At 33.0% G+C, this 70,994-nt stretch overlaps 6 protein-coding genes across 11 annotated transcripts in view; all 6 read left to right on the forward strand.

The window, feature by feature from the left end:
- Positions 1–5,101, forward strand: part of LOC120262385 (rRNA N6-adenosine-methyltransferase METTL5) — a 6,207-nt gene extending 1,106 nt beyond the window's left edge. The window contains exons 3-9 of the mRNA XM_039270485.1: positions 522–619; positions 809–878; positions 3,099–3,147; positions 3,834–3,922; positions 4,002–4,049; positions 4,548–4,607; positions 4,697–5,101. Of these exons, the coding sequence (XP_039126419.1) occupies positions 522–619; positions 809–878; positions 3,099–3,147; positions 3,834–3,922; positions 4,002–4,049; positions 4,548–4,607; positions 4,697–4,783 (501 nt within the window). The 3' untranslated portion in view covers positions 4,784–5,101. The remainder of the gene's footprint in view (positions 1–521; positions 620–808; positions 879–3,098; positions 3,148–3,833; positions 3,923–4,001; positions 4,050–4,547; positions 4,608–4,696) is intronic.
- Positions 5,102–15,725: 10,624 nt separating this feature from the next.
- Positions 15,726–18,316, forward strand: LOC120260110 (aldehyde oxidase GLOX1-like). Its single transcript, XM_039267549.1, has 3 exons — positions 15,726–16,154; positions 16,337–16,497; positions 17,119–18,316. Exons 1-3 carry the CDS (start codon positions 15,726–15,728, stop codon positions 18,314–18,316), a joined length of 1,788 nt encoding a protein of 595 aa, XP_039123483.1.
- A 5,555-nt stretch (positions 18,317–23,871) lies between these two features.
- Positions 23,872–33,278, forward strand: LOC120260815 (casein kinase 1-like protein 3). Of its 3 annotated transcripts, none has more exons than XR_005536499.1 (17): positions 23,872–24,077; positions 24,159–24,199; positions 24,584–24,653; positions 24,735–24,883; positions 25,141–25,236; positions 25,328–25,398; positions 26,057–26,118; positions 26,189–26,252; positions 26,373–26,457; positions 26,553–26,679; positions 28,080–28,174; positions 28,296–28,353; positions 30,330–30,454; positions 32,006–32,200; positions 32,336–32,480; positions 32,707–32,896; positions 32,988–33,278. XR_005536499.1 is itself a non-coding variant. In XM_039268381.1 (15 exons), exons 1-14 carry the CDS (start codon positions 24,002–24,004, stop codon positions 32,195–32,197), a joined length of 1,311 nt encoding a protein of 436 aa, XP_039124315.1. In that variant the 5' UTR covers positions 23,872–24,001; the 3' UTR covers positions 32,198–32,200; positions 32,336–32,669. The 3 variants fall into 3 exon arrangements, 1 of the variants encoding a protein (XP_039124315.1); XR_005536500.1 differs by having other exon boundaries at positions 32,834–32,896; XM_039268381.1 differs by lacking the exons at positions 32,707–32,896; positions 32,988–33,278 and having other exon boundaries at positions 32,336–32,669.
- Positions 33,279–35,159: 1,881 nt separating this feature from the next.
- Positions 35,160–45,460, forward strand: LOC120261383. The gene is given in 14 exon segments (XM_039269258.1): positions 35,160–35,241; positions 35,335–35,401; positions 36,828–36,893; positions 36,895–37,086; positions 39,008–39,045; positions 39,201–39,283; positions 41,058–41,125; positions 42,360–42,678; positions 43,478–43,590; positions 43,673–43,738; positions 44,068–44,158; positions 44,256–44,323; positions 44,848–44,885; positions 44,998–45,460. Coding segments are annotated over 14 exon segments (1,434 nt in total). The 5' UTR covers positions 35,160–35,215; the 3' UTR covers positions 45,197–45,460.
- A 5,061-nt stretch (positions 45,461–50,521) lies between these two features.
- Positions 50,522–62,359, forward strand: LOC120260384 (protein phosphatase 2C and cyclic nucleotide-binding/kinase domain-containing protein). Of its 3 annotated transcripts, none has more exons than XM_039267855.1 (17): positions 50,527–50,700; positions 50,916–51,048; positions 51,134–52,488; positions 55,238–55,369; positions 55,483–55,707; positions 55,839–55,964; positions 56,091–56,153; positions 57,372–57,457; positions 58,167–58,398; positions 58,734–59,047; positions 59,126–59,210; positions 59,402–59,468; positions 59,637–59,914; positions 60,039–60,104; positions 60,238–60,359; positions 61,184–61,340; positions 61,484–62,359. In XM_039267855.1, the coding sequence occupies exons 3-17, from the start codon at positions 51,457–51,459 to the stop codon at positions 61,724–61,726; spliced, it is 3,228 nt and encodes a 1,075-aa protein (XP_039123789.1). In that variant the 5' UTR covers positions 50,527–50,700; positions 50,916–51,048; positions 51,134–51,456; the 3' UTR covers positions 61,727–62,359. The 3 variants fall into 3 exon arrangements, 2 of the variants coding, with proteins under 2 accessions (XP_039123789.1, XP_039123788.1); XM_039267854.1 differs by having other exon boundaries at positions 51,131–52,488; positions 61,484–61,726; XR_005536387.1 differs by lacking the exons at positions 58,734–59,047; positions 59,126–59,210; positions 59,402–59,468; ... (3 more) ...; positions 61,184–61,340; positions 61,484–62,359 and having other exon boundaries at positions 50,522–50,700; positions 55,839–55,995; positions 58,167–58,221.
- A 474-nt stretch (positions 62,360–62,833) lies between these two features.
- Positions 62,834–70,994, forward strand: part of LOC120261429 (tRNase Z TRZ3, mitochondrial-like) — an 8,436-nt gene continuing 275 nt past the window's right edge. The window contains exons 1-12 of one of the 2 annotated variants that reach the window (XM_039269315.1): positions 62,834–63,225; positions 63,598–63,687; positions 63,928–63,972; positions 64,265–64,319; positions 64,503–64,546; positions 64,640–65,158; positions 65,494–65,762; positions 67,165–67,309; positions 67,391–67,441; positions 68,378–68,883; positions 68,956–69,628; positions 70,688–70,994. The exon at positions 70,688–70,994 is cut by the window's right edge and continues 275 nt beyond it. In XM_039269315.1, coding sequence (XP_039125249.1) covers positions 62,860–63,225; positions 63,598–63,687; positions 63,928–63,972; positions 64,265–64,319; positions 64,503–64,546; positions 64,640–65,158; positions 65,494–65,762; positions 67,165–67,309; positions 67,391–67,441; positions 68,378–68,883; positions 68,956–69,628; positions 70,688–70,994 — 3,070 coding nt within the window. In that variant the 5' untranslated portion in view covers positions 62,834–62,859. Of the gene's footprint in view, positions 63,226–63,597; positions 63,688–63,927; positions 63,973–64,264; positions 64,320–64,502; positions 64,547–64,639; positions 65,159–65,493; positions 65,763–67,164; positions 67,310–67,390; positions 67,442–68,377; positions 68,884–68,955; positions 69,629–70,687 lie in introns of those variants that run through there. The other variant, XM_039269316.1, reaches the window with a different exon arrangement.

Raw genomic sequence — 70,994 nt, forward strand, 5'->3', positions numbered from 1 at the left:
TGTAGTATTTATGGTTTATTGGATGAGTTAGCTGATCCAATTAGAGTCGAGAGAAATCATTATCTGTGATCTTATGTGCTTTAATCAATGAAACATTTGTGAAAAAAATTGATACAACTTCTAAATACACATAACACAATTGTTTCTTTTACTGGGAAAGCTGTTTGCTCATCTGAGAAATGATGTGGTTTTGAATAGTTATGTAAACAAAATTATCGGGTCATTTACCGTATGCCCTTCACTTTCAAACTCGTCATGTTTGCAAAACTAGGAGGACTGTTAGTACATGTTTATTTGATTGCCCAACTTACATGGACAGTGTTTGGTATTGGAGAACTGTGGTCTGTGTGTCAGACTACCTTCATTGAACATTCTAATTTATTCTTATTAGTTATAGTTATGTTGTTTTGCAATTTTATTTACATAGTTTGTTCTTATGTTATTAGTTTTTGATTCGTTAAATTGTTACCAGTGATGGAATCATGTGTTAAAGTAAATGAATTTTCTATACATATTGCTAGGCTGAAAGTATGTTTGGAGATGTAAGTGGCAAGGTTGTGGCAGACTTTGGTTGCGGTTGTGGTACATTAGGTATTGCGAGTTCTTTATTGGGTGCAGAGTGAGTATTTTCTTATCCTATCAAAGGATAGTCATTGAGATTTTGCATCCCATATTTTCTTGCTGCTTCAAGCGTATTGTGTATTTTTTGTACGTTTGGCTAAATTCTTGAATATTCAAATTTTAATAAGTTTCTTGTTTGTTTTGTAGTTTTAAATTTAGATCTAACATGCTCATTTCGTTTGGGCAGGTATGTCATTGGCTTTGATATCGATTCACATTCTCTGGAAATTGCTTCTATAAATGCTGCAGAATTAGAGGTATTTTCTTAGCAAATTACATCTTGGCGCACACACACTCACACATACACATACACATACACATGTATTGCTTCTATTAATGCGCAGAATTAGAGGTATTTTCTTAGCAAATTTCATCTTGGCACACACGCGCGCACACACAAGCACAGATGTGCGTGCTGGGGAATGCAATTCCAGCTGCATTAAAACAACATAATCTTCATCTGATTGTTTTGGAAAAAACTGCTCTACATTATACCTGACTTCCTGCTAGTTATATTTATTCATAAGTATTGTGCGTGCCATTGTCTTCTAGAAGTTTTTGTACTCTTTTCTTGCTATCTTGATGGAAATGAGCTTTTCAATCCATTTCTCATCATAGGAGAATGAAATACTTGGTTTTGATGTTTGAGTTCTGTCCACATACCTGTCTGTGCTGACATAATTTTACAAGGCTGTTGTATACAGATCTCATTATGTTCTTGCATGCCGTCTTTGTACATCTTTATGTCACTTCAAGTTTTTATTTGGATGTTGAAGGATGGTTCAAAAAATGATAGTCAAGGACCAAGTAACCTGCATATAATTGGAATGTTTTTAGGGCTTTATGTGGATGTCTTCTGTGTTGGTTCTGGATTTTCCAGTTCTACACCTAAGTGATTTTAAATAGTTTGTTGAACTACCAAGAATTTTCCTAGGAATGATTTTCAAAATTCTCAACATTTTGTCCCATGCTGCAGCATTAGTTCAAGTACTCCTAGTTCATGTGCTGGAAATACATTGTTTAATGGCAATCAGAGCTTGTTGGTTCCAACACCCTGTATAATGCATTCAAAGCCGTGCCTAAGTGATAATTATGAATTATCCATGTCATCTATTTGCTACAGAGTGCTTTACACAATTCCTCATAAATCAAATTTATGATATGTCGCTTGTATTCTTGATTTAAATTCTAGGGAAGACCTTTATTGTTTCTAGTGACTTATCATGCCATGCCTTTATCTTAGATAAAGGGATAAAATTCTCTGGTTTTGTAGAGTTAATTTATACCAATATGTTCGTCTCAATATATTTATTCTTTTTATATGCTCAATGATCTTTAAAAATAACAATTAACAATAAAAATTCATACTCTTTTTCCTTTATAAGAATGTGCAATATCTAGTAAATCTTGTTTTAAAAATCTTTGGTGTTTCATTCTTGATGACTTGATTCTTGTATATTAAGAAAGTGTGGAGGTGTCAATGATCTAATTCCTTAATGTGGCACCACCTCTATCCAACACCTAAGAATAAAACTCCATGTAGGTCCGAGGTATTTTTCAAACATATTTTCTCTTGCTATTGTAGGCTTTCATGTTACCTATAACCGTTGTCGTGGCGTCAATCTGGTACATTTATTGGTCACATACTGTAGTTAGATGAGTTTTAACTTTATCCCCCTCTGCAAATCACACTTAAAGGGGTCTTTGGGCCCTTTAGCCTTTTTATCCAATGGACAAACCAGCATAGGCCCATCTCTTGCAATGAAGCAACTTGAGCTCAATTAAACGCAACAATCATCTTATGAGACAAAAGGAATGTAAGTAAATGACTTGGTCTTAATGGAGAAGAGGGAAGTAGTCCATCTGGTTGGGATACACTTGACTGGTTTTGATATAGTGCTGATTCCTGTACAATACATATTTACCCTTTATAAGATCCATTAGTTTTTGAAAGTAGTCCGAGTTTTGTTGGTTAACTGGTGTTAATAACCATGATTGAACAAAGCCCTTGTTCTGTAATCAAATCAGATGGGTATCTTTGAGTAATTAGATTTAATTGGGGATTGTGTCAAGGTAGGTGGTGCTCACTATAGGTAATCAAGATATGGAAGAGGTTCCTCAAGGAGAAGCCCTTTTGGCTAGTGTTCTACACATTCACAGCTGAAAACTTGTCATCCATGATATATGACTTTTAAATGTCTCTGGCCTTAGAGAGTTGTTTGTCATTTAATTTGATATGGTTGTGGTTATGGTTGTTGTGATTACAGCTAAATATCATCTATCTCAGAGATTGTGTATGCTTAAGTGTTTAATAGTCTTAAACTTATGCTATTAGTCAATTGCTTAATTCTTAGGATCCTTTTTTGGTACCAACTAATGTTGAGAAAATTCCTCCTTTTAGTTCTATTTATTTCAGAAAGTATGTTTATACTTGAACTTACATGTTGTCTTTTTGGGTAAAATTTTAATTTATGCAGTTAGATATAGATCTCATTTTGTGTGACATCAAGAGCTTAGGACTGAAAGGTAAATCCAACCTGTTCATTCATGCTGTTTCTGCTTGAAAATTTTCCCTTTTGTCCTTTATTGGCTGCCATTTAGTATTGGAGCATGTCCTTTCACTTAAGTTCTTGTTGAAAGTGCATAAGAGAATTTGATGCAATGGATCATCATGGCTTTTTGGTATTAGATTTATTTGGCGGGTTTAACTCAAGTGGGTAGCTAAAAATGGTCCTAGTCAGAATGTGTTGCTATTATTTCTTTTATTTTAATGGTGGTCCAATATTCAGGCTATCTATAGCCTTCTCTCTCATTCTAATTCCATTTGTCATTTCAATTAGCTTACCCTTGTGGTCATTTCATTATTCTAAACAAGTAAATAAATGACCTTATGAATAGATAGACTTTAAAAGGGGGAGTAGAGCACACATTGTTAGTTTGAAATGCCATTAGCCCTTATTTATATTAGTGAACATTCATTATATTTGTTTAATGATAAAGTTTTATTCAAATGTACACTTTCCCTACTAACCTTGGCATTTGATGTGACTTTTCAAAATTATTCTTCAGTTTTAAGAAAAACAATTGTTCCCTAAAACTTGTATACCACTAATTTTAAGCTTTGAAAACCATTTCTTTTTGGCAAATCATGAAAAGAAGTAAATTTCCAACTTTGTTATATTTATCTTTTTATTTTGAAATGTGATATGCAGGCAAATTTGTAGATACTGTTGTGATGAATCCTCCCTTTGGGACCCGAAGGAAAGGAGTGGACATGGAGTTTCTTAGTGTGGCTTTGAAAGTGAGTGTGATTTTTCTTATTAAGTTTGCGAGTTTTATCCTCTCTATTTTTTTGTCATAGAATTTATGATTGTCATCAGGTTGCTTCCAGAGCTGTCTATTCTTTGCACAAGACTACTACCAGGGAGGTGAGTTTAAACATCTGAGAAATCGAACTGCAAATTGTCAACAACCACCATAGCTTTATCCGTCCTAGCAGATATGTGATTTGCTGCAAATGTAATTATGCTCTTAAACTCGTATGCATGACTTTGTCTCCTAGACATTGTTTAGTGGTTGCCTGCAATATCATTGGCTCTATTCATGTAAAATCTCTCATGTTGCAGGTTCCGTTTGACTTGCTTATTGTAGTTCAACTTGAGAGAAATTAGATGATACATGACCAACTGAACACAGTGAACGTTTAGTTATGACATTTTAGTTTGTTACTTTTCATTAGTGCATCAAGCATGTCATGTAGCACTAAATTGAGCACACATCATCTATGCAATATATATACATTTTATCAAGTACTATTTTTAGCATTACATTTTGTTAGTTCTCTACTGGGCTTCTTTGTGGTTTATGCATGCATCTCATAACGTATGGAACACTGAAATACTTTTGAATTTGTTAAATATGTACAGCATGTTAGAAGAGCAGCTTTACGCGATTACAATGCCAAAAGTGCTGAGGTTTTATGCGAGGTATCACTGGTCTGTTATGCAAATGTGTACAGTATAGTTTGTTCGAGTGATGTTGGTTATCTCACTATCTTTACTTTGGTTATTTCCAGCTTCGGTTTGACGTGCCACAGCTCTACAAGTTTCACAAAAAGAAAGAAGTTGACATAGCGGTCGATCTCTGGCGCTTTGTCCCCTGAACCGGTTGAACAGATTTAAAGACTACAGAATCAAATTCCGAAGATATTATTGATGCAAGGAAGTAAAATCCACAAGCTACTTACTGATCATATCAGAAGAGAATGTTGCTCAAACTGATCAATCCAAACCCTAAAGACGATATCTGTAAGTTGTTACTTGCTCACTACTCTAAAAACTATGCAAGATTTACTAGACCTTGATATTATAATATTGACAGACTATCTTCTTTGTAGATCAGTCAGAAAATGAATTACCTAAGTTTGATGTTTGACCTAATTATGTTTTAATAATATATAAATTGCATTTTCTTTTGTGTACATCTCACTCGATTAGAAGTTTAAGCATTAGTCTTGTGCCCCATCATGTTCATTTTTTTTTATTAAGAAGTGCATCAGCAATGTGCAACGTGTGCATGAATAACTTGACAGAAAAACAGAAAGATGCTTAGCAAGATAGGTTAACAGTATTAAATAATAATCTCTTTCTTTTTTGTGAATATACCCTTGCAAATCCTCATAATTGTTCTTGCTTCTATGCTACTGGAATGAGTCTTTTGCACAAATAACCCTTTTTTTTAAAAAAAAAAACCTATATAGCTTTATAGCTATAAGGTCACTAATGTAAAAACTTGATTGCATAGTGGCATAATTGCAAAAAAGCCTGATTTCCTTTTTATGCTGTGCATAACCCTATATAACCATGGAATTGCATATATATCCTGGTTCTAAGATATATCATATGTACAATGATCAAGCACATTGGATAGTTTTATTAAAATGGTGAGCTGACATGGAACCAGAACAACCCTATAAGCTTAATTACAAACTTTGGATGGGTTTTTCTGTAATTGAATTCTTTTGTACATATACTCTTGAGAAAACTCATAGTTTCATAGTTAATTGAACTTATATATATATATATATATATATATATATGAGAACCGGTAATTTAGGGATGCCCCACAACAACCATTAGATCATTATCTAATGGTTGTTGTTTTATTATAAATATAACTCTAGAGATGGGGTTAGTATCATTAACCCCATCTCCGGTATTAATAATAAAATAGCAGTCATTAGGACGTCCCTAGATTTGTTTTCTGGGGCGTCTTCAGAAAACATATTATATATATATATATATATATATATAAAAAAGAGGAGAAACTTATTGTGGAAAACCCCCAAAACTAAAATAATATGAAAATATGTTGAATGAAATCTCCATCCTTGAGATCAATGAAATGAAATATAAACAGAAGATTTGGCTGTCAGATATCTCCATTTCCCAAAGTTTAACATGTATAACATCAAAACTAAAGCTTCATTGATTGTATCATAAAACTCCATTAACATATATTTTCCATTGTATCTTTTCTAGATCCACCAAACCATTATTATATACCACAACATTATATACTAAGTTGTTTATTAATTCACTTATTTGAATACTAGTACCATGTTTGAATAAAAATAAATAAAATTAAAAATGAAATGAAGAAGAATCTTCATTGGGATTGGGTAGTAGAGGAGCCAACCTCATTTGACAATAGTTTTTGGAGATGGAGATGACTTATTATTATTATTAATTAATTAATTAATTGATTAATTAATGGGGGTAAACACTATAAACTTTGTTTACTTCTATCATGCAATGCACATTAATGTTTAAATAATTTTGTAGCTTGGATTGGTGTTCAAAGTACAATGTTTGATCATTTTTATTAGTGCATATGACTAACTTGGATCTTGATGGAAGTCAGGATGTTGGTTTCAGAAAGGGACTTGGAATGAATTTTTCCCTTTTTCGTATTTTTTTTTTCTTTGAAGGAAATGGCGGTTCTTTGATAAAGTTTTAGTCAAGTTTAATGAGAATAAATTTTAAAAATAAATATAAATATAAAAATTAGTTTCTATTGAATTCCAAAAAAGTTTGTTTATTAAAGAACTTGCTTGTTTCTTTTGATTACTTTGATTAATCACTGATTTGATTAATTGAATAAAAATATAGTATTTCATTCAACTTTCATGACCAAACAATTCTGTTTCACCATCCTTTTGTATTAATTAATATAAACTAGATTTAAATTATTGAATAAGCAATAAGAAAAACATGTTAATTTTTGTTTAAGTTACTTGATTTTTCATTATACAAGTAGTTGAAGAGATAGATCACACATGCATTATGATATACATAACTCTCCATAGGTCTTGGAAGGAAACTTTTCTTTAATTTCTTTGAAAAATAATTATTTAGTGAATTAATTATTTAATAGCTTGGAAAATAAAAGAAATAATTTGAGGGTGGTGGTGCATGTGGTGACAGTGTACATCTTAATATTCTATGTTTCATTTTCCAACACATGAAGATCTCATTTCCTTACTTCATGTATAATTTATTTGGTTTCACATGAGAGCCATTAGATAACATATCCCTTGTTATCATCTCCAACAAATGTAGCTTTCTATGATTTTTTTTATATCAAAATCAAAGTAAATATCAAAATTAAATATATTTTGAACAATGTGTAAAATATCATTAATAAATGTAGGAACATTCAATTATAAATTTACTACTTAAATTATCAAGTTTTGAGATTTTTTTTTTCTCAAAATTTAATTTTTAGATTTTAATACATCCTAATGGGATATATTTGGTTATTAAGCTTTAAAATATATATTTTTATTAGATATGTTAGTATGTGATCTTCTGAGTTATCTATATATGACTATTGAAAATACCACTATTAATTCATTCTATATATATATATATATATTTTCATGAATAATATATAATGAGATTAATATATAGTAAAAGTTCCAACTTCTATTTCCTTATTTCTTCTTTATATATTTACAAAGAATATGAGAAGATATTTATAGTCACTCACTAGATGAATAGACGGTTAGAATTATTTCGATCCAACGATTCAAAATCAATTGGTTGATAAATAAGTAAAAATATAGTATGTTGTTACATGGGTAGCTGCCACAGTAGCACCTAGTGCTACAGTCTGTCAGTTGCTACAATAGATATCTATAATATTTTATAATTAGTCATAACATTATTTTATATTCAATGAAATTGCTTTTTTATATAGTTATATTCTTATAGAAACCTCACTCTTGAATTTTATTTTTTTTGAATTTTATGGATACAAGTTTCAATATAGAATTATTTTATTAGTTAAATTATATAACTATAGCACATGATTTTTGTTTTTTGTTTTTTTAGAGTACATCTATAATTTTAGGAAGATTATTTGAATCACAAGCAATCAATTGGAATATTTTAAAATAATATAATTTGGAAAGGAAAGTTAGCTATTATATGAAATCTTATATTTTAATTGATTGATTGATTTACTAGAAAGTACATATTCAGTTTAATTCTCCCTATTAATAATGTTGTCTGTGAAAAACGATTAAACTTTTCATTTCCTTGTTTATATTATTATTTAATATTTTGAAATATAATACAAAACATAAAGTCTTTTGTTTGTTTATTTAATAAAAAATAAATTATATAAACAATCTCTTTATCTATTGACATCGAGTTCCTACATAGGGTGTTTGTTAAATATACAAGTTTAAACCTTAACTCATGCATACAAAGTGAGAGCATAAGTGTGTTGAGGGATTAACTCTACGGATCTGTACATCTTTGACATGGTTTATCTATATTCATAAAAAAATATATTTTTTTTATTGCTTATATGATAAATAATTAGTTTCTTTTTTTTGGGAAGAGGAGCGGGGCGAACCCACTAGAGACCAACTCCCAAAAATGTGCCATCAGCCGAGAATCGAACTCTCACCACTCGGTGAGAGCTCTATCGGTGACCCGTATACTAATAGACCCATAAGTCGTTGGTTAAATAAATAATTAGTTTCTAAATTGAAAGGTTGATTGAATAGCTTGTATTTTGGCTAAAAAAAGAGTAAACCTTTGTTTATGTGATATTGAAGTACCATGAACAACATGTATTCAAATATTTGAAAAGACTTTTCTCTTCGTGTATTAGTATAAAAGAGGTAGGTTGTGTATGAGTTGTCTTTCAAGGTATTTAAATTATAAAATAAAATATAATCCCGTAAAATTTGACTTCCCTTTCTAAATTTGATTCATTTTTATTCCACATCATTTTATTTTTATTTTTATTTTTATTTTTAATAAAGATGATAAATGTTTTTTTTTAATAAAGACAATAAACGTAACTTCACAAAAAGAACAAACATATATAGTAATGTACTAATTACGGTAATTTTATAACTCTCTACAAATTTATCATGTGGGGAGCTAATAATATATGAGGTAATGATAATCTGTTATATGTGTCCAAAATGATATATGAGGGACTATAACCCATAATGATAAATCTCTTCAATTCTACTTTACAACATTGGAGTGGTGGAAAATACAACTACTTCCACAAGAGATCCAGTGAATATTGAAAATCATATGCAACGTTCTATATTTTATTTGCAATGTTATACCATGCTACTACAATGTTAATATTGGAGATATTTGATCCTATGCCTCCCCACTTATGCCGACTTGTTTTTCTACCGTGTTTGGAAATGTTTGGCTTTTATTCCATATCGTTGAAACATAGTTTTTTGGGTTTATAATTAACCTGGAAGAAACAAACGTTATAGTGTCAATGAAAACCATCAATTAAATTATTTTCTATCCATCTTTGTGCAGTCTTATTTTTTTTATTTTTTTGCGATAAACGCTTTCTATTTAAGATATTGTCAAAAGAACAAACATGTACGGAGATGTATCAATTACAGTGATTTATGAACCTTATAAGAAAATTCTCCTACCCTACAATCTTGGAAAGGTGAAAATTTTCGTATCTTACAACTTTGGGGGGTGAAATCACTGTTTCTACTATAAAAGTCTCACTCATGACTGTAAATAGTACTCATGAACAGGATTCGAGCCCTTGCCCTCCCTTTAGCATTTTTGTCTCATACTATTAGGTTATCCAATGATTAATTGACACATGGTCTCATTTTTAAGATATTTAAATTTTACTCTGAAATTATTTTTTCTATTTAATAAATTTTTTAATGTCTAGTTTTTTTTTTCAACTCTTTTGTTCATGTCTACTCCCAAAAAATAAATATAGACGCATTATTCAAATTTATGCAATAAAATCAACATTTAAATGATTAATTATATGTAACGCCAAGTTTTAGTTTTTGTCTCTATATGTGATCAAATTATTCAAAATGCCAAAATATATTATGATCTATATAATTTATTTTGTTTTGTTTATTTATTTATTTATTTATTTATTTTTAATAATAGACGACAAATGCCTTTTTATATGAATATATACAGTACCGAACAGTACTGAAATCCGGATGTATTTATTTATTTTTTTCAGAAGTAACTTGGCACGGACAATCTAAAATATATAATTGTTTTATTTAACTTTTTCTTGATCTCATAAATTATTTCTAAAACTTAAGAAAAAAAATAAACTATCAACCAAATCACTGTGGAATGAAAACGAAGAAAGAAAACAAAGGACATTGATTATATTTAATATTTTGACAACTTAAAAGAACTAAAATAAACATTATATACAATAAAAGATTGATGCATAGAGAAGGATGCATGCATGGTGAATTTATATATATAAAAGGCAAGTGTGCATTTATAGTTAAAGATCTAGAATAAGATTTTATATATTACATCGCAGTATTAATTAGTAATATGAGATGAAAGATATAGAGATGAGAGAGCAAAGATATATGGGGCCATGTGATTAAGAGATATGAAGAGAGCTGGCAAGAATGCTTCCTTTTATTTATCATATAATAATAATTTAGTGTTTTTGATTCCATCTATCTACCTCTGCTTTCTCTCCCAATCAATCATATCTACCAGGATCTTTATATATATATTTTTTAATTAAATTTCAAACTAATTATATGTATATATATAATGATATATATATAAAGCTTATATTATATGAAATAATTTAGTTAGTTGCAATAGAAAAAGGTGTTTTTTTTTTTCATATAATATACTCGAAGCTAGAAAACCACGTTTACTAAACATTCTTTTAAATCATTAATATTTCATAATTATATTTGTTTCTTTTTTGCCGCATTATAAGACCAAAAGAAAATGAAGTTTGTCTTTTATTTCAATAATAAACATATAGTTACTAATGGTTTTAAATTGTCTATTTTTAGTGTTTATATAATTATGAAATCATAACCAAGATTTATAGATTTACATAAATATATATATATATAAGGTTATACATGTAAAACATAATCTGACATAAATATTTGCATGGTAAAAATCTTGATTATGAAGTTTTACAAGAGTGTACAAACAATATAAAAAAAATAAGATTTTTTTCTATCCTTGTTAAATGTTCTGAATTTGCTCTAGTTACAAGGAGAGGGGTATATTATTTTTGTGAAGGCAATCTATAAGATTATGTTTTGACAAATAAGACACCAAAGAGACCATATAATTTAATATCAAAGTTTCCCATATGACCATCTCTTTCACATGGTTGGTTTTCTAGATTAAAAGAAAACAATCACATCTTCCCACAAAGTAGCAACACAAACACCTTTGGAAACCCAAACCCCATATCACTCCCAAATCTTCATCAATCCTCCCAAGCAAATTACACACGTACTATTTGCTTTCTATATATCATCACCTTAGCTATATCACTCTTCTCTATTTCTCTTTCTTTCTCTTTCTTTCTTTCTAGAATTAATATATATTAGTAAGTAGTTTGGTTTTGGCTTGTTGTGCTTGAAGATATGGGGAGTAGTCACTGTGGAGAAATTGGGTTAGGGAAAGGGAGATCTAGTACTTCATCATCATCATCAAGGAAGGGAAAGAGTAGTAGTAAGACTAGTTTAGAGAAGCCAAAGCAACCTCAAAGAGGCCTTGGAGTTGCTCAACTTGAGAAAATTAGACTTCATAATCAGTTCATGGCTAATTATAATCAGCTCCATAATCCCCTTCATTCTTCTTTTCATCACAATATAAAACAGGTTCTTTCATCACTTCTTAATTCCTTTCTTTTTATATATTTATATGTTTGTTTAAGCATTTTTTGATGTGTTTTTTAAATTTGTTTTCAAGCAGGATGAAGTGGTGAGAGTTGATCATATGACATTTGAGTTCTTCTTCATCTCCTTCACTCTTTGGCTTTCAATCAAGCACCATGGTATGCAAATGTTAACATGTTGAGGTTTATCTATTTCTTCAAACTAATTTAATTTCTTAATTTATTATCATTTTGTGGTTCTTTATTTGTTTCAGATGGAATTTGGAGAAAGTGAACCAAATAATAGATACTGTCAATCTACATCTAAGTAATTATATATTTCACTGTTCTCATTGTATTTATATAAATATATGTATATTTTTTTTATTTATCTGATAACAAAATATATTCATTGAAAATAGATACACAATGACTGATCAAAACAGTGCAAGGATGCCTGTAACACTTCCTCTTTTGGATCAAACAATGGAGGTAATTAATTTGTTGATTATGAAAAAGAAATTATTGTTATTATTATCATGGTGTATAGAAAAAAATTACCGAAAAATCGATTGTCTTCTTCTTGAATGCAGTGGAAGAAGCGAAGACATGATCGAAGCCATTCGACAGGTTCAATGAGTCAGAATTCAGATAATTCAAGTGGTTCACAAGAGCTAGATTTAGAGCTTAGGTTATCTCTATAATTTTATATGATCATGATATATATATATATAAATATACTCAAGAATGTTCTTCAATAAATTTAGTTAATTTTAGAGATTGTTTCTCATGTTATGACATGAAATGTTGGAAAATAATGCAATTGCATGTGGTTCTTGCTAAAAACAAAGTTTATATGTGTTCTTGGCCCTTGCTCAAATGCAAGGTTTGTTTTATCTTGCATTTATGTTTGATTCTTTTTTATGTGTAGTAAACCACACAATTGATCTCCAAACTTTATTTATTTTTTTTCTTTTTTTGCATTTATTTGGAGAAACTATATTGATTTGTATATTGCTAGTTGCTCCTAGAATCATATGAGTTATGTACCAGTAACTTTTTGTGATTAGATTAGTGAATGTTTGGCGTTATAAAATTTTGTTTTTAAGCAAGTATCTGCAATTTAATCTGCAAGGATCTTATAAAATCTTATAGTGAAACAAATTAGATTTTTTATTTATATTTTTTAATATCATGATTTATGCATATATCAAATTGAGTGTTCTCTTAGGCATTAGATATATTATATCCTATTTGGAGTTGTGATTGGAAAATTTCTCTTATCTAAGAATTTTTTTCTCTAAAAATTTATATTAAAAGTTATTATTTAAAAAGAAGAATTCAATAATGACCTTTTAGTATTTAAAAAGAAGAATTCAATAATGACCTTTTAGTTTATTGACACTCAAAATATTCACCATGTTGAAGGAGTTTGAATCCCAAGTCACATAGAGTGAAAATACATTACCTACATTTGTTAAAAAACAAACATTAATTTTTAGGTTACAATTCCAAAAATTATATTATATATATATAAACAATCCTGGCAAGCCCAAAGAGGGGAGCCATGCTGATCTGTATGACCCATTCTTTTCCCAAAAGCGTTTGGTTGGATGTAATTCTAAATGCAGTGGATTTCTAGTTACAATGTAACTGAAAATACTTGGCTTTCAAAATACAGTGCAGTCAAATCTTGTGTTTGGTTGGATGTAACTGGAATTACTGTATTATAAGATTTTATGTTTGTTTGAAAGGATTTGTAAATCTGGAATTGGAAAACATGTGTATAAGTGTGTGTATATGTCTGTATATATGCATATATGCATATATATACATATATGTATACGAGTATATATATATATATGTACATGTATAGGTATAGGTATATGTATATGTGTATATTTGTGTATATATACATATATATTTATATGTATATGTATATATGTATATTTATATATGTAAGCATACTATATATAGGCATATCTAGGGAATGTATATACATACATGTATGTATATATAAATATATGTATGTATATGTATGTGTATACATATATGTATATGTGTATGTGTATATGTATAGATTTATGTATATATGTGTGTATACATATACGTATATGTGTATATATGTATATGTGTATGTGTATGTGTATAGATTTTTGTATATATGTGTATGTGTATGTGTATATGTATGTGTATGTGTATATGTATATATTTCTATATATATGTATGTATATGTATACATATATGTGTATTTGTATATGTATAGATTTATGTATATATATATATATATATATATATATATATACTGGTTTTGAACTCCCGGGATTTGGTTTTACGGTCATTTTGATCAGTAAAACCAAAAATCCCTCAATAATGGGATTTCAAAAGCACATGAAAAATGAAATATATCAAAACAAACACCGGATTTTAAAAAGGTAAGGGATTTGGAGTTACATGTAACTCCAAATCCCTTGAAACAAACACTACCTAAATTTCTTTTCAAAGGGTTTTTATTATTCTTATTTTTAATATTTTTACTTTAATTTACAAAGCAAGGAGTGCAACAACATAGTTATAAGAATTTTTAAAATATTATTTTTTTGGAAAACACATCAAAATTTTCCCTCATCCCCTTTTGCCAAATTAGTGGTTCAAAGATCAATCTTTTTTTCTAACAACTGAAATGAGCAACTTGATATTTATATATTTTGATAAAAATATTAATAATTTGTATGTGTATTACTAGCTGGTAAGAAATCAAGCTACGTTTGAACAGAGATAATTTTAGTTTCATATTATTTTTCACTTCAATCTAATTACTACTATTTACTAGAGTTAATGGGTTGAAATTCGGGCAAATGTCAATCAAGCATATACACACACAATTGGGACATTCTATATATTGATGTGTTTGACTAATTTTACCCATATTTTTTAGGAAAAAATTATCATTAAAAATCAAACTTTGTAAACTATAAATCAATCAGCGGCTTGCTCCACTTTCTCAAATATAAATATATATATATATATATATATTCTGATAAAATATCAATAATTTGTATATGTATTAGTAGTAAGAAATCAAGAGAAGTTTGAAAAGAGATAATGTTAGTTTCATATTTTTCACTTCAATCTAATTACTACTATTTACTAGAGTTAATGGGTTGAAATTCCTGCAAATGTCAATCAAGCATATACACACACAATTGGGACATTTATATTGGTGTGTTTGACTAATTTGATCTATATTTTTTAGGAAAAAAATTATCATAAAGAAAAATCAAACTTAGTAAATTATAAAGCCAATAAACCCAAAGCAAAATTATCATAAAGAAAAATCAAACTTAGTAAATTATAAATCCATTAAATCCAAAGCAAAACACTAAAATTAACCCTAACTTATGACTACTTAAATTGGTCAAACAATATAGAAAAATATTCTTTTCTTGTGTTGGATCAAAAGCTTTGTATTCTGTTTACAGTGTTACTCAAGTTTAAAATGATATTCAAAATAGCAAGCAAATAACCTTTAAAAAATTTTGAAAAAAAAAAGAAAAGAATAGAAAAGAAAAACCTCAAATTTCTTATTATAGATCACAAGTTAAAGAAACAACCCTTCAATCCAGTGTCAACCTATAATTTCTTTAATTCAGCCCTTTCTCCATGCCGTTATTGGCTCCAAAGACTAAGTCCTCATCCATAGAAAACAAAAACAAACAGAACCTCTTAATCTAAATAACAAGAAATAAGAGTTCATTAAAACCACCAATGGTTGCAAGCCAAACTCAGATAACACCAAACATGCATGCATGCATGCATGCATGCAAATAGAGAGGACGTAACCAAGTATTAATAAGAGCACGTAGACCCATTCCTTGATTGTGTTAATATTGTTCTTCATTATCATGAAGACCTTATTCATCAAACACACCATTTTCCTTCTATCTTTCCTTCTAGTTACCACCTCTGTGGAGCCTTTCATCTTTAACTTTCTACCACCCTTCTTCAAGGCCCCTCTAGCTCTGCCATTGTTGCAACCTCCAACACCAACAACAGAGCAACAAGTGATAAAGGTCGGTAATAAGGCTGCGGAGGCTGCGGTGGAGAATGGAGGTTCTTGGGAAGTCATTAAAGAGAACTCCGGTGTGTCGGCAATGCATTTGGTTATATTGAGGAATAACAAAGCTGTCTTCTTTGATGCTAGTGTAACCGGACCTTCACTCTTCCGTTTGCCTAAGGGACAGTGCCGTTTTGATACAAGGATAAAGAAAAAAGATTGTTGGGCTCATGGCATTGAAATGGACTTAGTTACTTATGATTTGCGCCCTATCAAGGCATGCATGCTTTTTTTTTTAAAAAAATTTCTTTTAAACACTTAATTAGAACATATATATGTAGAGCTGAATAACAAGTACACATAAACATTAAACAGTTTTTAATCCTTAAAAACAAAAATTAAAAAACAAGGTAAGATGAGATATGGTTGATAATTACTCATATAGAGTTGCTATTGCAGGTTGTAACAGATACTTGGTGTTCATCTGGGGCATTTGATGAGGATGGGAATCTAGTGCAAGCCGGTGGATGGAATGATGGAGGAAACGCTGTCCGAACCCTTGCTCCTTGTGACACCTGCAATTGGGTTGAGAACCCCAAAGGTCTTGCAGTCCAAAGATGGTAATAATAATAATAATAATTAGTGTTTTTAATTTTTTAGTTATTTTTATTTTAATTAATTATTAATCGTTTGTTTAAATAATTCAATTTCTTTAAACATAAGTTTGTAAAATACTAAAAATTATGTGGTTTTTTTTGCTACACGTGTGTTAGGCACAAAATAGCTAGGACAATATCAAGAGAATTTTTTAAGAAAAAGAAAAACTCAATCACAAGCAACCAATTTTACATAGAAAAATTATTGGACACAAATCAACATATTTCAAACTGTAAATCAGTAAATTAATAGTTTCGAAAAATCTAATCTTCTATTTTTTTATATATCAGGATCATTAAATACTTTATTAACAATTTTATAAAATAAATCATTTATATCTTTTGTGTAATTTTTCTTTTTATTTCTACCAACCGCTAGTGGATACTTATAATTTTTTTTAAACATTATATTATTATTTTTAATTAATTTATGTAATTTATTTATTAAAAAAACACAATTTACTAAAATATAAATAATAATTATTATTAACATTAAAAATTGAACCATTTATATATTACTCAAAATTGCAACAAAAGCATAAACTTTCCTTGATTTTTTTTTATTTTTTTTAAAATGCATGACAGGTACTCATCCCAACAAGTTCTCCCGGACGGCCGGTTCATAATCATCGGCGGTCGCCGGCAAATGAACTTCGAATACCTCCCACCACCCGGCCAATCCAACAAGATAACCTACGACCTCCCTCTTCTCCAACAAACCACCGACGAAGTTGAGAACAACCTCTATCCATTCGTCCACCTCCTTCCCGACGGCAACCTCTTCATCTTCGCCAACAACCGTTCCATCCTCCTCGACCCACGCACCACCAAAGTCCTCCGCGAGTACCCCGTCCTCCCGGGCGGCTCCCGCAACTACCCAGCCTCCGCCGTCTCAGTCCTCCTCCCTCTCGACCTCAACCGCCAAGGCCGCAAATCCCGCACCATCAGCGCCGAAGTCCTCATTTGCGGCGGTGCTCCTCACAACGCCGCCAAACTCGCCGCCGCTAAACCCCGAACTTTTCTCCGCGCTCTCCGCAGCTGCGGCCGCATCACCCCTACTCAACCCAACCCCACTTGGCGCACTGAGCTCATGCCTTCTCCTCGCGTCATGGGCGACGGCCTCCTCTTACCCAACACCGACGTCCTTATCCTCAACGGCGCTCGCCGTGGCACTGCCGGCTGGTATTGGGCCACTGAACCAAACCCCCAACCCCTTCTCTACCACCCTCGTAACCGCCGCCGCAACCGTTTCCAATCTCTCACTCCCACCACCATTCCCAGAATGTACCACTCCTCCTCCGCCGTCCTTCCTGACACCTCCATCCTCGTCGCCGGCAGCAATCCTATCCCCGCTTACAACACCACTCTCGGCTCTGACAACCCTTTCCCCACTGAAGTTAGACTTGAGAAGTTCTACCCACCTTACTTCAACCCTTCTTTTGATTCTCAACGACCCACACTCATCTCCGGCGGTGCTCCGTCTGACGTTAAGTATGGCCAGGCTTTTGCTTTGGAGTTCACAGTGACTGCAAATATCACCGCCGACGATGTTGATCTTAAGGTGACGATGTATACTCCGCCGTTTACTACTCATGCTGTGTCGATGAACCAGAGGCTTTTGATTTTGAGGATGAAAGGGTGGGAGTCTGCTGGTGAGAATAGGTACCGTGTTACTGTTTTTGCTCCGCCGGCGCCGGAGCTTGCTCCGGCTGGCTATTATATGACGTTTGTTGTCAACCATGGTGTGCCTAGCCATGCGGCTTGGATTAAGGTTCATAAATGATTACTTGTACGTACGTATAATAATTAACGTGCGTGCATGGAGTTTGTGAGCGGTACTGGTGCAACTTTGTTTTGATTTTTAGTGTGAGCTGATTAATTACTTGTGACACATTATAATTGATTTGATTCTACCAGATTGGTTTTTGGAATTTATATATATGTTTATATTTACATGAAGCTTCATATATTGTAAAGATGACCGGCCCTGAGTTGTAAAGATAGGATAGCGAAAGGGGAAGGGTAAAAGATCCAATTATTTCACCGATGGTATTATTTTTACACCGTTTATGCATTGCATATTTATATTAAATATTGTTTGTTTGCATGTAGTGGTGTCAAATGAGTGAGCGCGGTGTAGGCCCATTACGGCCTGTGCAGTATGAGTGCTCGGATCAACAAGGCCCATCAACCACCAATAGGCCAACACATGGTCCGACCCGGTTATATTTATATTTTTTTATTTTAAACCTCAACAATATTAAAAAAAATATTTTAAAATTACTAAAAAAATATAAAAAAATATCCTAAAATTAAAAAAATATAAAACTAAAGCCTTATTGACTAAAAAACAAAAAATATACCCAAAAAAATATAAAAAAAAAAAACTTGTATTTGACGTGCCAGGCCATGTTGGCCCAAAGCGGGTCGCGTGCCGTGCCTGGCCCGGGCACAGTATTGTAGCACCGTGCTTGAGCCAAGCACTGTCTAACTCATGCCAGACCCATGCCAGCATAACCTGTTTAACACCATTGTTTGTTTGCATGTAGTGGTGTCAAACGGATCAGCACGGTCTAGGCACACTACGGCCTACGCACTATGCATGCTCGGGTCGGCACGGCCTACCAACCACCAATAGGCAAACACATGGCCCGACCCATCGAGATAGAGACAGGCAAAAGAGGGATTTTCGTCGTTTGTGGATCACTCGTATAAATGCAGTAACTCGCGACAACGGGGTTATATTATATTTATATTTTTTATTTTAAACTCCAAAAATATAAAAAAAAAAATCCTAAAATTGCTAAAAAAATATAAAAATATATCCTAAAATCTAAAAATATAGAACAAAAAATCTTATTGACTAAAAAAATAAAAAAATATACCAATAAAAAAGAAAAAACTTGCATTTGGCGTACCAGGCCATGCTGGCCCGAAGCGGGTCGTGGGCCGTGCCTTGCCCGGGCACAATACTGTAGCATCGTGCTTGGGCCAAGCACGACCCAACTCGTGTTGGGCTCAGGGTGGCACAGCATGTTTGACACCACTATTTGCATGTATAATTTATGGGTTAGATATAGGTCTTCTCACCTGTGGGGGAAATAATGGTTTCACCCCTTCAGAATTATAAAATATGGAGTTTTTCTATGAGAACCGTAAGTCACCGTAATTAAAATATCTTTATATCTGTTATTTTGACAATCCTTAAAAGAGGAGGGCTTCTCACCAATGTTTTTAAAATCGGACGGCCGGACAGGCCGATCGGACAAGAAAAACCAGGAACCGGCCCATAGCTCGGTCCGGTTTTAGAATAATTGTTGACCAAATTTTGAACTTGTCAAACCCGGCCAAACCCAGCGAACCGGCCGGTCGGACCAAAACCAGATCGAACCCGGTTTTCAATTTTATTTATTTATTTATTTATTTATTTTTATTTTTTTAAGGACTTGGGGCATGAATTGGCTCTTTTTTTTCTTGATTTCATGATGCTCTTCGAGTCTTGATTTGTCGAAAATATTGTTTGGATTCTTGAAATTTTGGAGTTTGGAGGTATGAGAAAATAAACAAAAGAAAAAACTTGTAAATTGTTTAAGAGGTATAGATCATTTAAGACTTATTTTATTTTATACTTTTATTTTAATGGTAATGATGATCAAATATGAGAATTAAATTAAGCATACTTAGTTCTAGCTTTGTTTTGAATTTATTTTGTTCATGCCTTATCTCATCCTCACATAATTAGTAGTTTAATTAGTGGTTTAACTTATGTAGTTATCATCATTCATTTATGATTAATAGATTAAGAAATAAAAAGTTTAGGGAGTTGTATTTGTTGCTTTATCTAGATTAATTATTTGAATCTTCAACAATTTTGATAAAATCATAATGGTATTAAAATAAATATTTAAAATAATTATGATTAAAAATATGATAAAGTTTGTTATTATATATATATATTATTTATTTATGACATCATCCGGTCCGGCCAGAACGGGTCATCCGGTAGGACCGACTGACCCGTAACCTAAATATGGGACCGGTTTCCTATCCGGTCCGGTTTTAAAAACATTGCTTCTCACCTATTCGTAAATAAATAAATATATATATATATATATATTCACAGATTTTAGGATTAGTAGACTAGATTTTAAAATCACTTTGGTGAGCGATTGTGGGAAAATTTGAGCAAAAATATAAAAATCAACTAGTTTCACCAGGTATGAGGTATGTAAAAATGATTTAGTCGCACCATGGAGTATAATTCATTCTAAGATATTTAAAAATATTTATTAGACTATTACGAAGTCTCTCCACTTCATAATTGTTTTATAAATATTTAGACTATTATTATTCATTCGAACAAATTGGAAAAATAAAAAAATCTGTCTTAAAGATGAGCTATATATATATATGTATGATGTGCAGATATATATCCTCATTTAATTTCTGAAAATCAAAATAAAAATTGTTTTATGACAGATTGTATTTGTTTATACGTGTTTAATGGCATTGTTGCGCTTCACGAATTCAATGAATCCCTTTTTTTTTTCCCCCTTTTATGCAATCTTATAAATTAATAAATTATTTATCAAGGTAATATTAATTTCTTGCTGTGATGATATGTGGGTAGTGACAAATTTTTTTTCCTTGACAATGTATTTGATTGTAGGAGTTGTAAGTCGGCAATTGAAGCTCCCAAATGTATCTTTCAAAGGTGCATACTGGGCTGGCATCTTAATGTTTTAAAAAACCAATTATATAATATATATATATATATATATATATATCATACACACTAGTTTGGGTCATAGAATTATTCACACATTCATACCTAAATAAAATAAAAAATAAAAAAATAATATTATTTTGATTTATTAAATTGGTATATATTTAAATTTTGCACAAATATATTCAGTCCTTTTAATTAGGAAAGTATGATTTTAGTATTGATTTTTTTTTTTTTTTAAACCGAAGTGGATATAGGAAAATATATCACTGGAATAAGCATTAATATGGCTGGGTCAGTAGAAGCTCATTGGAATGCTTCAACTTCACTAAATTTCTAGGAACCAGAGATTCAATAAAAGGAAAGAGTTAAATGGTCCACACTGAATATGTACATATAAAGGCAAATTCAATGAATATTGTACATATTCATTGAATTTGCCTTAAATCTACTCTAATAAAATTAAAGATGAATGATTCCAATGAATTTCATTGTGAGGATGTGATGTTTATTTATTAGTTCTATAACCTAACTAGTATGCATAATAATTGCTGATGTAGACAGACTCTGATTGGTTCATTTGATAAAAAAAAATTGAGAATCAATTGTGAGACCATTTCGATCATTTTTCTTTGAACTGGTTTTAGTAAAACCTAACGAAGGCGCAGTGACTCAGTCGGTTGGAGTTGGAAACCAAATGAATTGTTCGGCTTTAAGAAATTAAAAATTAAATCTTAATTTAAACCAAAAATTGTAATTTTTGTTAAAAATTTAATAGTGAACTAAATTTGAAAAATTGGAACATAAAAATATGAATATGTGTCATGGAAAATTAAAGGACTTTTATTCTTATAATTTCAATTAATTTTGAAATTTAGAAACTTTGACCATTCTTAAAACTTAATTCTCCAACTCCAAAAGGTTTGAGATATTTAAAATTCTAAAGATTAATTTGTAATTTAAAAATATTTTAATTATTAAATTTCTAAAATTTAATCCTAAAATTATAATAGTCTAACCCTCATTATTTTAAAAGGCATTTTCTTTTGACTCTAGAACATAAGTGGTGCATTATTTTTCTTTTCCATTCTCTCTTAAAAGTTTTAAGTTATAGATTCAATGTGATAGAACTCTTATAATTTAGTTCATTAAAGTTGTATGATTGGTCTTGGTTCAATTGTTTTGTCTTGTCTTTTTTTTTTTTAATATAGGTTTTTTCATATAAAATTTTGTTTTATTTTTAAAATTTTATTTAATTATATTTCCAAAATTTTTCCAACAATTTCAAAACAAAAACTAGGTGATTTTTTAAAAAAGAAAAAAGAACAACATGAAATTCCTTTTTTTATGATTTAAATATTAAATTTAATTAATTATTTCTTATATTATTATAATTATATTTTATACCATATTTTATCCTTATTAATTTTTATAATATATTTTTATTATTGACACCGATTTAATCCTGGGTCAATCACAATTAAACTCTCTAACCCCTACCCCTGAACTTGGGCTTCACTTGGGTCACCACCCAGACATGGTCTAAAAACATTGAATTACTTATGATGTTTATTTATTAATTCTAGAATTCCATTCCATTGGACTAACATGCATAAGAATTACTTATGATGTTTGTTTAATAATTCTAAAATCCTATTCCATTGGACTAGTATGCATAAGACTTACTTGATCCATCCTAAATCAATTCCAAAAAACCATTTCATTGGATCAATGTTCCCATATAGCCTATATAAAGGTGTTAATAATTGGATCTAACCTCAAACTTAATTTGGTTTTATGTTGTAAGAAATATACAAATACTTTGGCCATCCCTAACAGTTTTAAATAGTTAAGAATTGATTATATATAGCTAAGTTTGGATTAAATGGGATAATTTGTGACTGTAAATTAATGATTAACCTATTTAAGATGTATGAATGAGATAAATCTTAATAATTATTATATCAGATAGTGATATGTAATAAACTCCTTTTTTTATATTAATTAATTTGTATGTATGAAATAAATTAGTATTTAAGTGGAATATATAATGGTATAAATGATCTAATCAAGTTGACAAATAAAATTAGACCAATCTATTTATACAAATTAAATTTATAAAAAAATAAATTTAAATATCAAAGATCATAGGTTTGAATTTTATTCATGCAATAAAATAGATAATTGTTTTATTTCCCTCTCGATTCATAGGATCCTATCCTTAATTGACACATATTTTTTTAATGGAAATAAATCTAATTTATAATTATTCGATAATTTGATTGCAGTGAATTTATATTGGGTTTTGCTCAAATTTATTTTGAAGTGATTTATTATTATTTTATTAAAAAAATGCAATAAATTAAAAGTTACAATGATATTACCGGTGTTTTAATTTTTTAAAATTCAAAATGGATTTCATAAGTTATATGAGAAATTTATGTTTGAAAGTTGGTCGTTGGAACCAAACTTTGGTATTATTAATATTAAAAAAAAAAAAAAAATCTGTACAGGGCTAGTTTGGTAAATTTACATCCACATCAATCGCCGGTGAAATGTCGAAACTACCCCTTTCACTCGTCGCTTCCTTTTCATGACTCCCAAAATCTCATCTTTCTTCGTCGTCTCTCTCTATCCACACCAGATAAACAAAGCTCTCTCCATCTCAATCCTCTCGAATTCGCTTCTCTTCGAAACCCTAGTTCGTTGTAGCTCGTCTGATTCGATTCTGGGAGCCGAGCTATGGATCGGATCGTAGGCGGGAAGTACAAGCTAGGGCGCAAGATCGGGAGCGGGTCGTTTGGCGAGATCTTTCTCGGTGAATCTCAATTTCTCTATTTCGACTGATGATTTTAATGATCGGATCTTGTTTTTGACGAGTTTGAATGATCGGTTGCAGCTACGCATGTGGATACGTTCGAGATCGTCGCTGTGAAGATTGTGAGTTGCTTTTGATTTTTTTTTTTTTATTCTTCTTTTTCATGTTTGTTTTCTTTGATTGTGTTTCTGATATGATCGTGTTCATGTCGGTTGTTTTATAATCGAAGATTGTATTTTGTCCGCCTGATGGATGAAGTAAGTCGAGGGTTGTGATTTGCATCATTTAGGTATTTTTATTGGTGGTGATTTTGGCTCTATCTTGGAAGAAAATTTTGTTCTATTTGATTTTATTTAAATATTTGTGAACACGCTGATTGTTTTCGTGAAAAAGGTTGGGTTTTTTTTGCTTCTTGTGGTTTTTTTTTTTAATATTTCTTAGTGTAATCCTAGCTATTTGAAGTTGGTTTACCTATGGTGCACTAAATCTGCATTCACTATTTTCAGGAAAACAGTAAGACGAAGCACCCTCAATTGCTTTATGAGGCCAAGCTTTATAATGTCCTCCAGGGCGGAAGTATGTACAGCCATTGTGGCAGATTAAATGTTTTTTCCCCAACTGTTGTTTATAAGTTATTGTTGCGGTATTTCCATGTAGGTGGTATTGCCAATATAAAATGGTGTGGTGTTGATGGAGAAGACAATGTTCTTGTTCTTGACTTGCTTGGACCAAGCTTGGAGGATCTGTTTGTCTACTGTGGAAGGAAATTCTCACTGAAGACAGTCCTAATGCTTGCTGATCAGATGGTATGAACTATGAAGTGATAACTTCGTAATCTGCATAAATTGGTGCAGCTTCTTTTAGTACCACCATCATAAAAAAAGATTTTAAAAGCATGTTTCTGTTAGTTGAAGTGATGCTCAATCTATCCCATGTTTCTGTTAGTACCACCATCTTGCATTTTTGTCCACTGGTATCACTTGCTGTTAAGCCTGTTATGCTACTGGGCAGGCATGGGTTAACTATTTTTTTTTTCTTTTTTCTGATTGATTGTTGCTTACAGATTACGAGGATAGAATATGTGCACTCAAAAGGTTACTTGCATAGAGATATTAAGCCTGACAACTTTCTAATGGGTCTTGGTCGAAAAGCAAATCAGGTAACTGTCTGGGGCTGGAATGCAACTTGTTAGTGAATCAGCATTTTATACAACGTTTATGAGTTTATCTGGATCTGTATGAATTGTCTAGGTCTACATAATTGATTTCGGCCTTGCAAAAAGATACAGAGATTCCACTACCAATCGCCACATTCCATACAGGTATGGCCACTGCTTGCTAACCGAAGACTTTTATCTAATCTGAACCACAGCTATTTTATTTTATTTTTTTTGTTGAAATGCCTAAGGTTGGATCGATCATTCTAAGCTGTTGATGAGCTTTATTTACTTCAGTTCAGTAGATGATGGTTGGAACATGCTGCTTTTCTACTATTGTGGAGTCACTTGTCAATTTATATGTTAGTTTTTTCTCAAGAAAGATTCATGGTTTTTGTTTAAGACAGGGTACTAGATTTGGTAGCATTTCTCAAATTCAATCTGTTTCATTTTAGGCATTAGACTGATCTTCTTTATGTCAAATAGTGTTGATTGATAAAAACAATAAGTCCTTGTGCTGTTGGAAGTATAATTCTTTCTCTAGTTGTTCTCCTACGTCTTATGGAGTTCAGATTCTTGTGGTTGTCTTATTAAAGGCTTATGACTTTCATAGTTTAGAAATTTGATAAATTTGACTTGCATATTATTCATAGTTTTGTGTCACATTGAATCCTATTTTATCAAGTTATTGTTTAGTCAATATCTTGTTGAGGTATCCATCACCCAATTCTTTGATTTGTCCCCCCCTCCCCCTTTTTTTTTTAAAAATCTTATGTTTTTGAATGCTTTGCCATGAAACTAACATTATGTCTGATTTGTTTAGAGAGAACAAAAATTTGACGGGGACTGCTCGTTATGCAAGTTGTAACACACACCTTGGTGTTGGTAAGCTACCATCTGCTAAAACTCTATATCAATAATTTATAATTTGATACTAGTTTTTTCATGGTATCAGAGCAAAGCCGTCGTGATGATTTGGAATCTCTTGGATATGTTCTTCTTTACTTCTTGAGAGGAAGGTATTGATTCATTTATGAATGGAGTTGCATCATAAACTAGGGCATTAAAAGACTAGATTTTAGTCGTTATTTAAAAAGTTTATTTGAAAACTCAGTTGATCCTTTAAATGTTGTTTCCAGTCTCCCATGGCAGGGTCTGAAAGCTGCTACAAAGAAGCAAAAGTACGATAAGATATGTGAGAAGAAGCTATCAACTCCTATTGAAGTATGCCATTGCTCCTCTATTTTTTTTATTCTCATGAAAAGCTAGATGCATTTTTCTTGTTTTATTTGCTGCTTACAATGATTGTGTTATAACAGGCTCTTTGCAAATCCCATCCTGTGGAATTTGCATCATACTTCCATTATTGCCATTCTTTAACATTTGATCAACGACCTGATTATGGTTTTCTGAAGCGACTGTTCCGCGACCTGTTTGCTCGTGAAGGTGTGCCTTTAACTACTTTTTTAATCTTTTTATTTCTTGTTTTAATTCATTTTACTGGAAGTGCTTTCCAGATGCTCATCTATTTATATCATTGTAATTAAAAGCGCCAGACGCCCTTGAGGCGATGATAATGTAAATCGCCTGAGGCGCTCACTTGAGTGGCATGACGAGTTATTTTATAAAAAAGTAAAAAAATAAATAAATAGAAAACAACATTAAACTTGCATAAGATTGACCTTAAATTAATGTAATAATCATCTACCAAAATAGAAACATTAACATAAAACCATAAAAGACAATCTAAATTTTTAAAGTTTAGTATGCAAGACCTAATTTAGAATCTTAAATCTAGTCTAATCATTAGCAAACTCTATTAGGCCATCTTCCTCATCATCTAGGGGATCGTTTCCCTCATCACCAGATTTATAATTATCAATTTCTTCATCTGATTCATTTGAATCAAATTGTTCCATAATTCTTGCTCTAGAACTAGGGCTTGAACCATCGTCGATTGAAGTTTTCTTCAATTGAACTTCCTTATCTTTCATATAAGATCTCTTAAGTTTTCCTTTAGTTTTCTTATGAAGTTTCTTGGTTTTTAATAATCTCTTTCTTTGTTTCGTTTCTTTCTTTGTTTTATTCTCCCCTAAAAAGTCTCTCCATATTCCCAAAAATTACCTTAATATGTTTTGAAAAAAAATAAAAAACTACCCTTTCCAAGTATAATTATTTATATTTCCTAAAAACATTTATTACTCTATAATATAGTTTCCTAAAAGACATTTAAAAAATGTGAAAAAAGAGAACTTAGAAAGGCAATGTTTTTCTTGTGTTTTTTTTTTCCCTTGCGCCTGGGCTGAAGCGCTCGTTTAGATAGCACTTCTTTGACTATAGCCTTGCCTCACCTAGGTGCTTAAGTGAACGCTTAGATAGCACTTCTTTGACTATAGCCTCGCCTCACTTGGGTGCTTAAGCGAACGCTTTTTACGCTTTTAATAACACTGATTTATCAATTCTTGCTAGAAGAAGAAACAGAGAAGAAATGCCTGAAAATCACAGAAAAATCTGATTGATATGCTGTATCTATCCATATGCTTGTAGTTAATTTGATCAATGAGAACTTCAAATCACTTTGATGCTTGATAATTCTGATTTTCTACTTTTTTTGATATTTTCTGTAGTTACAGTGACTGTCTTTTGCTGTTCGGAGGATGTGTTTAGTTTCCAAGATGTGATTGTGTTTTCAGTGGTTCAGCTTTTGTTGTAGTACTTCTAATATTTATAGTTCTGTGCTGAGGGAGAGGCACCATCTTTTTCAAAATTCCAAGGGTTGAAGTATTGTGCCTTGTTTGACTGCATTAATAAAATTTTATTTTGATTCCTTTTCTTGTTCTTGATAGGATATGATTTTGATTATATTTTCGATTGGACCATTTTGAAATATCAACAAGCTCAAAAGACAAAACCTCAGCCTCAGTTACAACCACGATTCTCGGTTAGTCATTTGCCCTATGCTTTTGCTGAAAGAGGTTCTGTATAGCATGTGGTTTATTTTGTTTGCTTCAATCATGCTTAGGGAATCATGTTACTAATTGGAACTGTTGCCTATCATGCAGCCAGTTCCAGGAGGAATGAATAGCCGCGCGATTCCAATGGATGTTGACAAGCATCAAGGTTGCACTTAGTTATGTCTTGTGTTCAGTTATATGCTGATTGATACTCATTTCATAGTGGTATATATAGTTCTAACATAACTTCTATATGAGATCTTTTATCTTTTAAATTTCCTGTTTTATGATTTTCATGATTAAGCACCTTGGATGTCGTGGTTTTAGGTAAATGAGCATACAAGGACTCAGCATTCCCATGTGGATCTGTAATTGTTATTGGTGATTATGTGAGATCTTATCACTGTACTTATTATGGTGTAGGAGTTACTGCTCTCAGAATCATCAATATTATTAATGATGCAGCTATGAGGTGGCTGATGATAACTTTGAGGCCGCCAATGTTTGAATTTAATAAGCCGTCATGGAGAATGTTTTTGTTTAAATGACAAAGACTTGTGAAAAGGAGAGGGTTGCAAATGATGGGATGGTGAATGAAGGAGAGGGATACAGAGTAAGAAAAGAGAGTGGGGATGTGAGGGTGCACTGGGACTATCTAGATAGGGCCTGAGAGTAATAACAAACTTATCTTTTCTCATCATTTTTGATGATTGCAAATCCCAACCTAAAGAGAGGGGTATACAGAAATATCCACAGTTTTTGGTGTTATGAATTTAATTATAATTTTCATGGGGCTATACGCGGAAATAGCCCCTTTTTCTAAAGGTATACATGCAGATATTTTTATAGGTTTCACTACCTTTTCATGTCTTCTGCAAATATTATAAGCAAGCCAGTCTATGTGACAAATTTAAGGGAAGCAGACTTGTCTACAATCACGAGTGCAGCCTCCTCCGTATGAAGTTGAATGGCTTAAGCTCTTGTAGGGTCTCCCTAATATAATGTTGTGACAAAGTATTGATGTTGAAGCTCATCAAATATCTTGGGCTGGATTGTTCATGGTTGAGGATTCATGTGGTTTTCTCTTTATGAGGATATTTGACTTCCTTTTGAGCACATATCAGGACTTCTGGTTTTGAATAATTTATTCAGATTGTCAGAAGCATTATTGTGGGATATCTTCAACTTGGCATATAATTCCTGTAAATCTTTGCAAATTCCAATTATAGGACAAATAAGTAGCTCTTGGCAATTCCAGGAGTGATCTTTTTCTGTGCATTTTCTTGGTAAATAAGGTCATTTGGATAAATAAGAGTGATTTTTATTAAGAATTCACCAATTTGGTTCAGATGATAAGTTTAGACAACCATTCTCTTATTACTTGGATCGCCACTAATTTTCTGTTTTTATTAGGTGTTGAGATGGCTTTTGATGAGCTTTTGAATATGCTCTTGAAGCAACAGAGTTTGAATATGCTGTTGCTCAGATCAGGAGCTCTTTGAATTTGTCAATTTTTAGTTTGTTTGGTTTTGCAACAGATATGCTCAAATAGCTTTAGTCTGTAGGCTGATACATTCATGAAAACCCCAACCAAGAATATAATATAATCAAATCCCAGGATGGCTTGTATGTTAGATTTTTAACTTCTCCAAGGTGGAATACTTGAGGCCTCAAGCCCCTAACTGCTTCGGAAACTTTTCATACTGGGTGAACATATGGTGTTATATATAAGGGACTCCAGGGGCATGACAGCTTTTTTGAAGTTCACAATGGAATTTTTATTCATTGTTCGTCCAGATTCGAGCCTCACAATCAAATCCTGGATTGAATAAGAATGGATGCTAGAGTGAAGATAAATATGGAGTTAACCTTTTCTTCTAACTGGTGGGTTTTATATTATAATAATGGTTCCTTTAGTATGCATATTTGTGATTCGTTTATGGTCTTAATGGCAGTTGATTACTAACCATCACCTAGGAATTTCTTTCCAATCTGGTTTAATCTGTTCTTTTGATATTTTACTTGATGGTGATCATTTCTTAGAAACTTTTATTTTCCTATGAAGTGTTTCTGTGGACTGTGTGCTCATTTTATCCTAGGTTGGCGTCTTTATTGATTAATTAGCTAGCTATACTATTTCAGGTACAAATGATGCATCCTATCCGGCGGAAGCTGGACCAAGTAATGTGGGGCGCCCTGCTGTTCGCATGCAGTTCAAAACCCCATCTGACAGGAATTTGAATTCTGATGGACGTGCTGACAAAATTGTAAGATCACAGTAGTTTAAAGCAGCATAACTATTTTTCTATTTTAAAAATCATCAGATAAATCTAGAAAAGGCAAAAGCTTTGGCAATTGAATGATGTTTATTGTGATGCCCCATAGTCTGCTTTATTTCATGAATTTAAAACTATTGGCCTACTTGCAACACTTATTTTACTTGCCTCCTTATATTGGTTTTGTACACACGCCAAAAGTAGTTTTTTAAAGATGAACTACTGTGAATGTCTATATTCATTATTTATAATGCTACACTTCCCAGAATAATTGATTTTTGAGTTTTGAAAGTCCTGGTAAAAGCAGGGCCTGGTATTAGAGATGTTGGTGAGGAGACATGATCCGACTATTGGAACTACTAGTTTCTACTCTGATTTTAGGTGTTTCCAGGCTGAAGTCTCTCCAGGATGGAGATCTAGGGAACATATAGATTAGGCCAAAACAGATGCGAAATCTAGTTCCCCATATTTATTGAAAATTGGTATAAGTTTGTTTACATTTGTTTGAAGCATGTCTGATTTGGTTGAAACCAGATGGCCATGGTGAGGGTTCTCTAGAGCCTACTGATGGCCTTTGGTATCTGTTGTGAAAAAAGAGAACTGAGTTGACTGTTTCCTGTATTTTGTCAACCATTGTTCTTAATACATCATTAAGTTGTTTGAAAGTAGGTCTCAAGTGGCCCATTAAGACCTAAAACTGAACAACATGGTAGGTGTTAAACCACAATAAAGGCATGTGGCTGTGGTCTAAAGTGGAGTAAAGGTATGTGGCAGTGGGCTACATACAAAAACCCTTAAAACTGAAACTCATTAAATCATTATCTATATAAATGCTGTGTTTGCCAATGATATTATTATATGTTTTTATGAGATATGATATAGTTTTTGATTTTGTACTATTGTTCATAATTTATAATAGTAATGAGTTCAGTTAACTTGATCTGATCAGTTGAAATTTATGGAAACTCAACTGACTGGGATGTAAATTTGAACGAAACCAAACTGACGTAAGTTGCTCAATTTAGCCAGTTAATTCTGTTTAAACTGAATTGTGGTTACCCCTATTCGGAAGAAATGGGATGAATAAAGTTCCATTTTGGAATATTTCTTGGCTTTTTATGTGGTCATCTATAAATGTATATTATCTTTAACATTCTTATCTAAAGTTTCTCTTTGAATTATCCTACTTAACTAAGGGGAGTGGGTTTTGAATCTACAGCAGTATATTTGTGTATTGAATTATAGACCTCACCCCAGAATTGCTTCTGCTACCATTCTGTAATTTTCATCTATGACATACACAAAACCTATCGATCCTGTCCATGAATTCACATCTTCTCTTTCTTGTCCCGTCTAACATTTGGTGTTGTTCTGTGTTGACTATAATTGTGGATCGGTGGGTCTTTTTGACCTTGTGTGTTCTTCATAGTGAATGGATTATTAAATGATGCCCATTCAGTTGTTCTGCTGCATTTCCTTACTATTCCAATATTTGCACTTTTATTCAATAAGTTCAAGTTATTGGATTTCCATTTGTTTCAGATGGCTAGCACAAACATTGACAAGATGCCATCAACATCATTTGCTCTTCCAAGTGCTCCAAAGAAAAATATTGGAAGCTCTAAACAGTTGCGACCACCTGATTCGTCACACCACAGCAATGGTCTAGGAAGTAACTATGGTTCATCCAGCAGTTGGATTCCTACATTACAACGCAATGCTTCAGCCAAATGACTGGTAAGCTATAGAAGGTGGACTTGGCTAAATACGACAGATTTTATATACTTTCACAACATAGGCATTCTGTAATCTGTGATGTTGACAATCTATCTTGAAGTTTAGACTGATTTTTGAAGTATTTTCCGTTGGCAGCTGCCTGCCTACCTACCTTTTGGTTCTTCAGATATGCATAATGGGGAGATCCAATGTGCAAGATCCTTATTGTTGCAAAGTTGAACAAAGTAATCACTGCTGATTCACTTTCTACATATCAGGATGCCTACTGTATTTTATTAAGGTGACTACAGACACATGAAGATGCTTAATGTCGGTCTTCCCAAAGCATGTTGATGTTGTATTGATTGTTACAACAGTTAACTCTTATCTTTCTAGGTCTTTATGTTCCCTTAACATGGATGACATGTGAAGTATTTTCTTTTTCAGTTTCCTGTCAATATATCATATGGTTTTGGTTTTGGTTGTGTTACATATGTCTTTTGTAATGCGGATTCCATTTGATTCAGGGATCTGGGCTCTTGTATATTTTTTGTTGCTGTATCCTTTGGTTCAAAGCCATGGATGGTCATCTGGATCAGTTTTAAGCATTAGAACCCAAGTCCTTCAGGATCTGAATAGAACTCAATAATCTAGTTTTCAGGTGCTTGTCATCTGTGCTTCTGTTTATGGGGCTTCTGGTTCTGGTGCAGCTTTACTGTAAGTCGGCTATGTTGCTTTTTTGTCAATCATTTCTTCCTAGCAAATTTATCCTTTTGTCTAGCTCATCATAGATCTCTCTTCTCTCCAGAATGTGATGCTGTGATGGATGGAAAGTTAGAGGTATGTACATAGACCCAATATACAAGTCACAGACATGAATTTTGTAAATATATTGTAGGAAGCATCTCGGGTGTGCTTCAAGATCAATTGACTTACTGCCTGATTCTTGTTCATGTTTTTCAAGATCAATTGACTTGCTTCACCTTGTGGTAATTTAGTGTTGCCTTTTGTTAAAATCCTAGAAGTGACCAACAGAAGTCTGGAGAATCAGAAACTATAATCAAAGTATGGTTGTGTTAATGATATGCCTTTGTCCTTGTATGTTGGTGTTAAATTGTTCTTCTCTATTATTGACTCCCTCCCTAAATCATTTATTTGTTTATCTTCTTGTTATAAATTCTTTGCATCCTGGGTTATTCTGGTTTGCTTTATCCAATGTTATTGTTCAATAATCATCTTTATTCTGGGTAAGTAATCATACTCTTTGCATCTCTACATCTTCACAACATCATGAATTATCTTTATCAATTTTACAGGAAAATTGCTTTTTGTGGCTGTCAATTTTTCATATTTACTTTCCAATGGCTATTTAGAAACAAACATATCAGGTCGCATTTAATAAAAGAGTTTGTGTTCTAGCCAAGGCATGTAGTGTCAAATGGAACTTAGAGGTGGGTGTGCTGAACTTTCAATACATTTATAATTTTATTTTATTTTATTTTTTAAGTATTCTATCATTTTCTAAATTTAGCTGGAGTGGGTCATGATTGTAGGGCTGTCTACAGAAACATTATTTGGTTAGTATCCTGTCTTCTTTTAGGATGGCATTTTCTTTGTGCAGGTAAGGTTCACTATTATTATCTTTTATATAAAGATTTATGTGATTGATGTAATTTATATTGTTGATGAAACTTTGGCAGAATATCACATGTTTGTTATCTGTTGTTGTCATGTACAGAGCATAAAAATGGAAAAGGTTGCCCATTATTTTGATTTTATGAAAAATTAAAAAAAAATGTAATAGTGGGAGGATGCTTTTTATAGTTAAATTGATAATTGTGAAAACATGACGTCCATCCATAAATGAGCCTTTTTTTTTTTTTTTACACATTTTTCATGCATGGCCTTTGTGCAATGCAATAATAGAGGTCAGAACCTTTAAAAAATTCAATTATTTGATGATGGTCCCGGTAAAGTTGGATGGCATACTGTTTGTAAAACTCCTACGCAAACCAAACTAAGAACTCAAATTTGAAAGTAGATGATTTAAATTAAACCCCATGTAAATGGTTTAAGGAAATCTTTGAAAGGTTTTTGTTTTTTTGGTTGTTTGTTTATGATATCTGGTGCTGTGCTTTGGAATGCTTCTTAATTGTCCATTTCTCTTCTAAAATATTATAATTATATATGCACAACCTAGGAAAAGAAAATCTCTTTATGCTCCTTTAGCAGTCCAATATAATATAAAAATAATAAAATATCTGTATTTTATATAAAAAACGATTTAGTTTGGTAACTTTAAATTCATATATCTATATATAAAAAAAAAATCACATATAACAATATTGAGGTTGTTTTGATTTTATATTAAAATGGTGAATTTGGTCATACTCTTTTAACTAGTGTATATTTTCGAGGTAACTCTCCTCAAAATTGCTACTCCTTCGTTTCTTTTATTTGTTATATTTATATTTTTTTTATCTGCCATGTTCTAACATCAAAAATTTTTTATTATTTTTTTAAATTATCTTTAATATTTAATTCAATTCTTTTTTTATAATTAAATATGAGAGAGAAATGTGAAGATATAAATTAGGGGTAATTTTGAAAAGATAACTAAGTTTTTATAAAATTTTGTGAAATAACTAAGTTTCTTGGTACATGAGATTCGGTTAATTAGGACAGATAAAAAAGAATGGAGCGAGTACTTCTTTAATACTTAATTAATTAAATCTAATAATAATCAAAACAATTAATGTTACACTATAAATAATTTTATCTTTAAAATATTTACTATAATTCAGATCAATTAAATCAAAACTTTGTCAATAAAAATGCTCACTCCAAAAACCAAGTTAATACCAACGAACAAATCAATCCCAAGTCCCCAGGGAATAATATCAAAAAGATCAAAGGAGTAGTAAGGGATTTCATATTTATCAAGGGTCTAAATAGTTATCATTCACCAGTGAGTCAGTGACCAGTGCTATATTCCATATTCCGCACGTGCGCGGCACGCGCCATCAGAGCTGCGAGATGATCCCTGTCCGGGCTTTCTCCAGGTCAAACGAACCCTAGTATTCGATTTTAGCTTCTGTTTTTTCTCTTTGATTTTTGTTTTAATACCATTTTTTTTTTCTTCGAATTTTCCTCAGAGCTCATCTTGTATGGAAATCCGTATTCTGGCCGAATCCTCTGTCTGCTCCTGCATGCTATTTCCAGGTCTCAATCTTTTGTTCTCTTTTAGTTTTTTTTTTTTTCATTTCTTTTTATGCTGTTGTTTTTGTTATTGTGATCCTGCTATTGTGATTGAGATTTTTTTTTTTGGGTTATCTCATTTGAAGTGTAATCTTTTGCTGTGATAATCTGGGTTAGTTAGTGAGCAGGAATGGATGTATTTGTTTTTAGGAATTTGGATTGCTGCAATAATAAATAATAAGCTTGGAGTTAATTATTGGTTTTATAATTCCGAGATAATGAGTTTCTTGGCATCAAGTTTGTATTTTTTTTTCTTGTTTTTCTTTTTTTTCTTTTTTTTTTTTTGGTTTTGAGAGCCTGAGGTGTTAACTGGAAGGAAGGGGCATTGGGAATTCTTGATGATAAATGTGTTTTTAGCCACAATGTAATCTTTTTATAGGAAACATGATATTCAGTTTGCTCTTGGTTGAATTCGATACTATTGTCCTTGCCAACTTACTAGCTTATCAATGGGTACCAATTGTTCCGTAGGAGATATTAATTATTCAAAATTTTTTTGGGGGCACATTGAATGTGATTCCTGAAAATTGTTTATTTTTAAATTTTTTTAACTTGTATCCTATTTCAAAACATTTTAGTTGCTATTTTATCAACTTGGTAATGGAGGCTGACTTGATATTGCTTGAGGGATCTCATATAGAAAGGTTTAGGTGGTTGATTACACTAGCAAAGTGCTAAGAATTGTGGGTTTCATTAAGAAGCTAGAGTTGCAAATTGTTACTGAGGATGATAATGATTTCTTTTAAGCATGTCTCTGCAGTTTGTTGCCCCTGTTAATATTTTTTTAACATATATATATATAAAGTGGTTAAATGGTTTATGCGGGTCTGATTGAGTTGGCTTGACCTGTCTGTCCATTTTGAGACCTCTATTTAGACAATCTTATCCAGGTGTTTTGCTTTCTTGAGCTGGATTTTGTTGGTTTAGTCGTCTAGTGTTCTTTGTTGTTTCTGTACCATATTCGGAAATGTGAAGTGCTGGGTCACTCAACTGTTAGAGATCCTATCCTTTCCCTGCTTGTATGGTAACTCACTGTATGGTAACTCACTTTTTCAATAATGCTGACTGAATGTAGGTTGAGACTACATCTATGGAATATAGTTGGTGGAGATGGAGATAATTTTCCAATAGGTTATATCTTTGAGAAAAAAAGACGACAAAAAAATTCTCAGTGAAGTCTTGGACTGTAGCACCAAATATTGAGACATTCCATCCTTACATTTATCTACTCAGCTGTTTTGACTCCATACTGCATGCTGTTGTGTATATAGTTATTTTTTTAACCTAATTTACAGATTTGGCTTTCTTCTATAGTTTCATATCATTGCCTTGTGCTATGTTTTTTTTCTTGATGAAACTTGATTATGCCCTTGCAAATTTATTTGAATAGACGGGAAGGACCAAGCCTGACCCAAATACAATGGACGATCGCAAGAAGCGGAAATCATCAGTTTTACCCTGTATGGAGACCTGTCTCCACAAAATCGGGAACCACTGCCTCTAAAGTTGAGAATTTGCCCAAAGACCTTGGTTGTGGAAGTGGCTCTGGTTTTGATCTGGAGCTCAAAGAGGAAGTTATGGAGGAGACATTGATTGTGCAGGGTTCTGAGTTGACCAATGAAGTTGGAAAAGTATCTGCTTCTATTCCGGTATGTTGATAGAAGCTTGTTATCGTGATTCTTCGACACTGAACTTGATGTCTTTAATGAGATTGTTTTGTATGATCTGTGTCCTAAGATTCTCTTTCCTCCTCTTTAACTTCTCCTTATCCCTTATCTATTTTCATATACCCATTATTCGTGCCATGGTTGGCCAAAAGCATTTCACTGAGCCAAGATTGGACTGTTTAGAAAAATTAGGTTTCCACTAATTTTAGTATTATGGCATTAAGTATAAGCAAGCAATCCTATCCCTTGCAATCGGTCACAACTCTACGGGGTTCATTCTTGTAGTATGTATTGACTTCAAAGTACCTTAATGTAGGGGTTGTTCAAATAACCATTTGAAACAAAAAGCTGATGTGAGCTGACACTCCTGGTTTGGTTGAATTTGAGAATTTGAAAACTATGGTTCAGTTTGGCTTGAAATTAATAAATTGTGCATTGATTTGGTTCAGTTTAAGTTTAATATGAACTGAACTGTCTCTTTACCTATATCCTGAATCCCTAAAGTTGTTAAGTACCCTTACTACTTCTCTGTCTTATCTCTTGGCCTGTCAGATTCATATGCCTTGGCTACCCCATTACCACCATCTTCTGTTCATTTTAATATCTCGTTTGCTTTGAGCTCTCCAGTAGTCCATGATTTTCAAATAGATGTCCTTTTCTTCTCCTTACCGTGTTAGGGTTTTGTCTCTTTTTTTCCCATGATGTTAATTATTACTGCAATTCCTTTGGCCAGCTATTCTTATGTTTTGTTTGGTTTTATGATTTGTCTGGAGAGGGTTTTTTTTGGTTTTGTTGCTGAGATGGTTAATCAATGGGCCGTTTCCTGTTATTTCTTATTAAGGTATAGATGCTGAAAACAAATTAGTTGTTCTCAGGTCTTAGTTTACCTTGATTGGAAAATGCTTGATGATAATATTAATGATTTTATGCATGATGTCAAATGCTGGAGATAGGAAAAATAGATAGAAAACTATGATTTCTGATCATGTGACTGTTTGTATTCTAGTAATACTTTGTTTTGGTTTTTAATGGAGAAAACGTAAATACTCATTTTATATAAGTTTGCTTGATCCTGCTAGCTGGGTTAGAAAAAAATTAAAGACCAATCTGACCAAAAAAAAAGTAATTTGGTTTTTCTTTTCTTTCTTCTTTCTTTTTTTCTTTATTGGGTCATGGTTGGTCTCAGTATAATCATCCATGCTTATGTGTGTCATATGCACCCCTGATTTGAAGCATAACGTCTTTCTATTTTCTCAAATTGCAAGTTTACATGTTAGCATTGGCTTTTAAATTTTGATCCTCTTGGTGTTTTTGGCTTTACTCAAAGTCTGTACTAGGCTTAATTTCACGGCAATATTTTAGTTGTCAGTAAGTACCTCCTTGAAATCAAATCTACTTGCAGAGAAGCGTTTGCATACTTACATTAAGTGTTTGGTTGGTAGGGAAGACATAATTTAGGCAGGTTCTATCTTCATCATTCATTTAATAAAGGATTCGCTCTTTTGCTATTAAGCTGTAGGTAATAAGTTTCTATATAGTCTTCTAAGAATTAGGTTTAGCTTTTGCCTAGAGCTATTCATTGTGAGAGTGTAATGCAACCAGTTTTAGATTGTTGGATTGGCTGAGAGGTGCTGGTTGTGGTCAAGTTGTGATCGTTGCTTTAGATCTTTATTTTCTAGCAGGGAATTTACAAATTATTTATCAAGAATCCTTTCAGCTCACACTGTTCCTGTTGCCTAGATGGCCTTACCTTATGTAATAAAATTATATACAAGGCCTAATATTTGGTTTCAATATAAGCTTCTTTATCATATGTAAGAATTTGCTTAAAATTCATCCTCCATTTATTTTTTGTGATTTTAAGTATTGTGTGTTGCTTATCTCTGCATTATCCTTTTTGCAGGTTGAAGCTTCTTTGATTCGTTTTGTTAATGGAAAAGGGTATAACTTTCATGGGGCCTATTTTCCTGAATATACTGTTTCCTTTTTTCTGTAATGCTATAAATCATGGTTGTTCTTGATGGTAATAATTTTTTATTTGCATTAGGTAATCCAACATTTCTCTTTGCAATTGTGTTTCTCTATTATGCTAACAGGGAATCCACACGGAGACAAATTGAAGAAGAAACAGGAGTAAAGCTTATCCTCCCTTTTGCATCATCCGAGGACACTTGTGTTGGTAACAACATCAAGCCATTTATGTAACTGTACATATTATTGCAGGAATTTGAGTGACTGGTTTTATTAATTCATTGCCATTTGATGTTGCTTGACATTTTTGAAAAAGAACTTGTGGATAAATAATTTGGGTCCACATGCAATTATTGTTAAATCATTTCTCCGTTTTTTTTTTGTAGAAAATGTTTATATCTTTATCAAGTAGGAGGCCATGTGTCACTATGCACCATCTTTAGAAACAAATGTAGTATTCATATATCCCTAAAAGGATAGGCCAGAAAGAAGGGATAATTCTGATCAAGAAGGCTCCATACTAAAATTTGACATCAATATATTGTTTCTTACCTAAACCGGTTGGGTTAAGCAATTGCAGGAGAATAAGCATCTACACTATTGAAGGGCAGCTTATTGTACCAGTCTCTTTTCCGAGTAGGGATTGAAACCTATAAACATATGCAACATACTGCCGTTTGTCATTTTGTAGTCCTGTTTAAATGAATAACATCTAAGGATGTGTTCATTTAGGGTTAGTGGTGGATTTTTTTTAAGTGGGAATTTTAAGTTGGACCCATTTACAGTCTGTAGAGTATGCTGCTACATTGTAATGCTTTTTTTTCCTTTATCACCTGATTTATATCAAGTTCAAGATTAGATTTAAGATAACCAAAGTTCTAATGAAATTTGGGAAAATGAACCTTACATGGAGGAGAAGCAAATGGAATGCTTTCATAAAAATTTTAGGTAAATAGTGCCCTTAAATCACTATAGAAATTCATTTAGACAAATGCATGCTCTAACTGAATCAGTATTATTCTTTTCACCTACAATTTAATTGTAACAATGGCAAAGGCTGTTCATCTCTATCTAGTGTTTTCATGCCCTAAACTGATCTTTTGAAATATTTACCAACTTTCAAACAAATCCAACTTGTTTCCAAAATGATTATAAAATCATTATCAAACACTAAAGTTCACTTTTGTAGGGATTTTTTTATAGAAATACTTAATGAAAATAAAACACATTTTGTGACTGATTTATTTTAATAGGTTCTTACTTTTCTAAATGACTGTACTTTGAAAGCACTTTGTCATGATTTTCTGGATAAATACCTATTGCTTTTTCTTACTTAAAATTCTACACACATTTGAAAGATGTGATTGGACATATACTGAATGTGCGGGATGTTAAAAACCTTTAATTATGAGCATAAACTTGATGCTTACAACTTTTGGTTGGTTTTATAGTTGGTGTTCCTTACTTTCTCATTTTTTTACCATTCCTTATAGCCTCAAGACTGAACCAGGAAAATAGTTCCCATGTATGGTTGGCTGTCGAAACTGAGTCAAATTATTTATATATGTTCATCTGAACATGAGATTAATAGTGTTGCCAATGTCTTTACTCTTTGGATTTTAATAAAATTGATTGATTTAGAGAATAGGATATTTCAGATGTATAACTACTTGGCCTGAGGAAGAAGATCTTTTGGGATCTCAAGAGTTTCTGGAAGCCCTGAATTTTTTCTTTCGTTTTTTTCCTTCCTGTTGTTGTTTCTTTCTTTGGTGATATTCTCCTAACCATAAGCCATCCCTGCTTTTCATTATCAAATTTCAAGAATTTTGCAATTTTTTCTGGTACAATCTGCTCAGTTTCTGAATAATCTTATTTCAATTTCATTGAGTAAAACTATCTTGGCTGATTTTATTGAATGAAATCCTGCAGAAGATTTGGTCTTGCTGTCTCTCATAAAATAATATTTGTTGTTTGGTTTGCAGTTATTGAGGGCAATTCTATTGAAAGTGTGAATAAAGCTGCTGCAAAAATTAAAAGTGTAATCGAAGAGGTAGGATTGCAATTTGAGGGTATTATAGAATGTTTATTGCCTCCTTTTTTTTATTAATTGTGAGACACTGTAAATATTAGATGCCATGGTAACTTATTTTAGAGTTTGTGCTTACAAATTTCAATATGTTTCTTGGACTTTTTGTTTGGTATTATCTATGATGTTCAAACTATAGTTTTTTTAAATCCAACAACTCAACAAGTATGGTATGTTGTCTACTGATTACTGAAGGAGCGAACAATTGGCTACATAGTAGCAATTGTAATAGGATGGCTAAAGAAAGGTTTATGAGCCAGTTTGTTACTGGATGGACTCAATTGGTGCTATTATAGTTGAAGAGAATTGATATATGAAATGATATTCAGCAAATAGATTCTGAACTTCAGTTGACTTTATTTCAGTATAGCATAATTTAGGTTTCCTACTTGGTTAATAGATTACCGATCTTGTTGGATATGACTTTTTTGCATTTTGCCTAGAATGTTTCCATTGTGCACGTTGAATATGTTAAGTGTCATCTGGTTTTCTTTGTTTTATTCTTTGAGAGGCTATTATAGAACAACAAATACTTGGATCACTATGCCACATAGCATAACGTATATCAAGGTCCTAAAAAGTGCTTAGCGTGTCTGTGATGGCTAGGTTTTCATGTTGTTTTGGATCTCTCAACCTAGATAAGTGGCATAATAAATATTCAATATGGTTGGTCAAACTTTCCATATAAACCTACCTAATTAAGTTTGTACTGTAGACAAATCTGACCACTTTAATCAAAGTCTCTACCATGCTGCATTTTCCTCAAAGCACATCAAGTTGATTGGAAATTGGCAGCGTGAAAACACATTGAGGCAGGTAATGATCTTTAACAAATCTGTCCATTGAACCTTGGGCTGATGAGATCTCCGATGCCCCCTACAGTTTTCTTCTCCTTACTAGAAAGGATATGAGCTAGGGGACTTCTGGGATGGTTTGGGTATCTTTCATGTCACACTCTTTGTTGTCATTTTGATCCCACTAACCCTTGCTCTGCCAAACTCTCGATGTTTGATAAAAGGTTTGCACTGATAATAAAATTGTTATATTTTTCTTTCTTTCTTATGTAAATATCATGTTATTTAAACCAATAACATCTTAGTGTGGCATTTTTAAGAGGATAATTTTTCTTCTCGTGGACTTTATAATCTAGTTTATGCTTCCTAATTAAGTTTTTTGGGATTACCTTCTTGAATTCCAGGCAATTAAAAGCCCCAGCCTTGATTATTCTCACTTTATATCTCTTCCACTGGCTATCCATCCTGAATTGGTAGACAAACTTCACAGCTTTCAGAATACTATTCTAGGTTATTCTGGTTTGACGTTCCATGGGAACTCCGACAATGATCCTGAGGGAAATAGTTCAGATGATAAAGATGATGTGGATGAACAATTGGAAAATCAGAATGTTGAGGTTAAGCTTGAAGTCCAAGACAACCGAGAACATGTGAGAGTGCAGATAGATGCTCCACTTGCCAATTATGATGCTACAGAAAAATCAAGACTTCAAATTTTGTCAGGTATGACAGCATTTAGATTTTTAGTTTGAGTTTTTTTTGCGTGAATCATTCAAGAGTCATGCTGATGCTAAAGATTCAAACTTGCATGTTGCAAAACCCAACCTAATTAATAATTTAATATTGTACTTTAATTGAGGGGTACAAATGAAAGAAAAAAAGAAAATTATGGAAAGGAAAAGACTAGAAAGTTTTATGTTTCCATTTTCTCTCATTTCCCTTTTCTTCAGCTAGCACATGACTAATTTTCCTTAGTTCTTATTTTACCTTGATTTCACGCACCTACTTAGTGCATCCAAGTAATTTATAGTCAAACTATTAAAATGACAAAAACACTGGTGTTTTGATCTTTTCGTTACAATTCCTGTTTTTGCTGATCTGGGTGATTCTTTTGAATATAACCATATAATGCACTAATTGCTGGAAATTTCTTATGGCAGAAAGGCCTGAAGTGGTTTTTCCATTTCTGTTCAACTTTTTGAATTCAACAATCTCCCACTATTTTGTCTAGCTGGTCTTTTGATGTTCTGTAATTTGTACTATGTGCTATTTGAAATGTGGAAAGGAGCAGTTAGTTAGAAATGCAGATGCATGGCCTGCTTAAAGGTATTGCATCAGCATTTGATAAATTGAGTACTTCATTTATGAGTTTTTCAGTCATTCAGCTTCTTCATGTCTTAGTTCATTTATCTTTGTTTCTTCATTGAGATATTTTTTTGCTTGCACATAAATAAGCAATTCTGTCATATCATGGTCTGGCTTTTACTATAAGGAGTTAATTTTCATTTTATTTATGTAACAGATTTGGGAATTGATAGTTCAATCTTTATCAAACCAAAAACATTTCACTTAACTGTTCTTATGCTGAAATTATGGAACAAAGAACGGATAGCAGCAGCTACTGAAGTTTTGCAGGTGATAGACTTTCACTACTGACAGAGGTTTAGCATTTGAGGAACGATTGACCAATAATATAATATGTATTTAACTCATGCAGAATATCTCTTCAAAAGTATATGATGCTTTGGAAAATCGGCCTGTTTCTGTTAGACTTAAAGGACTTGTAAGTCTTACTTTATTCCTTCTGCCATTTGATTCATTTTATTTAAAATTAGTTTTAAGTTTCAATCCTGATTGTATGATATTATTTGTGGAGAGCTCTTTAAATATGCCTTTGTAATTAGCTAGATTGCATTTTGTGTTTTCCTCTTGAGGTTTTCACCAACATCATATATGACTACTCAATTTCTATTAATTACATGTTTGTATTTTAGCATGGCTTTCCTTGTGCATGTGTTGTACTTCTAATCAGTGTACCAGGACTAGTTAATTGTTGGTCTTGTCTTTCATTCAGTTCAAGTGGCAATTATGTAAGAAATTTTGTGGTTGCAGGAATGCATGAGAGGGTCGCCAGCTAAGGCCCGTGTTGTTTATGCACCAGTCGAGGAAATCGGTGGAGAGGGACGATTGTTACGAGCTTGTCGTATCCATAAACAATATCATAATCTATTTCATTCTTTTAAAGTTTGAGTTTTTTTGTTATGGATCTAGTCTGTACTTGACTTTTGCAACTTCCACAGAAGTAATTATCAAAGCTTATAAAGAAGCAGGTCTTGTTCTCGATAAGGATGCGCAGCAACCACCGAAGGTGAGCTGCAGTGTCTAGCTTTTTCCCATCATCTGTACTCATAGACTTAAGTTGTCTTTTGAAGCTAATATAGAACACAGCAGTTGAAAAGTCACTTTTTTAAGATGAATGTACTTATTATATTCAGGTCATTGTCAGCACTATGTTTTCTTGTGATTGATGAGTCTTTACATTTTGGACAAAAAAAATTGACTCAGGCTTAGGTAAAGGTAATATGTGTTATACCTTGAAAATAGATTGACCTGAATATCAGGATACTACTGATCAAACATAAGAGTCTCAAAGTGGTGGCATCAGAAAACATAGGTGTTTTTTTCATTGGACATCAATTTTTCTCTTAAAGAAAGAATTCATTTTTATTGCTAATTTAGTCATGATCATCTTTTCAGTGATTTTGTTACACTTTCTGGCTGACCGTGCAGTGTTGGTTTTACTATTTATAATCCACCGCTAATTTGCGTAAAATTCACTGTTAAGAATTTATCTGCTTTTCCGCTAATGCTCATGCTTCCTGTCATTTGCAGCTGCATGCCACATTGATGAATGCAAGGCACCGGAAATGGTCGTCTTTCTAATTTCTTTAGCATCTTTTAACACAAAGCTCTATTATTCCCATGTTACAAACATAATATGAATTGATTCATGTTGCTAACATTAAGTATAAACTGTTTCAGGTCACTGAAGAAGAAGAAAAAGTATAAAGGCTCTGATTCATTTGACGCTCGTGGCGTCTTCCTAAGATTCGGGTCCGAAAACTGGGGAGACTATCTCATTCGGGAAGCACATCTTTCTCAGAGATTCAAGTTCAGTGAAACTGGATATTATCATTGCTGCACTTCGATCCCCTTCCCCGAAACTATGCAGGTTGATTGATTTCTCTGTGCTTTGTTTCGATCATCAAGAAGGCATATTGTTAGCTAATCTCTCGTATAATATCATCAAGATGTTCAAGCCGAACTAATCGAGATGCTTTCCCGACAATCTTGTTGTACATAATCTCTTTGCTGCTTATGGTGCCAATGCAAACTTTGGACAATTTGTTTGGCATTTGTATTTTTAGTATCAAAAACTAATTTGCTTTCCATATGACATTTGCTTTGCAGTGTTATTGGCAGTCTAATATTCTCATTCCTGTCTGATTATCCATGCATTGCTTATAAACTCTGATAGCAATGTTCTATTATTTGCCATTATTTTTATTTATTTATTTATTTATTTATTTATTTATTGAGTTCATAATCTCACTTCAAGGAGGCATTGAAGAAACATAACCTAAGCATTGGCGCAATAATTCGGATAGTAGTGCTTTTATTTTCTATGAGTAAAGTTGCGGGTTTGATTTTTTTTAATAATATGGTTGAGAATTTAGTGTTTGAGTTCAGTGGTTTGTTCATATTGTAAATATATATATATATATATATATATAAACGAAGTTTTCTAGTACTTCTAAATTTCAATGGGGCTTACAGATTTCATGCACCTGTTCCAGTAGTTGAAGAAGATTGAATTAGTAAGTTTCAAGATCAATGGATAGAGTATATATATTTTTAAGCTAAGTGTCTAATGACTCAATTTTAAATCCAAGAGAGAAAATTGTGAATAAAAATAAAATAATTTGATAAAATAAAAGCATTAATATAAATGGAGGTAGTAAGTATCTTTCTATTATTATTATTATTAGTATTATGCAAAGATCTCGAAACAATTGAAAGATAAATTTATTTCCTTCAAAATAATAATGGCATAAGTAACTTGAAATTTTGATTGTTTTACTTATATTCATGTGTGAATATGTGTGTGTGATATATATATATTTAAGAAAAAAAAGGTGTGAATTGATATTGAGTAGAAGTGTTTGTTGTGTTCTCCATTCTTGATATTATTGAAGGAGCATGCAAGATTGGCATGGTGATACAAAAGTCACACAAACAGAGCCAAAATCAAATCCATGATTTTTTTTCTCTTCCTTTTAATGTACAAGATTGACATGTCCTAATGGCTACCCTACACTACTGATAAGACACTTTCTTTGTGGTGTCACACCTTGTTGAGACTTATCTCCATCCCATGTTTCAAACTAACCACCACCCAGTTTCCCATTGTTTTTCTTCCCATTCTTTGAAAATATTATTGTTCTCATTAAATCCCCTTTTCCTTTTTTTCTTCTCATTCTCCACACCACCCTAATAATATGCAAAGGTCAATGGGAACAGTCCTTTCTACCTGTGACTTATCTAAATTCTATGAGCAAAAATCACTTTTACAATAAAAAGTTGATATTTTATTTTATTTCTCAAAATAAAGATCTAAGGTTTGTTTTTTAATTTATCGATGAAAGTTCATGATTTGTCTATATATATAAGCAAAATATTCTCTATAAACGTCTATAAATTAAAAATTTATGAACGTCCAATTATCAGCTGTTAAATCGTAATCTAATGGTCGATATTAATGAACAGTAATATTGTATTGTTCCAAACAGTCATTATTGTATTTGTTACTGTATTAACTACTGTTTATTAATGTTGTCTGTTGAATTGAGATCCAATGACTGATAATGGATGTCTATAGATATCATCTGTAGATTAATGGTCCTTATATATATATATATATATTTAAAATCATGTTATTTTTATAAAAATTTTGAATAAAAAGTTAGGTATGTCACCTTACTAAAAACAAACAAATAAAAGTTAATAGGACAGAGAGAGAAGGCCAAAAGAGCTGCCCCAATTGCACCACAGCTTACACAAACAATGAAATATAAAAGTACTCACATCCAGCTCTGTTATCACTATGATTCATAAGGAATGGTCTTTTCATGGAGCTTTTGTTGAGGTTTCAATGAACCATACTACCTGTAAAGGTGCTTTTTAGGGGTCCATTGCTTTATTACTTACTAATGGACCATTTGTAGGAAAGATCCACTATCATACTACTAATTAGTGATATAACATGGTGGTTAGACATAGTTCTCTTAACACTCCCTTGCCAAATTGTGTATTATAAGTTTTCAGAGAAACTACACCATAAAATTACAAAAATACTTGTGATTTTATATTATAATCTATTAAAATAAAAAGATTGTAGAATTACAAAATTATAACCACATATAATACTGCCATGGTCATAATAGCTGAGCAGTAAGATATTTAACTTTAATAAATTAAGTTAAGGATTCGATCTTTCAATGTGTGTGGTTGAGATGTAATATATATATGGTGACTTGTCTAATTTATTAAAAAAATATTATTATACATAAATTGTTCATAAAATTTAATTGAGGGGTTAAGAGCAAATAAATAATAAAAATTTTGGAATGCCGATAATGTCTTTTGAGTTTTTTTCAAATAAGACATAATCCATTGTCCATCTCCCAATGGAATTTCTCAGTCAAATGTTCTTACTTTAGAATTTGGATAATAAAATATTATGAAGAGTAAAAATGTCTTTTTATATATTATGGGGTCCCAAATAGCAATAATTTAATGGCCATCACAAGGCACACAATGACACATTTTTTTTCTTTCTTTTTTAAAAAGAAAGAAAGAAAAGATATATCATTCCCAAGGTTCACTCACTCATGAACAAGATGGAATGTCCTAATAGCAACCCCTGCCTAGATTTTATTTTATTTTGATTTGATTGCCAAGAAGAAGATGGATAGGGATGGAATGATGTGGTTGACACCTTGTGTACTTGGATGGTGTCTCAGCCTTAGAAAAAAAAAACTCTTTGATTCTCCTTTCTAAAATAATAAATTATAATGCATTAAGAAAAAAATCTCACTTTCCCACTTAAGATGGTTTATAGATAATATTTGTTTTTTGTATTCATAGTTTTGGCTTTCATATTTTATTAACTTATTTCATGTTATTATTTTTTCTCTCAAATTTTATGCTATGAAAGCCAAATTTCATGAACAAAGAAGTTGATCAATAGATAAATAAATAAATATATCTATATATATAGTAATAATAATTTCTCTTTGCAGATTATATGTATTTTTTTATTTAATTTTTTAAATAATAAATATATAATTCTTTTAACTCATTTATGGATCATATTGACTAACATCTCAAATATCTAGTGGTAAACTTTATTTACCAAATCATAATCATATCAGGAGACTAGCAATTAATAGTTATTAATGGTGACTTGTCATGTTAGCCTTTAAAAAAGTATATTCTTTTAATTGCAAAGAAAAATTCAAAGCTAATTAATAAGATCAACAAAAGTGTCAAAAATAATTTTTCCTTACTTGCAATGTTTGATATATTTACTAATTATTTACTAATTATTTGTAGACCATGATGCAAGCAAGGATGGACCCAACAAGTATACAATTTAAATTGACTTTAAGATTATTAATTTTTTAAAAAATAAGAAAAGAAAAACAAGATTCAATGCATGCTATAATGAATGGTCAAACCAGCACATATTTTTTTAGGCAAATGTGTGTTTGTTTTGCTTAAGCTTTTTCAAGGTTTTTTTTTACATGAATTCCCTTACAAAAAAATTGAAATGACAATGATTTACATAACTTTATCAATTTTTTCTTCTGAATAATTTAAAGAAGACAGATCCTTTTTAATACATTATTAATCATTAATTTTAAAAATTTTTATTCACTCTAGAATCTTGATGATGGGTAAAAATTTAAGAATAATGCAATTAATATATTTTTAGAATAAAGACTTACTTTATGAATGGTTAACACTTTCATGCAAAGAGAGAAAAAAAAAACCATTGTAGTATCTATCAATTTAACAAGATTTTGTTCAATTTCATGTTTCTTTATTTTTCTTAGAAGAAAAAAAAAAGTCATGGATAAATAAATTAGTGAAATTTGTTTTAGTGTGGAGTTTCAAATGACACTAGTGAACTAGTACTTAAATTATTTATTTATTTTATTTATAAAGTTACGTGATTATATTAGTGGTTATTTTTTAGTGATTCTAATAAATTTGTGTGGAACTAGATAGTATCGATAAGATTAGATAGGAGTTTGTTGTTGATTTGAATTAAGAATAGAGGAGGAATAATTATTTGTTCATTTTTTTCGGCTTTACTATCCTCTCATGATCCCTATCTCTCTCAATCTCTTTCTCTATCTCTTTTTTTATTTCAATCATTATCTTCCTCAACTTTCTCTCTATTTTTTTTTAGTCATCGTGTCATTGGTCCGTGATCCACATCAACATACATCAGTGACAAGCACAGATACAAAATTATTATTTGAATATATTTGTATCATAAGTTGAAATTTGAATAGTATTTCTCAGCGGAATATGAACATTCTATATAAAAGACCCGATGTCAATAGTAGTTATTAGTGAGTACCTAAATTATGATAGAGTTAGTTGAATAATTAAAAAAAAATCAACTAATAAGTTAATTACTTATATGCTTTCTTTTGATCCATACTCATTCTTGTTTATAGCAGGCATTTTGATATCTCTATATAAATTAGCGAATTTTAACCTCTTTTTAACTCGATTATTAATCTAAAAAAAAGACAAAGTACTACTTGAAGCCCTACAAAGAAGTAAACTTCTCTCTGACTATATATTTTTTTTAATTTATATATACGTATAAATTCAAATTCAAATACCAGTTACTTAAACAATTCTTACTCAACCCCTACCAATAATTATATGTATTTTTAAAAAAGTTTAATTACCGTACATGTCCTTATAATTGTGTACTTTTGTCCTTTTAGTCCTTCTAATATTTTTAGGTATAATTAAGTCCTCATATTTTGTCAAATTGAGTCATTCTAATCCACAGTAATATTTTTAGATACAATTAAGTTCTTGTAATTTACACTTACCTATCTACATAGCGGACTAAAATGATTTAATTCGACTAAATATAAGGAAACTTAATTATATCTAAAAATATTGCAAGGACTAAAAAGACAAAAAGTACAGTAATTAAACCTTTTAAAACCAACAATGTTGATATTCAAGGGCTGTGAAAACATTCATTATGCACTTACATGAAATATATAATTACGATAATGATAATAATAATAATAATAATTAATAAATAAATAAATTAATTAATGATGACGGTTGCTGCTCACGTGCGATGCAGGTGCATAACAGCGCTGACAAGATAAGGGTGGGACCCAGTCCAGCATGTGAGGATCAGAAGCGGCGGTGCTCACACACACTCACACATGGAAACAAAGTAAGAAAAAAAAAAAGCACGAAAGCTGGCGCATTTTAGCGCCAACTGTTGAATTCCCAGCCTTCATTCCTTCGTTCGTTCTTTCTTTCTTTCTTTCTCTCGGCCAGAGTACCAAATCTCGCTCCTTGCTCCTGCTCTTGCTGCGCTTTAATCCACTCCCTTCTCCCTTTTCCTCTCTCAGGGTACCCTATTTTTCTTCATTCCCCCTCTCTCTCTCTCTATATCTCTCTTTGTCTCTGATTTCTATGTCTTTTCATCCTTTGGCGGCTCATTTTTGTCACTGTACTCAATTCCAATTTGGTTGTCGCCGTACGGGAAATATGATTGGTTTTTGGGAGAATTACTGAGAAAATTTCTGTTTTTTCTTTGGTTTTTTTTTTTTTGGATGAATTTTTAGGTTTTTGAAGGGAATGTCTGGGATTTTCTGGGGGTTTATGAGTGGAGGTTGGATAGCGGGATGTCTTTGGAAATTTGAGCATGGTGAAGATGTTTATGATTTTTGCCGTTTTAATTGGAGTTGATCAAATGTGGTATGTTCTCTTGCTTGAATTTGTGGGTTAATTGCAATTGAGTGTGAATTGAATTTTTCGTTTGTTCTTTTTTCTTTTTAAGCAGTTGAATTTAATGGGATCTGATCTGGTGATAAAGAGTTGGATGATTGGCATACTGAGGCTTTGTTTTGCGTAATGGTGATTAAAAGAAAAAAAAAAGACAGCAATTTGTTGGCTTGATGTTCCAGTCCTGAATTCTGTGAGATATATCTGAAATTTTAGAAATTCTGATGACAATTTTGGGATTTAAGAGTGCATCAAGATAAGTCTAATTGGGTGCATATTGATTGGATTTGAGTTTTTCAAGTACATACTGAGGAGTTACTGTAAAGATTATCCAAGTGGAGATATCCTCATGTGGTTGTTGCTCTGATTGTTGCTTGACTGATGGGGTGCTTATATTCAAAGGGCTGTATTGGCCATGTGGCTAACTCCCCAAGAGAATTTAGGGTGAAGGAAACTAGAGCAACTGCAAATGTAGATGTCGGCCTTTCTCCTGATTCTTCAGATGGGTTGGCAGGAGAAGCTGATGATCAGCTGCACAATTTGGGTGGAACAAGGGACTCTGATGCAGGGATAACTCGGCTTTCAAGGGTTTCAGCACAGTTTCTTCCTCCTGAGGGATCACGTGCAGTTAGGGTTCACTTGGGAAACTATGAATTAAGGTACTCATTCCTTTCACAGAGAGGGTACTACCCAGAGTCGCTGGATAAGCCCAATCAAGATAGTTTTTGTATACACACGCCATTTGGGACAAGCCCAGATGATCATTTCTTTGGTGTGTTTGATGGGCATGGAGAGTATGGGGCACAGTGTTCGCAGTTTGTGAAGCAGAAGCTTTGTGAAAACTTACTTAAAAATAGCCGGTTTCATGAGGATGCAGTTGAGGCTTGTCATGCTGCATTTTTAGCTACAAATACGCAGCTGCATGATGATACATTGGATGACAGTATGAGTGGGACCACTGCAATAACTATATTGGTTCGAGGCAGAACAATTTATGTTGCTAATACAGGTGATTCAAGGGCTGTTATTGCGGAAAGGAGAGGGAAGGAGGTTGTGGCTGTGGACCTCTCTATTGATCAGACTCCTTTTCGAAGTGATGAGCTTGAAAGAGTCAAGCAGTGTGGAGCTAGAGTGTTGACCTTAGATCAAATAGAGGGACTGAAGAACCCAGATGTGCAATGTTGGGGTACTGAAGAAGGTGAAGATGGAGACCCTCCACGATTATGGGTTCAGAATGGGATGTATCCAGGTACAGCATTCACACGGAGCATTGGTGATTCAATCGCTGAATCTATTGGAGTTGTTCCAAGCCCTGAAATTTTTGTTATGGATCTTACTTCAAATCATACATTTTTTGTGATTGCTAGTGATGGGGTATTTGAGTTTATGTCCAGCCAAGCTGTTGTTGACATGGTAAGGAATGCTTTTTTAACTTTATTCGTCACAATGGATTCTTTTATTTATTTATTTATTTTTATTGTTATTTTTGTTTCTTTCATCCTTGCAAAATATTTGGTCATGATGGGCTTGCTATGAAGATATTATAGATGACCTTATTAATGCAATTGGACTAAATATTTAGATTAAATAATGGCAGAGAAAAAATAACATTGTTGAATATATTGAAACTGATGGAATCACCTGCATAGAGCTTATGCGTAAACTAACATTCCTAGCATGCCCACTGATTGGTTGGATTGGATTTAGTTTTAAATCTTCTGGGACATTTTTCCATAATCTAGCATATATATATATATATATATATATATCGCCTCCAATAGAATTCCTGAGGCCAAACTCTAATGACTAATGTGTGCTTGCTAACTTGTATAGTACTCATATGATATGGGGAGTCAGATGATAGTTGCCCATGCTTCTGGGATTAAAAAAAAGCTTATATATGAGTAGCCCGCAAAAATTCTTCTGCTTTCTGTCAGTGGTCCATGAACACAATAGTATAACTTGTCTAGTGCATATATGAGTTGGTTAAGCATATGCTCTGGATGGAAGAGAATATTCCTAATAAAGCACGCAAGAGATAAAGAACAATGTTATGTTTCTAATTTACTGTCACGTCTGAATGGAGTATGACAGGCAGATTGTATGAAAACAGCACAAACTATATAGCTTCTGGCTCTTTATCGATTGTAGCTTAGAATGAGGATCTATAGCAGCTTTATTGAAGCAAAGTAGAATTAGTATCCAAATGAAAGTAAGGTATGGTTTTACATAATAATGGGGACTTTTATTTGAATGCCAACTATGCCCTGGTATGGCTCAGTTGTCTCCATGTGCTTGACATTTTTTAGGGAACAATATCCAATACATTTTGGGATTTTCCTTTACATTACTGTTTGGTTAACCATATTTTCAGTTGTCATTTATCTGATGGTGCTAGAATTTGCCTGAACATTTCAATCGCAGTTATGATCAATCCAAAACATTGAGTAAGTTTCTCTCTTGGCCAAATTAGAGTCTAGTTAGGCTTAAGATAGTTCAGTTGGCTGATTTCAGGTACACTTGAAGAAACTCAGTACCAATTTGGCTAGATTGGGCTCAATTAGGGCCATAATAGTTCCATTAGACCAAAACTGGCTCCAAGCAAAAAAGTACATGATCTGTGGCAAATCTAGGTTTAATTGAGTCTAGCATCCCCCAGTAGTGATAGATTCAACCTCATTGGACCAAACTAGATAGCCATGCGCCAATCACTTGCCTAATGTTTGAGGTATTGTTGGAGTTCAATAGTATGCTGTACAAGTTTGGAGAAAACTCTATCCACTGAATAAACATTTAAACATTGTATGGCTGAATAAGTTACTTCTCATTCTTTATATTCAGGATTGGCATTTTTGGAACAACATGATTTTTTTTATTTGCTTATGCTTCTTCAGAGGAAGTTGATGACTTATGTTTTCACTTAGTTATTCATCTCACAGTAAGTGAATGATTTTGTGCCATTCTTCTTAATTTTTTGATGTGGTTCAATGCCCCATGCCTTGGCATAATGTAACGATTTTCACGTATAACTTCAATTTAACATTTACTTACTCTGATTTAATAAATGCAACTTATATCCAATGCAAATAGTATGAGCCAAGGAAGATTATGATGAGCGCAATTAGTGTCATCCACTATCACTCTAAAAAGAAGGCAAGCCATCTAGGATCTTGTCCCTGTTACTACTTCATGAAGAGATTGATCAGCCAAATATGCTCTACTAACTAATGTGTGTGTTTTATTGTCACATTCTTTATTCTTTGTTGCAGTCTGTCCAAACATTTTCTTTTCTTGGTGGTTTACTTTGACTAAAATTATTTTAAACATTTTCGAACATCTTATAAACCTATTTTTAAAGAGATCTAATTATTTAAATAAATATATTTAATAAATTAATTTAAATAAATTATTAATATTAATAAACACTCATTACTATTTAGAACAGTAAATTGTTAATCTTAACATATTTAATTTTTATTAGTATTGATTAAGTCAAGCTTTGGTCAACTCAAATTAAAATTTCCCCTCCAACCAAATGTTTAAAATAAGATTCCCTTAATCTTTTGCTTTTATCCCCAACTAAATGCATATCAACATCTGTTTGCATATACCCTTCACCAATTTGTGTTGGCTTACTGGTACTCATTATCTTTAAACTTACAGTGTAACTGATATTGTTGTAGTTTTTGGCTGTACGATTTGTCATACATCGTAAAAGATCTTTTTCTAGCTAGGGCAGAACTCCATTTTTGAAGCAGGATACATGCGGTAATACTGTAATTAGAAATCTCATTGTTTTTAAACATACATTATATTTCTTTTTTCTCTGAAACCTTCTATATATGTTGTGTTTATGCATAGGTGCAATCCAATACCAATCACTGAATATATTAAGAATAAACAAACTCACATGGACAATGTGAGCCATCTTTTAGAGAAATGTCCTATTGGTCACTTTTACTTTTTAGGAATATATGTCTGAGATGTGGAAAACATTTAACTGATTTGACCACTGATAACTAGAGGATTGTTTTATGGGATCTGGTCAACAGTTTGTAGCTGGCTTCATACTGCTCTGGTTTATATGGTATAACTGACTATATATATATATATATATTGAACTTGTAAGTTAGTGTGCATGATCCCTTTTTACTTTTTTCAGGTTGACAAATTCAAGGATCCTCGTGATGCCTGTGCTGCGGTTGTTGCTGAATCATATCGACTTTGGCTACAATATGAAACTCGTACAGATGACATTACCATCATAGTTGTGCATATTAACGGGTTAACAGATGTATGAGTTTCCCTGTTGCTATTTGTTTTTTTTTTTTTGGCTGGTCATACCCTTCTATGTGATATAAAGTTAGCCTTACTTGGACAATGTAATATTTAATCTTATCTTACCAGGCAAACCATGTTCATAATTCTCCTTCTGTGCCAACAAGACCATTGAATCAAGTTATTGAGTTAACAGGATCAGAGTCCCCTTCTGCTGTTAGCTGGAACTCAAAGAGCAATCGAGCAAGGCAGGATTTGTCACGGGCACGGCTTAAAGCCATTGAGAGCTCCCTTGAAAATGGCCGTGCTTGGGTTCCTCCCTCTCCTTCACATAGAAAGACATGGGAAGAAGAAGTAAATCATTTTTTCAACTGTTCTGCAGTGCAAAATTTAACTGCATGTCAAACTTCTCAGTTCTCATTAGGTTATTTGTAACTTTATGTTGTCCAATTAAGTGATTTTTTGTTATGGTTCTTCATCTCCAGGCACATATTGAGCGGGCATTGCATGATCATTTTCTTTTCAGAAGACTTACAGATTCTCAATGCCATGTTTTATTGGATTGCATGCAAAGAGTTGAATTCAGGCCTGGGGATGTAGTTGTGCAGCAGGTTGTTAGAATGGTTTCATTCAATTATCAGAGTTAGTTATTATCCTAAACTATACAATATAGATTTGGTTCCTCAATAGGTCATTTACTGGACTCCCTAAATAGAGATGGTATTCCCATGATGCAGGGAGGAGAAGGAGACTGCTTCTATGTTGTTGGAAGTGGTGAATTTGAAGTCTTAGCTACTCAGGTGCCCTATAAACATTTTTGGCTTAATCTCAGCATTTTTCACTGTATACTTGTATATATGGGGTTCCACTTAAGTTTCTTTTGATGGAATGCCCAACTCTTTTTGGCTATTATATTGGGTGCATCTTCTGGACTTATAATTATAGTGATCAAGCATAACTCACAGGTCAATCCATTGTTTGCTGGCTTCTGGTTTCCTTCCTTCACTGGATGCCTTCATTGTAGGATAGTGACAATTTGTGGAACCTTCGACTAATGTCATGCACATATATGTTAGTTTCCTTGGGACCTGCTGAGTCAATTGTGTCTGCTTATCAAAACCTTCTCATATCATTTTATTGTTACCTGTTATATCAGATGCTATAACACAAGATATATTTTGAGTTCAGTTTCTTTTGATAAGATGCTGTATTCTAGTTGACTATAATGAACCAGAAATTGTGTTTCTGGTTCAAATTCCATTCTCATTAATTTGAGCCCGAGCTGCAAATCTAGTGTCCCAGGAAAGGTGCTTTGTGAGTTGTAGAAGATTTTTTGGCTTGTTAGAACTTCGCAAACATTTTTTGTCTGGCTAGACATTTAGTTGTGGCTTCAGTAGGGCTCTAGGAATGCTAGACGGAAGCATATAACTTCCAACGTGGAGGCATTGAGATTTGATTGTCAAAATCGTAAAATTTTGGTTGCATGCTTTCTAGTATTGGACGAGCTAATCTAGATGCTGGATGGCTGGCAGATAGAAGAGTAATGTGAGCGACTACAAAGAGATAAACTTTCATTCTATATGTTTTTATAACCACATAAGTCATCTCAGTTGGCTTATTTTGCCAACAAGATGAACCTTGTCTGTCACTTCCTTTAAATCCACACCAAGATTGCTAGTCTACAATGATCTGGCTTGGTAATAATTTCTGCATGAAAATTGGTCTACTTTGCAACAGTTGCTTAAGAATGCAAGTCACAAATCAAAACTAAATAAAATAGATGCATTTTTTTGTTCATTTTCATATTATTGTGTTCATAAACTAGATCTAACAAATATTTTGAAGTTAAGAATCCATAACCTAGGCATGGAGTTTGATATATCTTAAAAAGAGTGTGTAGTTATTTTCCTATTTATTTTGTCAAGCATCTACTAAGGTGTTTTATACATATACGTTTTTCAGTTCAGAATTATATTAAGATTCAAAGCTGAACAAAATAACAAGGTACATGAATGCAGGAAGAGGGTGGGAAGGAAGTGGAAATTAAGGTTTTGCACCGATATACAGCTGACAAGTTATCATCCTTTGGGGAGCTAGCTTTAATGTAAGACATGCTGTTTTAACTTATCATAGTTTATCATGGATGCTGCATGTTTTGTATGCACTTAACTTGTATGATGGACCTTTCTTGTTTCTTCTATATCTTCTGAATAGTGTATGCACTTAACTTGTATGATGGACCTTTCTTGTTTCTTCTATATCTTCTGAATAGTGATATCTTGTGTCTTGAAAGAATTTAATTTCAGTTTAAGTTTGTTAGTCAACCAGGGCATACTTGTGACAGTTTTGCAGTAAATTTTTTATAATATAGTTTGCAAATTTTTTTGTTTCCAGGATATTAAATTGAGCTGAATATTAACACACCCACATGAGCAGATATATTAATTCTAGTACGATATGACCTCATAGAATAGAACAGAACCGTGGATTGTTGCTTGAAATGAGAGAAAGTAGAATTGAGAGAATTTTGTTTTCCTTTCTCTGGTTGCAAGAGGATGCGAAGAAGGATTTGATATCAAATTCTCACAAGATACTGAAAAGGCCCCTATTTGTTAAATTCACTAATCACAAGGGGTTTTCCATTAGCCCATCAAATTTCCTCTAGCTATTTTAGTTAAAGAAACATGAATCCTTCTCCATCTCCATCTTCTTAACATTTAACTTCTTTGCTCATTCATCTTGTGGCTAGTTGCTGACTGAGTAGCTAGTACTTCTGATTCTATTGCTTGATGTTCACTGATTTTTATAAGCAGGTATAATAAGCCTCTTCAGGCATCTGTTCGTGCAGTGACTTCTGGAACACTTTGGGCTTTAAAAAGAGAAGATTTTCGAGGAGTCCTTATGTCAGAATTTTCTAACATATCATCATTGAAGCTTCTCAGATCAGTGGAGCTTTTTTCAAGGCTGACCATTTTACAGCTAAGCCAAATTGCTGATTCACTTGTGGAAATTTCTTTCTCTGATGGGCAACATATTATCAATAAGGTTTGCTTTAAGTTCAGAAATAGACTTAGATTACTTTCTTCAGTAGTGACAGTAAACAATTTTCTTCTTCTAACAGGTGGAAATGCTACTTTTTTTTTCTGCCTTTGTTCTTTTGGGAATCCATTATTCAATATCCTTTGGTTTTAAAACATCTGCAGTTTATCATGATGTAGGCATGCATAACCAAGAAAGTGTGCATAATTTCCATCACTTTTTTCAAGTATATATATATATATATTCATGCCTATCTCATTTCTCCTTGTAGTTTCTCTATGCAACCTATCTCCTGTTTACTTCTTGGTGTTCTATGATTGCTTAATGTCATTGGTGCGCAGGACGAGCCACTGTCTGCTTTGTATATCATCCAAAAAGGTCTGGTGAGACTGACAGTCAATGTTGACCTATTGAGGTCCAACACTAGCAGCCTAGTTTCCCTTAATCTTGGGCAGGAAATTCACACTGAGGACAAAAGTGAATGTGTAGTAGAAATGAGGGAAGGTGACCATTTTGGAGAATGGGCTCTTCTTGGTGAGAGTATTAATTCTGTAGCTGCAGTTGCTATAGGTCATGCTGTTTGTGCAGTTATTACAAAGGAGAAATTTGATTCAGCAGTTGGGCCTTTAGCAAAATTGCTGCAGGATGAGCAGAGGTACCTTGTGTTTTAGCAAATGAAGAATCTATTTGTCACCATTATGCTATTGTTCTTAAGTATGCTATTATTTTCTAGGTTAAAAGATTCTATAAGGTCTATCAAGGAGCCCACACCAGAAGTTGATGCCGCAAAATTGACAAAAATTAAATATTCTGATTTGGTATGACCTTAATAGCTACATAGTACTTATGCTGACAGTGCTTTTGTATGACCTGATGTCTCGAACCGATATAATTGCTTATTTTTTCAGAAAAAAGGAAAAAAAAACTAAGCAACATGTTTTTATTCACTGTTTTAGTTTAGAAAGGTATTTACAAGATTTTTCTTAATTGCCAACTTAATACTATCCAGGAATGGAGAACATGCATATATGCAACTGACTGGTGTGAAGTAGGCCTTGTGCTTTTGAAAGGTTCAGGTTGGTTTTTCTATTGTGCTCAACTAAAGCAATAAGCATAATATGAATTTACATTTTATTTTGATTGAAAAATGCTAATATTTCGATGCATTTATTCATTTAATCAAAATATGATAACATATATGCTCATATGATTGTTGTTTGGTTTCTGTCCTGGTTGTTTTTCAGAGAACATGCTAAGTTTGAAAAGATTCTCCAAAAAGATAATCAAGCAACTTGGAAAGCAATCACAGGTCTTGAAGGAGAAAGATCTAATGAGAAGTTTGAACCCATCACCATGTGTGCCACAAGTACTTTGTACTTGTGCTGATCAATCATATGTTGGCATATTGCTCAACAGTTGTCTTACTTGTCCATTGGCAAGTATACTTCATAAACCTCTCGATGAATCATCTGCACAATTTTATGCTGCATCTGTTGTTGTTGCTCTAGAGCAACTGCACAAGGTCGGATTTCTTATTCTGTAGAAAGCTTTTGCATGATTTATTTTTCTCTTCTATATTACTTTTGTATATTTTCATCGCCAAATAAAATTTTGTATGGGCTGATTGTCATACTGTTTAAATTCAGGATGCTATCCTATATAGAGGAGTTTCGCCAGATGTTCTTATGCTTGACCAAAGAGGTTGTCTGCAAGTGAGTTTCTGCATTAATATATTATTCTCTTAACCAATCATAATATATGTTGTTTCGCAGAAAATATACATATTTTTTATTTTGTAGAAATAGCATTTCCCATGCCTCTTAGCAGATACATTGTCTTGTTCAGATTATAGATTTCAGATTTGCGAAGAAGCTAAATAGTGAAAGAGCATTTACCATACGCGGTATGGCAGATTCATTAGCACCAGAGGTAGTGCAGGGAAAAGGACATGGATTTGCTGCAGACTGGTAAAGTTGCTTTTGTCTTCAAAGCTTAAGATCACATTCTAGTTCACATGTATAAATGACTAGAGAATTTTCTACTCTTCTATGAGATTATTAAAAGCATGGTCTCTAAAATTGCTCTTTCTTGATTCTTGGTTCACATAGATTTCAATGTCTATCAATTATGATGCAGAACAAGAATAGAAAGAGCACATTAGGCTTTCTAGTGCCTTTTTTTCACTATATTACTACTGAGTATATTCATTTTAATTTGCATGTTATGGGTACAAATTTCATATTCAGCACTTGCTGAAGTTCATGTAAATTCATAACAATGGCAACAGATCTTACAAATCATTCAGAAAAAGTTATTATAAAGATGGTGAATGCTGCCAAGAAGGTTGGAAGCAATTAAATTTCACCAGTGCAAAATAATTGCATCTTCACTTTATGTAGATTATATTATTTACATGATTTGAATAAACTATGGCAATCACTGTACTTTTGGTATTGATTAAATGATTATATGAAAAACAAAGTTCAGTGGGTTTTCTTCCTTGAAGTTAATTGAAAAATTGACAAGAATCTGAAATTGACTTGTCTGAAAGCAGCTTAGTAGGCCCATTTCAGATAATTTCATTTCTTTCATGCCTCAATCGACATGATTCAGATGCTGTTAGAGAAGGAAATTTCAATTCTTTGTTCCTCAAACCACCACTGGTCATGGATGGTGCAAAAACCTTGTATTTAGATGCAAACACCAATATGCTAGTAGATATCGTATCTATTGTATTAAGTTATGCGCTCAATTCCTCTAGTATTCATGTCTCCCATGCTTAAGTTTTCAGGTGGGCGCTGGGGGTTTTGATATATTTCATGCTCCAGGCTGAAATGCCTTTTGGATCATGGAGAGAAAGTGAGCTAGAGACATTTGCCAAGATTGCCAAAGGACAACTAACTCTTCCCCAGACATTCAGCATGGAAGCAGTTGACCTCATCACCAAGGTTGGCATTCATTTTCTTTTCAGTTTTTGTGCTTTTGCCATTTGGTTTCTCACCATATAAATAAAGTTTTAGATATAAGTTTAATCAGATGAAGGCTTTGCCTCTTCGTAAAAGCCAAATGAACGTTTTTGATGTTTCAACAGTTACTTGAAGTTGACGAAGCTGCCAGACTTGGAACCCAGGGCTCTGATGCCATCAAGAATCATTCATGGTTTTCTGGTTTTGATTGGAATGGAATTTACAATGGTACCTTTCCCGTTCCTCAGGAGATCACTTCTCGAATAGATTTGTACCTTGAAAATCACGCAGAAGACATCGTATTGCCTGCATCCTCTGCTCTAGATGGAGATGAGCTCAATACTCCAGAATGGCTTGAAAATTGGTAAAACTTCTCGTCTACTCATGATGAAGGAGCACAGAAAAATGCTTTGCGCGATTTTCGCGGAGGAGTTCCACTGAAGCTTTCACTGATTGGTCATCACTTTAATTCATTGGTCTTTCTTCGATTTTTTAAACTAGTTACGATAATCAAAGATAAAAAAAAATAATGGAACATGGAAAATCACAGTGAGGACTCTTGATTAGGATCTGACTTGTCATGCCTGGCTTCAAAACCAGCACAATTTCTTCGACAGCACCAGCATTATCATTGCTCTTTGTTCTTTGCCATGACAGTCAGAGATGTGTTGATATTTGGTGTAGATCGTCGTGTTTGCCCTCCTCAGAGTTTTAACTGTAAAGGTGAGTTTCAAATTATTTGCGAAGTATCCAGTATTCTTTTGTCGGAATTTTTATTTCTGACTGAATGTTATCGAATTCTTTTTGTTTTATCTCCGCGATGCTCGTCACTGGGTGACAAAGTTAAATTTGTTCTCTTCCATAGTGAAAATTGTTTATGATTCACTTGTGAATAAGAATGTGTGGGGTGTTGTATTATATCATATGTAACAGCATTCACAATATATGATTTTGTATAGTGCCCTCTTGTTTATTGAGCAATTGAAATCTTTTTCCGGTAATATGATTGATATATTTTATTCTTGTTCTGAAGTAAAATTTATGTTTTCACTTTTCATTCCGTTGATCCAACAGATGTTGTATTTTGTTAGTACTTTTGTCTGGGTTTTAATGCGTGTGATTGTGTGTGTGTGTTTTTTTTTAACTAAAAAATTATGAAATGTTGTTAAAAATTTGATTTATTCATACATATTTAATAATCAAACATTGGTTTGATTTATTTTAATTAATCTCACCTCAAATATTGTTTAAATATAAAAATTCATTTTATTTATTAATAATCAAACTAAATAAACATATATAAATATTTATTGAGTGGTACTAACATTTAGCTTCCTAAAACAAAACAATGATCTAATCCTGATTAATTTATAATACTCATCTAATACAACCCCCTAATCCAATCCATATACTTGGGCCCACCTGATCAGCAGAACACAACATCATCCTGGTCCAAGTCTAAACCCTCTCAAAACCCATAAGCTCTCATTGAGCATCGACGATGTCCCAAATCTCCAGTCTTCGTTTCCTCTCTTCCAACCCTCTCTTCAAATCCTCCTTCACTTCCACCATCTTCCTTGATAAACCTAGATCTTTGTTGAAACCCTACTCCCCTTTCACTGTTCTCGCCTGCAGAAAGCCTCATCGAAGCAGAAGCGGCGGGGGTGGTGGCCGTGGAGGCTGGATTTTCCCGCAGAGGAGGAGTAGCGGCGGGAGTGGTACTCTGAGGGAGAAGAAGGTTGAGATGGAGAAGGAGTTTGGGTTTAATAAGAGACGGGCTGAAGGGAGGGACAAGAGCGGCAAGCCTAAGACCCTTCAGCTTAAGATGAGGAAGCTCAACCCCGTCAGCACCATTTGTTATGTCCAGGTGAGGAGCTATTGGGTTTTCAGGATGTGTCTTGTGTGTGTGTGCTTTGTCTTCTGTAAAATTTGGATTTTGGTTTGTGGCTTTTGAATGCTGTAGCTGCTTTGAGACATTGCTTGGTTTTCTTGGATTTTGCGTTGTTTCAAAGTCTTTTTTTTTAGCCTTTGTTCTTCATATTGGGAGAATTGTATTTATACTTTTTTTTTTTCACTTCCATGATGTACACTAGTAAATTTGAATTTCAAGTATAAATTTTCACGCATTTTTCGAGGAACGAGTTCATGTATGAGTTTCTTTGTTATTGTTTAATAATCGTGTAATCCGTAGCTCCTTGGAATTGTGTCTGATTTGTTTCAACTACCTTTTTTTATGCAGATTTTGGGGACCGGAATGGACACGCAAGATACTTCACCATCAGTTTTGCTCTTCTTTGACAAGCAAAGATTTATATTTAATACAGGAGAGGTACGGTTTTTCCATTCACCTAATTGTTTCGAACAAACATTGATCTGCCTGTTTTTAATTTCTGAGTAAACAGTTTCATATCCATTCTGGTGAGCTATGGCACAATTTATATCATGAATTGTGGATGCTCTTTCAATTTATTTTGAACTTCAGCATATGCATTGCTGATTAAGTGGGCTGCTCACCTTTTTCCTCTGCCTAAATGCAACCTCGCTGAATGAGTTCTTCTTCTTGCTTCAGGGATTGCAGCGCTTCTGTACTGAACACAAAATTAAGTTATCTAAGGTATTCTATTTGGAAACTAAGCCACTTTCTCTTTGTTGCACATTAATGTATCGTTCCCTGCCTTAATCATACATCGGCCCAGTTTTATTCCTTTACTATCATCACTTTGTTTCTTGGACCTCCTTGACTTTATGGTTTTTCAGATAAAAAAGTTGCTTCTTAACTACCGTGAAAGTTTAGCGCTTAATTGCGTGTGTGCGTATGTTTGTGTGTTACAATCATCATTTTTTAGAATTTTAGCAGAGAGAATATGATTTGAACATATCTTGATTGATCTATCATTTATATCCAGATTGATCACATGTTTCTTACTCGTGTTTGTTCCGAAACAGCTGGTGGACTTCCAGGTATATGCATTATTTCTGTTTGAATTTCCATTTTCACTGTGCACCCCATGCATACGCATAAATGAAGCAATGATAGTAATTCAAACAATGTTTCATTATTCTGATTGACCATACAAAGGGCAATGTTAGTACTTTTGGTTAATAATTGAGAAACTTGTCCATAAAGCCCATTTGTTATTACAGGTCTTCTACTGAGCTTAGCGGGCATGGGGGAGGAGGGAATGTCAGTAAGTGGACATTTGATCTTTACACCCTTTCTGAGTGGTCCAGTGAAAACTAGTTCTCATACACTCTGGCTGTTGTCTTGCCTGTCCTTATAGGTTAACATATGGGGTCCATCTGATCTTAATTATTTGGTTGACGCAATGAAATCATTCATTCCCAATGCTGCTATGGTTCACACACATAGCTTTGGAGCAATGGAAAATAGTGATCATACGACATTTTCAAATTCTGAAGCTGGAAAGCATACAGATCCTATTGTTCTTATTGATGATGAGGTGGTTCGGATATCAGCTATTTTGTTAAGGCCACGTAATAGTGGAAAATTGACAGATGTCATGAATGAGTCCAATGTATCACTTTTGACTTCTTTGGCTAGAGAACATAACACAGATCAAATACATGATCCTCTTGTCCAATGTTCAGACAACATCCTTATTAAAAAGGAATCACCCTTAAAGCCTGGTGATATTGCTGTACTATATGCCTGTGAATTACCTGAAATCAAGGGAAAGTTTGATCCTGATAAAGCTGCATCCCTTGGGTTGAAACCTGGACCAAAGTACCGAGAATTGCAATTGGGGAATTCAGTTATGTCTGACCGTCTTAACATTATGGTATGTAAGTTGGGAGCTCTGATCTGTTGGAAGCTTTCATTTCTATAGAAACTTATTTATCTCACACTTTTTTTTTCTTAATTTTGTTGGTGATTTATTTGCATAATATGGGCTGATATGCCTATTAGTTGCACCATCTTGATTATTTTGGTTTCTCATAGTTACCTTTTGCCACGTCTTCTTTTGCCATGTAGCAGTGTATCATATACTATTGTATAATTACCCTTATTGCTTTGGGTTGTGCAAAGCACCGTTGTCTAGGTGACAAAGGTATTCCTTATTTGCACCCAGTAGACAACTTGATGATATTTTCATTTTTTTTTAACATTGTCCAGGTTCATCCAAGTGATGTTCTTGGTCCTTCATCACCTGGCCCTATTATACTCCTTGTGGACTGCCCTAGTGGGGTTCATATTCCAGATCTTTTGTCTGCAGAATCTCTTAAATGCTATTACGTGGATTCTGTTGACCAGCAAAGAGAGTGTACAAAAACTGTTAATTGTATAATTCACTTGGGTCCAGCTTCTGTAACAAAGAGGTTAGAGTACCAGAAATGGATGGAAAGGTTTGCCCATGCGCAACACATCATGGCAGGACATGAAATGTGAGGTTTGTTACATATTATTTATCCTTGTTCTGTTCTCTAAAATATTATTTAACATCAGCAGTTCCTTTTTTCGGATATCCTGCTTGTATGATGGTTGCTTCTTTGGAATGTGCTTGTCTATTTCAGTTTGCAAAAGAAGTTTTTATGCCTTCCTGATATGATTTACTAGTACTTTGTGAAAACATTAGGTATGTGCATTCCAGTTGCCTTCACTGGATGGTAAGATAATCTCTCTCTCTCTCTCTCTCTCGTCTTATTTACTTGTTCACAAATTTTTTGTGATCAAGAAAATTATTAGTTGTCATATTTAAGTTTCATGAAAACATTAGGTATGTGCATTCCAGTTACCTTCACTGGATGGTAAGATAATCTCTCTCTCTCTCTCTCTCTCTCTCTCTCATCTTATTTACTTGTTCACAAATTTTTTGTGATCAAGAAAATTATTAGTTGTCATATTTAAGTTTCATGAATTTTTCCCCTCATAAAACAGTAATTTATTGTTAGAACAAAACCAACTCCTTCATTACCATCTATATATGCTATAAAGGAGCAAAGGAAATTGCTGTTTGTTTTGTATTGCATGTAGAAGTGCCTTTGCAACATTTAGAGTCAAACACATGCTTGTCTATGAATAATCTTTACGGAGTTCCTGCTGGAAGTGCTTTCAATATAAGAAAAATTAAAAAGTTTATTTTAGGAGAACCTGCAAAAGCTAGTTTCTCTTTGCTCATATGGCTCTCTTTCATACCAATGGAAAGTTTATTTCTTCTCTTTTCTTAGTCTAGAGGCTTAAATATTTTATGTTTTTTTAGTATTCACAAAGTCAAATTGGTGTACTTGTAAGTGTAGAACTATTTGTATATTTGCTGTGATGAATTTTGTCAAATAAACAGTGAAACACAACTGGAAGGAATGAAGTTCTGAAATCCTTTCCTTATTCGAATTGCATGATTTTCATTTACTGTAGGCATAATAGTACACACAACATAGTTCATTAACTTTCCATTGTTATGAAAAAGAATTCACAAGGATTGTTGTAATAATGCTACAAAATTCAGTAAGATCCTTTTACAAAATTACCTGATTGATGGATAGCTGCAAGTTGGACCTAATAACTAGATAATTCCAATGCATTATTGGATATTGTTCAATTAGGTGAATAGAGTGTAATTGTGTAAACTTGTATATGTTACATAGAATGTGATTCCTGTTAGTAAATTATTCTCTTTCTGCTTCCCTGTACTTTTTTTAGGATATAAAAGTTAGGATTATTATAGCCAGCTTTCTGTGAAGTTTTGATTTTCATAAGTTCATTCTCTTTGTTACTTATTGGGATTTTTCAAATAAGATGTTTGTTTTTCATCAATGGGTGCATCTTTAGGCTTATTTTTTGTAACAGGAAAAATGTGGAAATCCCTATTCTGAGGTCAAGCGCCAGGATTTCATCACGGCTTAACTATTTGTGCCCTCAGCTCTTCCCTGCACCAAGTCTTCAGTCTCTGCATATTAATGGCCAATCTTTGAAACTGGATGGTTCGTGTGAGGTAAATTGACAAATGAATTGCTCAATTTCTGTTTGACCTTGCTGGTTATGGTATGTTATGGAGCATGGCATTTTCTTTCAGGCCTCTTCATCAAGTATCTGTGAAAACATTTCTGCTGAAAATCTTTTGAAGGTATGATATCAATGTTCAGGCTTATAGCAAAAATGTTTGCTTGTACACTCTGGCGTTAACTGTTGCTTTAAATTTAATCATAATATCAAGTCTCTACCCAAATGTGATAATATTTCAGTTAAAACAAGTTTCATGCAACAAATTATCTCCAGGTTGCTCGTGTGTGTCTGTTTGGCAACCTGCTGTGTGGTATAGTTCACACTTGAGAATGCTAAAGTTGCCACTGCTGTTCCTGGAAGTTAAATGCTAGAACATTCCCAGCTCTTCACTGCAGTACTAAGTGATGTTAATGGATATATTCTAGATCCATTCATCAATTCTTCTATTCTTTGATATGTGGGGAGCTTTCTAAAATTACTTCCTACCTAAGATGTTTTGAAGCTATTATTCACTTCTTAAGAAAGCATCTGAACATGCTCAAATTCAATTAGTTCTGAGGCAGAAAACTGGGAATTATTTCTAAATTTCACAATCACTTTGACTCTATCATGTCTGAATATATTATCTTTGATTTTATATTTTCTTTTTAGGCGCATTACTAGACTTATGATCAGTTGGGAAACCAGCATTTCTCCAACAAATAAATGTAGTGTGCCTGTTTGGATTTCCAAAGTGGGGGATTGTCTTGGTAAATGTGTATAGAGATTGAATTCAAATTCTTTAGTTTGCCTCTGGCAGAAGACTCATAAGCAACTGAATTCAAACTTTAGTCATGCTGAGAAAGTTGGTTGCATCGTAGCAGTGGGAAATTTTGTCACTATAAAAAAAAGTATCTTTTAAGTGCTAGTTGGAGTTCACATGTGAGGGAAGGATTATGAGCATAAACGTGCTTATTTCTCCTGTGTTTATGCTTCTGTTTTCTAAATTTTCTTTTATTCTTAGAGCAATAAGTGATGTGAAATTTAATCTGTATTTTCTCCTTGTTTCACATTTCAGTTCCATTTACGTCCTTATGCTCAGCTGGGGTTGGACAGATCTGCTATCCCAAGCTCGCTTAAAACTACAGAGGTTGTCAATGAGCTTCTTTCAGAAATTCCTGAAATTGTTGATATTTCTACTCATGTTAGTCAGCTTTGGCATGGTAATTTAGAAGAAAATCATGATGCGCTGCCAAAAGATCATATAGATATGGTGGAAGAACCATGGATAAGGGAAAGTGCATGTGTTCCCAGCGAAAATATGGGAGAACAAATGGCAGCAGCATCTAGAAATGATTTTAGCTGTCCTAAGGGGAGTTGGGAAAACAAAGTTGAACATAGTTCTGAGGTTCCTGCTTGTTTGAATAATATATCAAGGGAAGACATGGAAATCATCCTTCTGGGGACAGGTTCTTCCCAACCATCCAAATATCGCAATGTCAGTTCTATTTTTATCAATCTTTTCTCAAGAGGAAGTTTACTTCTGGATTGTGGTGAAGGAACTTTGGCACAGCTGAAGAGAAGGTTATCTTTCAACTACCTTGCTTCGTCTGCTGTTTCTCTTGGGTTTCTGAAGTTTTAGTTGTGTTTGTACAGGTTTGGTGTTAAGGGTGCTGATGATGCTGTGAAGAGCTTAAAATTCATATGGATTTCCCACATTCATGCAGATCATCATGCTGGTATTGCTAGGGTACTTTCCCTGCGATGTCAGTTATTAAAGGATGTACCTCATGAACCCCTGCTTGTGATTGGACCAAGGCCACTAAAACAATTTCTGAATGCTTATTCCAGACTTGAAGATCTTGATGTGCAGTTTTTAGATTGCAGGCACACGACAGAGGAATCGCTGGAGTCTCTTAATTTGGTTCGTAATTCAGGTAAAGACTGTTCACCTGAATATGCAGACAAAGATTATGTAGGTGAGAAAAATGAGTTTCCTAGATCCCAAAAATTAAAGTCAACTTTGTTTAGTCAAAGTGGAAAAATGCAAAGCTTTTGGAAGAGACATGGAAGCCCAGTTGATACCACCACAGTTCTGCCACAACTAATGAACCTGAAGCATGTTCTCAAGGAAGCTGGTCTGGAAACATCATACAGTGTACCTGTTGTGCACTGCCCACATGCATTTGGTATTGTTCTTAAAGCTGCTGTGAGAATAAATAACATGGGAAAAAGTATACCTGGCTGGAAGTTTGTCTATTCAGGTGATACCAGGCCTTGCCAAGCGTTGATAGATGCATCCCATGATGCAACAGTTCTCATACACGAGGTTAGTAATTATTGATTTTCTTGTATATCTGGTTCCCACAGTAATCTTTGTTGTGTGCAGTCTATGCTTGGATTTATGAGCTTTAATTTTTAATTGATAGAGCCTTGAGCAGCAAACAAAATCTTTAACCCTTTAAAGCTTAACATTTCAAAGAAAATATGAAGGGGTCGAAAGATTTGAGTGGTTAAAAAATGATCTATGTTCTTGTGATTTTATTTAAAATTTGAACTTTACTTTTAGACTTTCATATGATAGATAAAAAACGCCTAGATGTTATTAACATAGCAATAAAGAGCAAACATATTAGACTTTGTGGTGAATGTGGCACAATATTAAAGTTTGCTTTATTATGATGTGATGGATATCTTGACCAATTTTAGGCTTAGCATTACTATGCCATCTTTAATATATTAAAGTTAATTATGTGATCAATATTGCCATAACATCAGAAGACTTTCAGCTCTGCCATCTTTTAGGCCATCTTCAAACTCATGTTATTGTATCTTATCCAATATTAGCGAGGCTCTTTAGTATACCATAAAGGTTGTGTATGTTAAAGCCCTAGAAATTTGTGAAACTGTTCGTAACAATTAGTCTCACTTATTTTAAGAGGCCCAGAGGGGGATAGATTTGACAAAGCCCACCTGATACTAATTGGTCAGAACACCTTATAACTGATATTTTCAAAAGTTCTATGCATCCGTCCATTGTTTGAACATCATTACTCTATTTAATGAACATATGTCATGCTAGTTTTTTGCTGTCAAATAAAGGTTTGCTGAGAACAAGTTGTAATTGTATCAGACATATTTGTTATTTTGTTCCATGTTAAGGTCCATGAAAGGGATCAAGCAAGCCTTACAGGGATCACAATGCTGTGCAACTTGTGGGTTATTTTTACTTCTTTGTCGTTGCAAATGCTTCAAGTGGCTTAGCATATACTTGTCCCCAAAATTCTTGTTGAGAATTCTTCATGAGAATGCATCATTTTCTACCTATTTTATTTATGAGCTTAAAAAAAATGAGAAAGACATTTACCTACTGTCATTATTGGTACAGGCAACATTTGAGGACAACTTGGAGGATGAAGCAATTGCAAAGAACCATAGTACAACAAAAGAAGCTATCAAGGTCGGCACGTCTGCTGGTGCGTACAGAGTGATCCTCACACATTTTAGCCAAAGGTACCCCAAATTTCCTGTCTTTGATGAGAGACACATGCGCAACACATGCATCGCTTTCGACTTGATGAGTGTTAATGTGGCCGACTTGCCTGTTCTACCAAAGGTCCTTCCTTACCTCAAAGTTTTATTCAGAAATGAAATGATACTTGATGAGCAGGATGATGCTGTCGAGTTGGCATCGC

This window comes from Dioscorea cayenensis, chromosome 5 (genome assembly GCF_009730915.1).
Source record: "Dioscorea cayenensis subsp. rotundata cultivar TDr96_F1 chromosome 5, TDr96_F1_v2_PseudoChromosome.rev07_lg8_w22 25.fasta, whole genome shotgun sequence".
NCBI lineage: Eukaryota > Viridiplantae > Streptophyta > Magnoliopsida > Dioscoreales > Dioscoreaceae > Dioscorea > Dioscorea cayenensis.

What these genes read in the sequence shown, in the direction of transcription:
- LOC120260110 (XM_039267549.1), top strand. Translation starts at nt 15,726, where the DNA reads ATGAAGACCTTATTCATCAAACACACCATTTTCCTTCTATCTTTCCTT. An exon ending in ATGATTTGCGCCCTATCAAG is followed by an intron (nt 16,155 to 16,336) that starts GCATGCATGCTT and finishes TTGCTATTGCAG; the next exon opens with GTTGTAACAGATACTTGGTG. An exon ending in GGTCTTGCAGTCCAAAGATG is followed by an intron (nt 16,498 to 17,118) that starts GTAATAATAATA and finishes AATGCATGACAG; the next exon opens with GTACTCATCCCAACAAGTTC.
- LOC120260815 (XM_039268381.1), top strand. Translation starts at nt 24,002, where the DNA reads ATGGATCGGATCGTAGGCGGGAAGTACAAGCTAGGGCGCAAGATCGGG. An exon ending in GTTTGGCGAGATCTTTCTCG is followed by an intron (nt 24,078 to 24,158) that starts GTGAATCTCAAT and finishes GATCGGTTGCAG; the next exon opens with CTACGCATGTGGATACGTTC. An exon ending in TTGGTCGAAAAGCAAATCAG is followed by an intron (nt 25,237 to 25,327) that starts GTAACTGTCTGG and finishes TGAATTGTCTAG; the next exon opens with GTCTACATAATTGATTTCGG.
- LOC120260384 (XM_039267855.1), top strand. Translation starts at nt 51,457, where the DNA reads ATGGGGTGCTTATATTCAAAGGGCTGTATTGGCCATGTGGCTAACTCC. An exon ending in TTGAAGTCTTAGCTACTCAG is followed by an intron (nt 56,154 to 57,371) that starts GTGCCCTATAAA and finishes ACATGAATGCAG; the next exon opens with GAAGAGGGTGGGAAGGAAGT. An exon ending in TTGCTGCAGGATGAGCAGAG is followed by an intron (nt 59,048 to 59,125) that starts GTACCTTGTGTT and finishes ATTATTTTCTAG; the next exon opens with GTTAAAAGATTCTATAAGGT.